Source organism: Lycium barbarum, chromosome 4 (assembly GCF_019175385.1).
Source record: "Lycium barbarum isolate Lr01 chromosome 4, ASM1917538v2, whole genome shotgun sequence".
NCBI classification, from domain to species: Eukaryota; Viridiplantae; Streptophyta; class Magnoliopsida; order Solanales; family Solanaceae; genus Lycium; species Lycium barbarum.
Genome location: NC_083340.1, coordinates 65,246,605 through 65,318,693, shown reverse-complemented (window position 1 = coordinate 65,318,693; position 72,089 = coordinate 65,246,605). Strand labels below are relative to the sequence as shown.

The 72,089-nt window shown below is 37.7% G+C and overlaps 1 protein-coding gene across 5 annotated transcripts; it reads left to right on the top strand.

Moving 5' to 3' along the window:
* The first annotated feature begins 19,732 nt into the window (after positions 1 to 19,732).
* LOC132636063 (uncharacterized) lies at positions 19,733 to 33,494 on the top strand. Of its 5 annotated transcripts, XM_060352733.1 has the most exons (7): positions 19,776 to 20,122; positions 21,357 to 21,458; positions 23,284 to 23,425; positions 23,555 to 23,607; positions 27,963 to 28,066; positions 31,487 to 31,738; positions 33,264 to 33,494. In XM_060352733.1, exons 1-7 carry the CDS (start codon positions 20,036 to 20,038, stop codon positions 33,334 to 33,336), a joined length of 813 nt encoding a protein of 270 aa, XP_060208716.1. In that variant the 5' UTR covers positions 19,776 to 20,035; the 3' UTR covers positions 33,337 to 33,494. The 5 variants fall into 5 exon arrangements, with proteins under 5 accessions (XP_060208715.1, XP_060208714.1, XP_060208713.1 ...); XM_060352732.1 differs by lacking the exons at positions 27,963 to 28,066; positions 31,487 to 31,738; positions 33,264 to 33,494 and adding an exon at positions 24,329 to 27,956 and having other exon boundaries at positions 19,733 to 20,122; positions 21,382 to 21,458; positions 23,291 to 23,425; XM_060352731.1 differs by lacking the exons at positions 27,963 to 28,066; positions 31,487 to 31,738; positions 33,264 to 33,494 and adding an exon at positions 24,329 to 27,956 and having other exon boundaries at positions 19,739 to 20,122; positions 21,382 to 21,458.
* Positions 33,495 to 72,089: the final 38,595 nt, after the last annotated feature.

The following is a 72,089-nucleotide window of genomic DNA, read 5'->3' as shown; positions in this document are numbered from 1 at the left end:
CCCCTCTCTAAAAAACTCCCTAACTCTCCATATTCACTCCCCTTCATAACCACCCCTCACTCTCTTCTCTCTTCCTCACTTCCTCCCAAATTTTACAAGGAGAAAAGCATCCCAAACTCTCCAAGGCACTACATCAAAGGTCACTCTCGTTCATCACTTCTCAAATTTAAAGGTATGTTCTTCCCACTCCTCCTTCTTAATTCCTTACTTTTTTGCAAAAATTTAACTTTCCATGATTGGGTTGTTAAAATAGACTAGCCATGTTAAGTCTATCTAGAAGAACTTCGGATTTATGGAGAATGTGGGTTTGTGATTTGTTGGGGTTGAAAGAAACTCTAGTTATACATGTTATTTAACGTCCCCATTGTCTTAAAATCGTTTTCTACTAAAGATCTGCTGTGAATGTTGGTGTAAAACTTTATTTTTGAGATGAGGTTGTTGTTTTATGCCTTTTTGTTGTTGTTAAAAATCTGGAGGCATACAGTTGTTAAAACCATGTGTTACGGGGTGGAAAGTACATGCACGTTGGTATACTACTTGATCTGGGTTGGAATCATCTGTATTGGCAAAAATTTTGGGGTTCTATTTTTGAAATGGGGGTCATCTGGTTTGGGGACGACGAGAATTCGCTACAGCGGTCAGGATCTCGCTACAGCATACCTGTCATGATGAGACTTGGTTCGTCGTGAAGAAGGGCAGCGACTTGGGCAGCTTCGTCACGGTGAAGGTCTTCTTCATTGGGACGAGCCCACAGCAGCGGAAAATTTTGGGCAAAATCTAAACCTTTGCTCCCTTTTTGTGGTGAATCTAGTCTTATACAAACCTTTCCTTTGTTACCCTATGTGAATATAAAACTAATGTCATATTTATTTTCCAGGTACTCATTTTCACTAAACCATGGCTCAAGAGCAAGGTGCTCCTCCCGCTGCCCCGAACCCCAATGCTCCTCCTTCTTACAATCGATTTGTCTCTGGTCAATGTAAGAAGCATTTTCTGGGGCAGAAGATGAAGGGAATGCTGCCCGAGTAGGGTTTCATTATAGACCAGGTGGATGAGTTGGCTCCCGAATTTTATAATCGCCTTCACGAAATAAAATGGACTAAGTTGGTGGAGCCCCCGGCTAAGTACAACACTCATTGGGTTAGGGAATTTTATGCTATGCTCCCGACAATGGATTTGTCCCTTCCCTACCGGCAGTCATTCTTCGGGGTGTTAGAGTACCGTTTGGGGCAGAGGTGATCAATGACCTCTACGGGCTTGACAATCACTCTAATGATTCCATGAATGCCAAGGATCAAGAGGGTAATGGGCAGTGGCTTGTGAACACTTTGGTGGCGGAGTCGAAGAGGTGTAAGGTTACTTGGGCCAATAACTGGACTGGGATTAAGGCCAACTACTTTACTGTTGATGCTAGGATATGGTTGCAAATCGTGTCTCACGGAGTTCGCCCCTTCAGTAATACTAATGATGTCACCTATCCCCAGGCTTTTGTGGTGGCTTGCGTGCTAGACGGGGTGCCGGTGAATGTGGGTAATTAGGTGATATTAGAGTTGAGGGCTTTTCTGGATAAGTTGGGCCCGAGTCTGATATTTCCTATTCTCAAAGATTCAAATAAAAAAAAAGTAAAATCTTATGAAATTGTTACCAAATTTAAAGCTCTTCTTGTGAAATAACTTAGGGATTTTTCATATCCTTTGAGTTATGAACAAGTGAATTCATTAACGGATTAAGAAGTTGAGTTATACTTATAATTCAAAGTCTCAATAAGTCGTGCATATTTTGAAGAGATTTATTTCTTCATAATTAGCCCAATTATAGAATTAATTCATTAATTGAATTGAAGATATGATTGAAATGCTAAAAATGATTTTCAAAAGTAATACATCCCTAAAGCTCATTTTCCTAATAAATAATTTCTTTTCTAATTAATTATCCATGAATATGCCTCTTTCAAACCTTATACATATAACTCTTTTAAATACATTTTTACAAACAAGTCATACAAATTTTTATCCATAAAATGTTAGATCCGTAGGTAAACCGCATTGGGCGAATCCTTAATACCGAGGTGCTTAAAACCTTCACCCGGGGATCACCAGAACCCTTACCTATTCTCTTAATTTTATTTAAAGGTTTTAGAAAATTGACCTTTAAATTGGTTTCCTAATTCCCATTCAATAAATTAGGTGGTGACTCTGTTCATAAAGAGCCAAATTTATGAGAACCATTTATGCACGAGCGTAAAATCAAACCGTAACAATGTTTACCCCGACCCACTTGCTCCTCGGGGTGCATTTCGCCGGTCAGTACACCTCCCTTCTACAATTCCTCCATACTTTCTCTATCTATACCAATATCTATCTGGTCTAAATCTGGCTGGTTCATCGATTCGGTAATCGGTGTCCGGATTTCATCTCTCCGGGTTTCATCCGTAGCTACATTATCTGTCCGGTCTTGTTCTATGGTGTGTTGGTTTCTTTTTCCCTACGTTTCGCCTATGTTCAAACGACCTTTTTTCGTAGACTCTTTTTCGTCCAGGATCACTTCTATGTTGTGTACCAAGTTACTCGATCCTATGGCACACGAGAACTTAGTCTCGTAGAAGTCCACATCTCTTGAGACCAAATATTTGTCATTATCCAAGTCAAACAATCTCCAATCCTTCTTTCGTAAGGGTATCCCAAGAAGACAAACCAATGATTCGACTCTCAAACTTGTCCCTTGTTCTTCCTTTTATGTGCAAGTAGCACAATGACCCTATCACCCTTAGGTGATCATACTGGGGTGACTCCTCGTACAAAAGTTCATAGGGGGTTTTCCCAATCAAAATCAAGGACGGAGTTCTGTTGATCAAATATCCCACAGTTAAAACACATTCTCCCCAAAGAGGATTTTTAGAACACTCTACAGAATTCAAATCCTTTGCTGAGTAGGAAGCTACTCGACCATTGGCCTTCGCCATTTACTTATTGGGACGCATGGTGTTCCTAAAGGATAGACACCTGAGTCATTTCGGTCACCAATGCTACCTTTCATGCCACAACCCCAAACGAGGAAACCAAATACTTTGATCTAACCCCTATCATCCTTGCCGATATGTATCGAGCCCTAAGCATATGCCGAAACCACTATAATTATTTCCAAGGATGTAACCTACTCCTATAATGGTGGATCCTTAATAATTTGAACAAAGTCGAGGGTACCCAATACTTGAGCAAGAAAACTGGGAAAGATGACCTTTACTCTCATTGCCTAAACATCGGACAACAAACTAGGCAACGTTGGGATTTCATGTTCTCTAGGCTGAAAAAAGGTAGCATATAGTGGATGTTCCCTAATTTCATATCCGACTCTGTTATCGTCAAGGGGTGAAAGTGTTTATTCTTTCCACTTATGGAAATTCGAGGATTCACTCTTATGCCTACTCAAGTCTTGAGACAGTTTGGTAGGACCCAGACCATACCCCAAGTAGGAAACATGGGAGAGTTCATAATTGACTATGAGAAAGATAAGATTCAAAAGGGTGGAGACATAGTTCACGAGTGGAATGGTCACGTCATTTGAGGCTCGAAGACTTTAGCTCAAGAAAGGTTTAACCCAGGTTGTGACGAAACTATAGAGATTGGTTGAGGGCCCACATGCAAAGCACCCTCGCCCTTGGTCCTATCCATTATCATTGTATCTAAGACAAGTCTTTAAAGGCTGAAATCAAGGTCCACTTGATCCAAAGGCAAGCCGATGATAGGGATGTCAAATATTTGGAGAAAATTGAGTATGATCAAGCCATCATAGCTAGCTTGACACAAGAGTTGGACTTCACACAAGATTGTTTGTTGGGGTTGGATGATCGAATGAAGAAGGAAATGGAGGACACCGCACTGAGACCCTTCACAAAAAAGGGGTTCTTGAGAGATGTCATGTTATCATCAACCCATATCCGGATTCTGACCACTCTTCGAAGGGCCAAGATTCATCATCAGCCACTGGAGGACATTTCTGCTAAGTTTTACTTTATGCTTATTGTCTTTTGTAATCCCTTAGGGGAAAATATTATTAATGAAACTATGATTTATGGGGCAATGGTTTAATGCAAATGGCACATTCATGTTTCAAATCGACTAGGGTGACTATGCTTTAGAAATACGAGTAGCATAAATTATTACATGATTATATGATTAAATGCTTATGTGTTTCACGTATTTCGTTTGAATGATTGATTGATCCTATGTTCCAATCACTATCCCAAAGAAAGACACAAAGAAATGTCAAATAGCCAAAACATCCCGAGCATACAAAACTAACCCTTTGTACCTCTTTAAAGGTTGATTTTCTATCATGGATGGACGAAGGAACCAAAGTAAAACTAACCCCGGGGGCAATGCCGCAAGGGAAGACAAAACATCATTTATTAGGAAGGTTCGTAGGCTAGAGGAAAAGATCAAATTGGTCCTAACCAAGATCAAAGAGGCCGACTGAATTTTGGACTTAGCTGGGGACCCACCCAAAGAGACTGCAAAATTGGAGCATTACCGAGAGAACATTCCAAAAAAGGTCAAAGAAATGGCACGAAGCTACGTGCCTCTGGTAGTCAATACTGAAACTCTTAAGAAAGAAGATGAGGATCTCGAGGAGGAATCCAAGCCTCAAGAACAAACCTGGCCGTCTAAAGAGGCCACCACTGCTGCCTCTGCGGCCTAAGATGATAAATATGATATAGCCCATTGGCCCATTAGCCCACCATCGCCAACTTGGTGGGCAATCGTCTTTAAGACCCTTGCTTGTCCTTACCGTTCTGTAACACTCCGTAAATCCAAGTTAGGTGTGAATGTATTAAATGAGAAGTAATATGAAATTTTATGCATATGAATTCCTATCGATATGAGTTTGGGTGGAAATAGTTAATTTAAGATCAAGATTAAGTAGTGAAGTTCGTAAGAGTTCTTAAAATCGCCTAAGTTTTTGTTGACATGTCTTGTAGGCCAATTTCGTGAAAATCCATTGGGAATTTGGGAAAACTTCCTATAATAGAAGTTGTAGATCTTTGAAATACCTTTCCAATTATATAAAGTGGAGCTTAAACTAACTTGTGAGTAAAACGTTATGGCCGGTTTACTAACCTGCATTTCGCAGGATCATCCTACGGTTCAATCCTGCGTTTCTTAGGATGAACACCAAAAGTCATACCCCTCTATCACGTTGTGCGGTATGGCTGCATTTCACCGGTCAAACATGCGATTCACGGGATGTGTCACGCGCCTTGCTCGACTATAAAAATCCCCAGAACATGAAATTTTCTTAAACCTTCATTCTACTTCATCTTTGGCCGACATTTTGAGAAGAAATAACCCTAGGGCTTCCCCAAGACATATCAGGTAAGTTCTTGATCAATTCGTATCATTGCTACATCAGTCTAACGTCAATTCACTACTCTTAAACACTAGTTCATCTTCTCAAACCCTAGATTCTTGAAAGCTAAAGAAAGAGAAGAAGAAGAAAGGAATGTTGGAGACTTTGAGATTCCTTCAAAAAGCTATGATCCTTGATTTTTATGATGTTATTGAAAGGTTTTAGACTATTGTAGGTTTTCCTATGGGTTAGAATCCGTGAATGATTCATGAAGTGTTCAAGAACACGTTCTAGACATGAAAACCCTAGTGTTTCTATAAAGGGGTATATGAGCAGAATTAGATTACAACTCTAATCTTTCTCATCTAAAACCATTGTAGTGTGATTGTTGAACCTTGGGAACTCCGTTTTGCTAGGTTTTAGCGGATTTGAGGTATGTCTCTTTTTGAACATACTCTTTCGAACGTTTTTTATGAGCTCTTTGGTTGTGGTTTGTGTGCGTGAGGGACAAGCCCATATTAAACCTTGTTTGCACTATATTATATATACGTATTCATGATTGTTTTCCTCTCTAAAGGATGATTGAAAATTTAGATATAAAGCTTTAGTATTCGAACTTGAATTACCCCATAAGGGATGTTTAAACTTGATAATTGAAAAGCTTGACTATCTCGTGTGAATGCTCTATAATAGATTGTGTTGAACTTGAAAACTTGTTTAAAGAAGGAAACCCGGTTTCTAAAAATTGAAATGACTCAATGTACCCCTTTAATGGAATGGTGAACATAATCCTTAATGAATAATGTGACTATCATGATATGACTTGTGATTCGGCTTCCATGCCATGATTTGAGTGGTTCGGCTTCTATGCTAGGACTGTGATTCGGCTCTTTTGCCATGATTTATATCTTTTGTGTTTGGCCTAGATACTTGGGAGGAAGGGTAGTCACTATGGAACCTAGTATGGTTTGCCTAGTGTCACGACCCAACCGGAGGGCCGCGACGGACACCCGGTGCTAACCCACCCGGGCACCTCTAATCATACTTTCACATTTACCTCTAGGTGAGCCACATAGCTAATTCATACTTTCTATCCATCAATCATACTAATCCCATTGGACAACAATACATTTATATCATCATTAGCAACTATGCCCATAGCAATGTACATAAGCCGACGAGGCTAACAAAATGATATCCAAAATATAGGCCGACAAGGCCAAACATATCTAACTATATACACATGTCTACGAGTCTCTATGTCATATCATATAGGCGGGACAGGACCCCGCTATGCCGATAAATATATACACAAACGAATAAGTACTAAAAGCTTTAGCTTCGAAGGAAATGGAGCTCCGCTATGTAGTCCCTGAGTAATAAGGTTATGGATCAAGTCTGTCTCCCTGGCCACCTGCGGGCATGACGCAACGTCCACAAATAAAAGGACGTCAGTACGAAGAATGTACTAAGTATGTAAAGCATGATCAATATCATTATCAAAGCATAATAGACAACATAGAAATAGCATAGGATGAGAGATAGTAGTATCATCGTCATAAGCACTTACTTGCTTCTCATAGGGACTTTCCATTTCTAACGCGTAATTGTGTACATACATCCATATCCGTATCCGTATTCATAATCGTACTCATTTACATATTGTATACATAGTCATATTCCGATGCATATTCATATTTATATCATTTACATAGCATACCCGACCACGAAGGTTCGGTGTTTCGCGTACCCGACCATGGCTAGGCTCGGTGATTACATATATCTGGCCCTACCAAGGCTCAGGGTTATCCGTACCCAACTGCAGTGGTGCGCGCGCATTATATATATATATATATTATATTTTCTACCCGGCCATATAAGCTCGGGGTTCCATAATAGCCATACTTAGGCACGTATACATCAAAGCCCACAAACATCTTTAGCGTCATCACTATTATCATCGTCATCATTATCATCATCACCATTATCGTCATCATCATTATCGTATCACTATTATCGTCGTTCATTACATCTATCCTTATAGGATTACTCGTCATATGGGAATTTAGTACAATCGTAACATATCGAGAATAATGAGCTTAGTAGCTTTTGAAGATAGCATCATTTGGAGGACATCATAGGCTTATAGAAGATTAGATATTTGGCCAAAGAACCATGCCTTATGAAAGAAGGGTTAACCTTACATACTTTTCCGTTCAACTATTCTATCAATTGCACGTTCTCCTTCAATGCTCACATTTCTACCTTCATTAGAGTTATACTATTATTAGAAAGATCGATAGCTAGCATACATGACTAAAGCTAGAGAAAATTGGACAACATCTCCTTTATTTATACGACTTCCTCCATATCATATATCAACTCCCAAACATCAATAACAACATTCACAATATCATAACAATAGTCTTTATTTAACTACGTTATCCATATTCCTCAATTCACTTCAAGTCATCCATATCCATGGTCATAGCACACTATTACCTTTGCTCATATACAATGTCTATCCCATATTCTCAATATCATCTATAACATGATTATATTCATAGCATATCAAGAATCATTACTCAACCCAAGCTATTACTCAAAAATGACACTATTCCCACATTCATGACCCATTTTCATATATCCTTCTACAATCCAAGTGTTTCAACTTTCAAATAACTTAAACAACATGGAAATACCATAAATCTTACCTTAGATGGTGTAGGAATGAACCTTGGGTGGAAACTCCTCACTTGAGCAAAACCCTAGTTTCACCTTCACTTGGATTCCTTGCCTTGGATGAACTTTAATGGGTTTCTTACACTTGATTCACTTAGTTTGATGTATTTGGTCACTAATATCTCTTAAATTCTTGTGGGAGAAGTGTAGAGAGATGTTTTAGAGAGAAGGGGAGTGAAGGGAAATGAAATGAAATAAGACTTGGTCTCTTATTAATAACGTGAAAATCTGATCTGTCGGGAAATTATACGGACACTTATACTGTCTGTATAAGTGACCGTGAAATCGCCCCTTTAACCACTCGATTCTGTGCCCATTATACAGCATATTATACGGGTCGTATAATTTTATATGGTCCGTATAAGTGACCGTAAAATCACCTCTTCAACATCTCGCCTCTGTGACCATTATACGGCACACATTATACGGGCCGTATAACTTTATACGGTCCGTATAAGTGACCGTATAATCTCACCAGTGAGGGACTTCACTGTGACAATTCTGCGGACCATATAACATTATACGGACCATATAATCGACCATGGTACCCATCTTCTCTCTGATATTTTTCTTGTCACTTCGTTTAATCTCCAATCCTTAGGGAACCTTCTTAGCACTTGTTTATCACCTCATTAACAATCTCAGGGATGTTATAACTCTTCTCTACAGCATCATTAACTCGTTACTCGTAATTCCTTTTCGATACCTATCGTATGCCTTGCCTTCTCTTGGCAAGCTTCCTTCCCCTACCTCGAACGTCTTTGAAATCTTAATTAAGGTCATCAAATGTCATTCCTTACTTATTGAAATACCGTATACTCATGATCTTCATTAGTCTATTCACTGTGCATCAACGGAAAATTTTCCGAGGTGTAACACCTAGCCATTCTGGAGGAAGAGTGGTCATCGAGGGTTCATAACTCCGATGTGATTTTGCCTAGTTACTCAGGAGGAAGGATAGCCATCGAGGGTGACAACCCCGATGTAGTGCTTCTATGCGGGTTTAGGGAAACTTAATGGTCATCCCTTCGTTTCATTGACTTTGCCGGTATTGGCATTATTGTTATTGTTCGTGAGTGACTTAATGTTGGTCTTCAGTTTCATAAATGGAGGACTTAATCTTTATAAAGGGCATAATGAATTGAAAAGTGATTTAACTCTCTCTTAATGGTTTCTAATAATGGTTTTTTAAGGTTGGTGAATGGTTTTATCTCTGGATTTCGAACTGCTTAACTTACATTGAAGCACTGCCTTATATTACATTATTTTATTTTACATTATTTATTGTCCCGGAGACACTCACTATGCCATTGTTGTTTTTTATAGTATGTTAGGTAACGAAGAAAAGCAGGTTCGTGATATGCGTACAGAGCAGGATAACTTGCTGCTTTCTTGACTTATTAGTGAGCCCACACTCTTGTTCGTGGGACACCCCACCTATCTAGTTTTATGGTTTAAGTTTTCAGGTTGCGTCCCAAAGTTAGAATATTATTTATATCTCTTAGAAGCTCCATAGACAAGTGTCATACTGTGGGTAGATTTTGAAGTCTCCTATGACTTTTTGAGGCGTTTGCCACGTTCATAAATATTCATTTATATTAGACTTCTGCTGATTTTGTTTCATAATTGTGATCTTAAATTTTATTTAGTTATTTATCACTTGTTTAATTAAATAATGAAAGATTATCGAAAAAGGGCTTGGCGTTATTGATTTATAAGGTTCTTCCGATGTTGTTCATGACGTCGGATGCCGGTCACGTCTAGGGTGGGTTTTGGGGCATGACACGTTCACGCTAAAGCACGTGCGATGCCAAGAAATCTTCAAGAAGATGAAGAGTGTAGGGGCCGCAGGTGCTAGCTATGGAAAGTTACCACCCTGCGCTCCGATTTACGCGCATAAGAGGTGCCCTTTCCACAAAAACGAACCTAGCCACACTACGGATGAGTGCGTAGCCCTGAGAAGAAGAATCGTGAAAATGATTGACGATAAGACGATCCATAAGTTATGGGGACCCCAATCCTTGTTGGTTCATGACATAGTCACTCCAAATGAAGGAATCACCTTGGACACCCACATTTGGCATTACGACTTTACTATCTTCAAAGGCTCGTATACTAGTATCTTTCAGAAGTTAGCAAGTACCGGGAAGGTCTATCCAGTCAAGGATTCTTGGAAAACCTCGTCTGATGGGACAAGTCAAAAAAGATCTGCTTGTTTTATTCAGGAGCGCCTGGGCACGATATCAAAGAATGTGAAGCTTTCAAGTTCGAATTGGAACATTTGGTCCACACTGGGGATATTTGGGTATTGCTCCCACCCTGTTACTAGGAAGTAGGTCCTTCGGCCAAACATGCGGTTGCAAGGACAACAACTCACTCCGATCTCAAAGAGAGGTCATTTTTTGGGTAGATTTAGGGGATCCCTTTTGTGTTCTTAAAATATTTTTCCTCCCCCCATTCATATGTAAAAGGAACTATGTCCGACCTAATATCCCAAGGAGGGATACGTAGGATGCCCTTATCGGTCCTGATCTAGGAAGCTTTTGGGTAGAAGAGGTTTAGGAAAAGTATTTTCTATGTAAATTGAATTAAGAAAGGGTCTGATTTTGTGCAGAGGGATATGTAGGCAGTCTACATAAGACTCGGTCCTATATTATATAAAATATATATCCATAATTATTTAGCATGAGTAAGCGTCAAGAAGATCGTTTAAAGAAAATCAGCCAAAGACTTCCAAACCAAAACCTAAATGACTCAACAGAGCCAAAATACCCAAAACCCTGGAATAGAGGATCAATCATTGATAAATCAAATACATGAATTTTGTGTGCTCTATGTTCCTATATGCTAACTACATGTGATGTCTTGCTTTCCTATTATTGTCTAATGTACTAACGTCGTTTGCTTTGGGTTGTCTTTTCCCTTATAGAAAAGGTTGATTTGTGTTGTTCCACGCTGGCATACTTCATCAAAAGCTGTAATAGCATCTCTTTCCGAACAAGACAAAGGCAAGGCAAAAATGACTGGTACTTCGGAAAGGCGAGCATAATCAGAATGAACTCATCATCAAGGACTCACCCCCACTGAACCCAAAAGAACCCTCGCACTCTGAGGATGTAATCAAAACATGCTACTTAAGAAGGTTGTTGACCTTTAAGAAAAGGTCACGAGAGCTGAAATGACCAGTGCTACCAAAGAAACACCTTCTGAGGCAAGAAGATCTCCTCCACCTTTTCCATCTCTAAGTTCACCACTGCCCGACCATTTTCTCGCCTACCTTATTAGAACTATGTCATCCACCCAAAACCCACTCACTACTGAACCAGCCCACATTGGTACGTCGTACCACACCATACCGCCTCTCAACATAGTCCAAAAGTGGCTACAATTTGTAGTCCCCAAAAGTGGATACACTTTCAACCTTACAATACATTCCACAACATTTCACTTTCAATAGTCATGTTATCATCAAGTAAGACATTATCTTTAAAGAGAAAACAATCAATGAACAATGAGGAGTCAAAGCGTGCAATTTCATTCTCAAAAAGACAAATGCCATCTTTCATAGCACCTTCTTTCACATGAATATCTACATGACACACATTACCAATACAATCTTGAGTCTCATCATATGACACTAAGGCAAAATCTAGAGATTCATCTTTATATGAAACAAACAAAGGTGAGGACAATCACTCAAATGACCAACTATATCAGCATTATGACTAATTGGAGAGTCATTAAGCACATCATAAGATTCCTCAATTAGTGGATTAACATTACTAGCAAGTTGATCAACACAAATAGCAACACTAGTTGGTAGCATGTCAAGCTCAAAAGATTTACTAACATGATTACCACAAGTAAAGTCAACTAATATTTTATTATCTCTATCACATGACAATGTATGATCACTCAAATCATAAGTGTCAACACTAGGTGGACACAAATCGATCTTGCAAGAAGAATCAATTCAATCATAAAAAGGATCAACTAATGTTTGAGCACTCTCGATAATGAAATTATCAACACATAACAAAGGATCATGATATTCAAGACAATGAAGAAATCGCCAAGTTCACAAAAGGGTAACCCTTCATTCACATTCAAGTTTTCATCATGATCATTCAAATCACTTGAAGCGTTAAGATTAACTATTTTACCTTATAGCTTATTTGAAAGGTTCATCTCAGCTTGATTGATCTCAATTTGTTCTTTCAAGCATGGGGGTTCCTAAAATAAAGGTAACCTTCAATGATTTATTTCCTTGAGTACGTACAAAATAGTCTTCACAACAAGATAAATAAATATAAAGGTTAGATTGATTTTGCGGCAAGTCTCTCACATCACTCCACACATCCTTTCCTTTTTCCACTCTTGAGTTTCCACTTTGCACTCCCTTACTCCTCTTTATCTTTTGTCTCTCAAGGGGTACGGTAAGCTCCCCTTCTTGTGGCATCTGACAAGAGGCACGTTGCTTTCTTTCTTTTGGCTTCTTCTTTTTGGAAATGGTTTTGGTCATATACCCCTTTTTATGTGGCTCGGGATAATGGTACCTCAAGTTCCTCTTTAATGCATCCTAAGTAGTAATTGGGCTTCCCATCATCTTTTCTCTCTTGAAATTGTACTCCCAATAGTTTACAAGCTTCTTTTCAAAAGTTCTAAGAACCAATGTCATCTTCTTTCCTTGTGAATAATTGTAACTAGCAAAGATTTCATCCATCATGAATTCCCATTCCTCATATTCTTCTCCACTAGCTTCCATAAACAAGGTAGGACATTTCAGATTAGGGTTTTGCACTTTTACATTTGGATTCTTTTTAGGAAATACACGGGGAAAGAGAAGTTTCCCCCTTTTATCCACTACATACTGATACCAATCTTGCTTATACGGAATCTCATGCACTTGAAACCAAGTAAATCCCAAACACAAGTCACATGTATCCATATGAAGTACTTCACACCACACTTCCTCTTGATAATCCCCACAAGAGAATGATACCCTCACTACCTTATCAACCCAATATCCCCTTGTATCACAGTAAGGGTATCTTTTCCTAACACAAGACATTACTAGCCATTCAACCACTTGAGGAGTAATGTAACAATCATGAAAGTAATCATCAATTTCAAGGCGAAATCCATCGTGACCAAACCCTCACTAACATTACGTGAAATAATTCTTTAACCTTAATTTTGTCTTGACATTAGGCTTCACTCTACTCACAACACTTTGAGTAGTTTTAGTTGGGGACGACCTTATATCCATTAGACAAGAACGTTTTTCGACGGGTGGGGTTTAGAAAACCCACCACTTGCAAATGTAGGACGACTATAAGAGTACTTCTCATGACCTCGAGATTCATTTTCATCATAAGTACTTGATACTTCACTATCTTCATACTCAAGGTCACTATCTTTATCACTACGTGTATCACAAGAAGAGTAAGAGTTGTACCTCGAAATATCTTCATAGTCATGAGGGTGATTATATAGATCTTCCAGCTCATTAGCCTCAACATAGGATTCATGAGTACTCCTTGCTTCATGTTCTTTGTTGTAATGACCATAATCATATTCACAACCCTCATCATAGGCACCACACTCTTTATTGTAACCATAGTCCTCATCATGATAGCCATATACCTCGCTATCATAACCACCAAAGTCATCATTACATGAATCGGAATCCACAGATAAGTACCTATTTAAAACACTCAACAAAAACAAACAAACAACGTTAGTAGTAAAGCAAACTTTACAGTCTCTCGTGTTTACAAACCTTTGTGCTTGGCTAGTACCACTTAATTGAACTCACACTCTTTTGCCTTTACCACTCGATTGGTCAGCTAATGTTGAATTTTTTTTTGTTCCGATGGTTCGCAAGGTGCATAATTACTACTTAAGGTCGGAATGGATTCTTGTTAAATGAAGAATGGACGACTCGATATAAATAACGGAATTGAGCCAAGAAATTAACAATGAAGTAAAAACTAGAAAAGAATTGGTACGAAAGGAAAATAGGACTCAAGAACTAGTTAACAATGAAGCAAAAACGATTACTGGTTGTTAATTAGTTTAGAGAAGAAGGATGAGAAAAAAAATCAAATTCGGAAAAGAACCTTTACGTGGGTGGCTTTGTGGCTCACGTGTGTGGCGTAGGTGACCCACGTGGGTGGCGTCGTATGGCCAAGGATGTGGGTAATGGTGGTTGTATGGGCGTGGATGTTCGTGGGTGGAGGTGGGCATGGGGTGGGTGTGGCCGATAAGGCCCTTGTGCTTGGCCAAGAGCTTGGCTCTACATGGCCCACATCTCTTTACGTGGCCAAAAATAGTGGCCAATTAACTTTTTTCCCCTCCCTTGCGTGGTTGTTGACGTGGGCCACGAAGCAGCCCTGTGGGCCCACTTTTTTTTTCTGATTTTTTTACTTTTTAGGTCCACACAACCTAGTATTTTCCTTTTTGGGATGGAAAAACACTTCTTCTCAACTTTGGTGAAAAACTTTTGGATCAAACCCCTCTTTTTGGTGTCTTCTTCTCTATGTGGATTTGAAGATGCTCAATAACACCAAGAACTTTCAAATATCCAATCAACTCCAAATTCTCCCAAATTTCGAATTTAGGCTTCCCTTAGCAAGGAGAGTAAAGCCCAATAGGTTTCAAGCTCCAATTTCTCCTTCTTCTACAAGACCCACTTTCAAGTTCTTCAACCTTCAACCTCCATTAATGGTGGATGACCCCAAAATGACTCAAATGAGTTGGAACTTTGGATTTTTACCCTAATAACACTAGGGAACCATAATATTTGACTTTTTTTTTTTTTTGTAGTAACAAACCCAAGACTAGATTTGTTGGAACACACCTAAACTAGCTCTACCAAATGATACAACAACGGATGCGGAAAATAAAGAAAATCGATAAGAAAAGTAAAGGATAAATAGAATGACACAAATAAAGACACTAGTTAGCAACTAAAGCTCTATAATATCTAGACCTCCAACTTAGCATACATTCTAACACCAATTCTCTTAGGATGACCTCAAGGGAATTGTATTCCCAAGCAACTAATCCTTTGGAAAAAAACAAGATTCAACAAGAGCTTTCCATAAGTCTCTCATAAGTTTCTCTCTCTAGATATAACAACAATATTCACAATTCATCAAAAACTAAAATGACATAAGGTAGTATTTATACTAAGCTAGGCTAAGACTAAAGACTAAGTCTTATTACAAAAATATCCTTAATGAAATAAGGGTCTTCTTAGTCTTCAAAAGATAATGGAAACATATTTAAGAAATAGTCTCTTTGCACAAATAGCCTCTTCCACCAAGCTATCTGCCATATCTTGAAGTAATATCCTCTTCCACCAAGCTATCTCCCATATCTTGAAGGTCGTCCTATGTTGACCTTCCATGATCTTCAAAGACTCCATCTTCATGATAATGCTTCGTGAATTATGGTTCCATGCACCCTCCAAGCATCCAAAGTAATGACTTGATGAAAAGACCATGAACTCCTTAGCTCGGCTTTGTGTGCAAGTTCTTGATGGAGCTCGGCTTGCGTCAGGCCTCCAAGAATCTTCATAGAACCTCCCTTGGGGCTTTGTCATACACCTTTCTAGGTCGATAAACACTATGTGGAGGTCCTTCTTCCTCTCCCTATATTGCTCCACCGACCTTTTAACAAGATGAATGACTTCTGTAGTTGAGCATCCAAATCTATAATTAGATTTCTAATCTGACTTAAATTCGATGCTAAAATCCCAATTTGGTGTTTCTAGTGCTTAAACTTGAAATCCCCAATTTCTGGATTTGAATTCTGTGATTTAAACATCCAAATCTAGCATAAAACGTGTATACACTAAGGTTTAGTGTAGACGTTACCTCAAAGTTACAAGTCGGTTCCATGTCTAATCCCCCTTCAATTTGTAGCTTAGGTCATCCAAAATTGTGTTATTGCAGCCTAGCAAATGTAGCTAGAGACCGACAATTATGATGGCCAATCAGCAATTGTGGTGGCTAATTCCACAATTGTGACACACCAAGATGTTTTTTTTTTTTTGCATTATATGGATCTACGTGAAGTTTTAAATCAACGAATGAGATGCAAATGCTCAAAACAAAGGGTTGAGATGTTATAATGCCGACCTCCATTATAAAGGGCACATATGCCATTTGCCTTACCCGTAAACTCAGACATGCTTAGTTTTGCAACATATGCAAAAAAGTGGATAAAAATGAAGGGAGATTTACAGAGATTTGCATGAAATAAAATTCATATTTAAAATAACTCACGATACTGTTCTACTTTCAAAATATTCGCATAACATATACAACCACTAACAAAATTGAGTATTTTAGAGATCTTGATGCCACTAATCACACACTCTATTCCTCCTCCACTAATCACACACTCTATTCCTCCTCATCTTTATCCATTTACTGTCTCTCATATTTTACAAATACACATCCAATGTCTTCCTTTACTTTTTCTCTCTAATTTAATGAATACGTGAAGAAATATTTGAAGAACCACTAGTAAATACCCATTTAAAGCTTCAATTCGAATCTAAAATTTTAGTAGTTGTTTTTGAGTGGATGTGGTTAAAATTTATTGGAAACAACTCGAAGAGTCTGTATTCAAAATTTGATAAAGTTTGGAGGTGATTTGGATTCAAAATTCAGACCTATAAACGTCAAGCAATGCTGTATGTCATATGCACATCACTTGTATATTGCATGTATGTCACTTATGTATCATATGCATGTCACATGTATGCAGGGGCGAATTTATGATTAAAAAATGGGTCACGTGAACACATGGTTACCCGACTAAACTCAGTATATTATGTATATAATCCTTAAAATATATCTAATATTAACTGAAGGAACACATAGTCAAACAAATCTCGATGGAGCACTGGTTAATTGCTAGGTTTAATTCCTATAGGTTGTGGGATCGAACCTGACTAAATGCACTTTACGTCTTCGTTTATTTTTAAAATTTCTAAGCAGCCTGTAATGGTGAACTCATTCTCTTAAAATCCTGAATTCGTCCTGCATGTATGTCATGTATATAAAACTGATGCACATGACATACATATAATATATACAAGATATACGCATGTCATATACAAAAATATACAATAGTAGGGATACATAGACATACACATGACATGCACCAGCAACTGCCACTAAAAAAATCCCAAAATACCTTTAATTACCACCAAATCACCCCAAAGCAGAGATATAAGCTCCCTACAATGTATCATATCTTTTGAAATAACACCCGATCAGAAACAATTTAAAATTAAACTATGAAAATCCAAGTTTTAAGCTCAAAAAATGTTTATCAATGGAGTTTTGTGGTTTGCTCAAATCAAGTATTGAAGCACGTCTCTCAACTTCGAACGACAAAATCAAATAAATCTTCAACAACAATTAATTTGACAATTCGCAAAATTCTTCTTGCAACTTCGAACACAAAGAACATCAGCAGTTTAGGTGATGTGAATCTCAAACAATCAAGCATTACATGTATAAAATTCCATTAGTATTGGGTGGGGTCATTAGTACAATTTGAACGAGATATAGAAAGACTAACAAATTGAAGGGAGAGAAAATTAGAAAGATTGAAAGGATAAGTTTTACCAAAATTGAAGACTGAACTAAAAATATAGTGATTGACTCAAATCGTTACAAAATGAAAAGTATGGTTAAGTTGGGTAATAATTTAAAAGTATCTATAAAATATGATTAGTGCTCCTAATTCTCATGTGGTGTAATCCCCAAGAATAAATACGAGTCCCCCAGAGCAATTTCTTATTTGGAAAATTTACTTGTCATAGCTATTTCTAAGACCTATTTATGAATAGTAACTACCTTTTATTTTATTTATTGTTCATAATTAAAATATTTTCTTAAATTACACATCATAACTAGCGTCCTGTATTTCACAAGTTTCTCTTTTAAATTGGTTTTCTCTCACCTCTCAAATCTATTTCTCCCTCACCCTTCTCTTTCTCTCTCTCCATTCCCTCTCCTGCCCCCAGATCTGTGAGATCTACTTCCCTTACCTGGACCCTCTGAATGCCGCCCTAGATCTGTGAGATCTACTTCCATTGATTGGCTTATGATTAGCAGAAACTGATCTTAGACTGCCAAATTCACTTTTATTTTTTGACAAACTGAATGCCCCATCACAGTTTACTGATTCCAAGCAGTACCAAAATTCCAATCTTTTCCTTCCATTAGTTTGCTGATTCCAAGTAGTACCAAAAATCCTTTAAGACCCTCTAAGTTTCTCTGATTTACAAATCTCTGAAGAAAAACTCACTGTTTTTTCACCAGAAGCAGTTAAAGAAGTCTTATTTTTTCTAAGTGGTACAATTCCAAATTCATCAGTATCCACAGCCCCACAAGTTATCAAATTCCTGAAAATACTTGAAGCCCCATTTGAATAGCTTCTACTCTTGTTCAATTTCGGGTTTTTTAACGTTTTTTTCCCAACTCTGAGTACTATTTTATTCTCCATTTTCTTTAACATGATCATCTGTTTTTTCTTGATTTCATTGAGCCAAAAGAAGCAGAGGAAGTAGAAGAATTTGATGAAAAAGAAGAACTGTTCTCAAAGTTGTTAACTTTTTCTTCTTCTTGGATTTTTGGTGAATCTGTGGTTAGTGTGGAAGTTGGAGATTCTTCTTCAATCTCTGAAGGGATTTTCTTTGATGAATCCATTGAAGGATCTTGATCTTGTTTGGTTTGTTCCTTACTTTTCCGACACTGCAACTTCTTCTCCGCGGCGGTAGCGGTGGTTCACCGGCCATGGGATTTCTACTGTAAGGATAGTAGTGAAGGTGAAGAAAGTGCAGTGCATCAACACGCCCTCAAATTCCAACTCCCGTCCACCATTAAACTGCTCTTTTGATCGAATTGCTCTATGTTTTTCGTTAATAATTGTTGAATCTCTTCTCTCATTGATAACGACGCTATTCTATCGCCCCTCCGGCATGAATCCAACGCATACTCCACCTCCGATGAGAGTTGTGGAGCTTCATGCTCACCAAGTGTTTGATAAAACGTTTCAGTATATTTCAGTGTACTGTTTCAGCATATTTCAGTATATTTCGTTGTATTTCAATGTATTTCTAATTTATGAAACAGTTTCTGATATATTTCATTGTATTCCATTGTATATACGCATACTACAATTTTATATTTCTTAAACAATCAACCATATTTCATTGTATTCCAGTGTATATTTTTCTGTATTTGGAAGTATTTCTAAAAGTTTGGAATGGAGTAATTTGGAGAGAGAAACGTGGATTGTTATGGAACTTCAACAGTTATGCGTGATACATGGTTAATTTAATTTGACTTACCATTTAAAATGAAAGAAGAAAATATGTGCCATAAATACAACCTATTTTTACTCTGCCAGATTTTGTATTTCAGTGTATTTCAAAAATGCAAACTCTACCGGATTTTGTATTTTCGTGTATTTTCCTGTATTTCAAAAACGCGAAATACAACCGAATATAACAAAAACTAGCTACGATTTGTAAATATAGAAAAAGTAGCAATAAATTGTTCGAAGCTATTAAAAGGTAGCTGTTTATGTAAGTTTCGCTTCTTATTTTTCGTTCCACCAAAAACACACCCTTAAGCATATGGGCCAGGAAAAGCCCAAAAACAGCGTAGCCATGAACCGATATCCGTAGGCAAATTAAAACGTATCCGAATCCAAATTCCCAAAATCTTGTGTTGTTTGTTTCCTTCCTCCTGGAAAAGAAAGAATATTATCGTCTCCTCTCCGTGTTTGATATCCCCCAAAGTGTCTTCCACCCCCTTTTTCATCTATAAAGAAGATCTTCCTTTCTAATATATATATATATTCTTTCTCTCTTTGAAATTGCTTTTAGTAAACTGGGATATTGATTTTAAAGAGAATGGGAAAGAATCAAGCATACAAAGCTATGCAGAGAGCAAGGTTGGGTTCAAGCTCAGGTGGACCTGATGATGTTGATGATGGAATGGTTCGTCCCTTTTCACACTATTCTTTTAATTACTCCTTCTATTTCACTTAAACTTCATTCTTTTTTTCAACTTTTATTTCATTGTAAAATTGCAAGTTATTTGTCCATCTGGGAATGAGTGTTTGCTCTTTTATTTTCTTAATACTTGTGTTTCATTTAGTAATTTTAGCTCTGCTTTTGTCTATGGTTATTGCCTTATGAGATTTTCAAGATTTTATTTTATCTTTGTTGTTCAAATGTGTACTTGGTGTTAACTTGTTTTGCCAAGCTTTTAAAATCAGCAAAATCTTTTTTTTTTTTTTGAAACTGGTAACATAATCAGCAAAATCTTTTTTTTAGAATGTACTTTTGGTGAGGAACCCTTTATGTTTGGCCAATTAAATAAAAAAGCACTTTTGAGCTGTAATTAGTGTTTGACCAAGTTTTTAAAAAATGTTTCTGAGGGCATTTTCTCAAAAAAGTGCTTTTCGGGAAACACTTGTTTTTTTGAGCTTCTGAAAAACTTCTGCTAGTCCCCAGAAGCACTTATGTTCTCCCAAATACTTGGCCAAACAACTCACCTTTTTAAAATAAGCACTTTTTGATTTTTTTTTTGGGCACTTTTGGCCTCCCAAAAGCTTTGGCCAAACAGGCCATAACTGTGTAAAATTAACTGCTTCAGGTTGGTTTGGTGTGGCAGATAATGTTCTCATAGGAGATGTTTTTGGTGGTAAATCATTTTCTATTTCCAGTGTTTGGTTGGTTTAGAAGTAGGTGACATATGTTAAGCATACAATTTGTAGGATAAGGTATAAGGATAGTCTTTTACAACAATGTCTTAGTGTTGATTGGAGTAAGAGTTGGGATATTTGTATAGGAAAATGACTTCTGCCAATTAGTGCGGAGAACATTTTCTCCATTTTTGTTCAAAAATAATTTTTCTTCAGAGAAAGCATCTTCCCTTGTTCAAGATAACCAAACATTGGATATGTGTAGAAACAACCACACCAAACAAACTTTATGTGAAAAATTTAAGTGGAAGTCTTTGACTGTAAAAGACAATTAAAGTATAATTAATTTTGAGTAGTGTTAACTCTAACCGTTGTAGTTTGTGTTTGTGGTACTTATGTTTTTCTTCAACTCCTTTCTTGAAGTTGATATAGTAGAGCTAACTTTTTGTATTTACTACATTGGAGTAGTGGAGAATTTTATTTTTCCTTGTTTGTTGTGCTTCGTCTAATGAGGACTGTCGCAGGTGGATGGTTCTTTTCATACACCAGAGTGGCATGCTGCTCGTTTGGCAAGCCTCAAAACTTCTCATACAGTTACCTGGGAAGAGTTCAAAAAGAAACAGAAGGTAACATACTCAACCAGTCATAGGAGGGAGCTTGTGCATAATCTTGGTTTGCGTTTCCCTGGTTTCGCTTACTTGGACCGCATGGCTTCATGCTTGATCAGTTTGTTGCTTTCTGAAGCTAAACAAAAAAATAAAAGAAAATGTTGGTCGATGTAGTTGTTACATCGAATAACAGTTATGTCAGATAACATGGTTGAATTTGTTTCATAAGCACCATTGTGAGGCTTAAATGTTTGTAGAGATATGTGAAGGTAGAATGACAACACTTAAGAAGTGAACCTTGAAGAATGATAGGAAAAGTATGCTTGGTTATGGTATACTAATGCTTGATAGGAAAAGTATGCTTGGTTATGGTATACTAATGCTTGATATCTTCGCAAACACCACTAGCCCTGCATACAGTGGAACAACTCCGAGATATAGAATGTGTCTAGATGGCCTAGGTGGTTTAGTACAACTAGCAAGTAATTGCATAACTCTTGTAAATGATGGTTGTATTAGTGAAAGTTTGTGGGCACCTCGACTATTCCACTAGGTGTATTTGCTATCTGCCACCAACACGTGTACCGAGTAACTCTGGGCCAAAGCTTAGGCATATGGGAAAAAACCACCTAGTTCTTTTTCTGCTAGGATTTGAACCTTGGTCTCCAGGATCTGCACCCACTACATTGACCACTTGACGAAACCCTCGGATGCTATTTTTGAGCTGTTACTAGCAGTGTTTTGGACGGCGCGCGGCGACAAAAGGCGACAAGGGCCTGCCTCGCCTTAAGGCGCGGCGCGCGGTGAGGCACTCGCCTTTTTGAAGTGCGGCGCCAATAAATACCAAAAAATTAAAATATTTAATTGCATATGTAAATAATCAAAATCTCACTAGCAATAACATATTAGCAAATATTTCAATTCAAACCTATGTCTTTTTTGCTAGCGTCCGACGATTCCATTGAATTTGAACCTACTTACTGTTTATAACTGTATAACAAAATTTAAACAATTATTGAACAGAAAAAATAGGAGCAAAACAACCACTGCCTCACTGGTCCAAACAGAGAAAAAAAAAACAGAGGAAAAAACAGAGCAAAAAACAGAGGAGAAAAAAACAGAGGGTAAAAAAACAGAGGAGAAAAAACAGAAAAAGAAGAAGAGAATAGAAGAAGGAAAAAAAAAAAGCAGAGGTGGCCGGAAATAGGGCAGTTGTCGCCGGAAAAAAAGAAGAAGAAAGAAGAAGAACAGAAGAAGAAGCAGAAGTCGAAAATACAGGAGGAAGAAAGAAGAAGGAGAAAGAGACGTACCTGAAACCTTGAAGGAGAAGAGAGGAGGAGGCAAAAAAAAACCCTAGCTGCTATTTTCATTTAAGTCCTCCACTTCTTTTAATTGTTTTTTTTTTTTTTTTAAAAAGGCATCTCGCCTCGCCATAACTGGGCGCCTCGCCTTGATGCCATTAGCGCCTTTCTCGCCTTTGGCGCGCCTTTTGAAGGGCTGCTCGCCACAGCCATAAAAGGCACTGCAGCCTTGCCTCGCCACGCCTCTCGCCAAAGGCGAGATGGCGCTCGCCTTTAACAACACTGGTTACTAGCGACCTGTTGTTGGAGAAATGCATTTTGTGAATGTCTTATTTTTTCTCCAATAATTGCATATGTGAAGCTCCTTTATCGTTGAGGGACACTAATTTTGGACTATCGATTAAAAATTAAAATAGGTTCTTGTGTGGATCCACTTAGATCATACTGTTGCCTGTTACTATTGATTTTCCTGATATTGAAGTTTCTTTTTGCCACTTTGTGTCTTATTTTGGAGAAGCATAATACTAATGATACTCTTTTAGGAAGAAGAAATGAGAAAAGGAGAGCTAGAAGCAGATAAAGATAAAATGATGAGGGAATACAGGGCTCAGCTAGATGCTGAAAGGGCCAGCAAGCTCTCTCAGGGAAGAAATCATTCCAGCAGTAAACACAGTCGCAAAAAGGGTAAAATGTTCTGAAATTGCTGAACGAAGTCAATTCTTCTAGTTCTTTTAGTTATTTTATACCTTTAGTGTGTGCCAATTCTAGTTGACGTAAATCAGTTCTTCTTAATGGTGAAATGCATTCTTGCAGATAAGAAGGAGAAGGACAAAGATACAAAGAAACATAGAAGCAAAAAGAGAAAGGTGAAGATTTTGTTCAATCTAGACTCTCCTTTTCTTTGCTCGTGAAAGTGAAAAAGTTCACGACAGTCTTCTTTAGGTTATGCATGGTTGTCTTTTTATACCATGAAATAAAAGTCAATGTTTAAAGAGTTTTGAGTTATGTTGGTTTTGCTATTCTGATGTTGCAACTTTCTAGCTAACCTGAATCGCTTTGTTGATACCATATAATTTGCATGCATAAATAATGAAACCAAATGCTATTTTTTGGATTAGAACTTATTCTGTAGTTATTCTAATAGAAAAATAGTTTATGTAACTGAAAACAGCGACACCCCTAGAGTAAGAATTTTAGTTTTAGGTGAGATAAAAGTTTGTCTTCTTTCCTCATTGCTTTTGCTTGCTGTAGAATGAATCCTTGAACCTTGATCAAACTTATTAATGAGATATAAAGGATTCTTGAGTCTACCTATTATCATGTTAACCTGAGCTGTGTGCATGTTATAAGAATAGCCAATATTAGCACGTTTACTAAAACGGGCAGCCCAAGGTAGGGGTAAGGTCTATTTGGGCCTTTCCTTGGGTTCTAAAAACAAGGCCATGGAAATATGGAATGAAGTGATTGAAAGATGTGAGAAGAGATTGGCTTCCTGGACAAGTCAGTACTTGTCTTTGGGTGGTAGAGTTGTATTGGTAAATAGTGTGATGGATGCATTACCCACTTATGTGATGTCTCTGTTCCCAGGTAAGGGATAGAATCGATGCTTTAAGAAACTTCATTTGGCAAGGAAATAAGGACAAACAAGCTATGCATTTGGTCGAATGGAAGTCCTTAATCACCTCCAAATCAAAGGGGGGTTTGGGAATTAGGGATTTAAATGCAAGTTTATTGATGAAGTGGCTCTGGAGGTATAATGTGGAGGAGAATAGCTTATGGAGAAGGTTAATCCAAGACAAGTACGGCCAGGTAGGGATGCGGTGCAGAGATATTGTTACTAGTCCTTATGGAGTAGGGGTGTGGAGGTCCGTCAGATCTCATTGGGACACACTTTTAAAGAACTCAAAGATTCAGGTTGGTAATGGAAGAAAGACTTTGTTTTGGGCGGACAATTGGCTCGGGCATGGAAGTTTGAAAGATCTTTTTCCTGATTTGCGCAGTATCTCTACCTCTCCAAATGATTATTTATCTACAGCTAAGGGATTGCAAGGATGGAACATTACATTTAGGAGGGATCTGAATGATTGGGAAATTGAACGAGTATGGAGTTTTTTAAGACCTTGGAAGTCTTCCAGGGGTTATCAGAAGCAGAGGGCTCTGGAATCCAAGCAAAGATGGGGCCTTCACAGTCAAATCTGCCTACTTAACAATCAGCAACTATGCTCATCAAATAGTCGACTGGCCATGGAAGTTTATCTGGAAGACTAATGCTCCTACAAAGGTTCTATGTTTCACCTGGCTGGTGGCTATGTAGGCAGTTTTGACTCGAGAAAGGTTGAGAAGAAGGGGGTTCGAGGTATGCTCTAGATGTTTATTTTGTGAATCTTACACAGAAACAAATAGCCATCTGTTTCTTCATTGTTCTTTCACTATTCAGCTGTGGCAGCTCTTTCTCAATATTGTGTGGATCAAATGGTGTGTGCCTGCAAACACTGTTGATCTGCTTAAGAGCTGGAACACTTTGGGAGTTTCAGTTAGACAGAAGAAATGGTGGAGATTGGTTCCTGCTTGTATTTGGTGGACAATTTGGAAAGAGAGAAACTCTAGGGTTTTTGATGATAGGGGTAATCATGTGCAGGATATTAAGATGAAGTGTCTACTTTTGTTTCACTTTTGGTGTAAAGAATGCTACTCAGAGGAGGAGGTTTCCTTAATAGATTTTATAGGGCAATTGTAACTGTTGTTTAGGATTTTTGTTGGCTGTGGGGACTTCTCCTCTGTAAATATGGCTTCAGCACTGCCCTAGTGCTATCGATACCAATGTTACCAATTTCAAAAAAAAAAAAAAAAGGTAGGGGTAAGGTCTGCGTACACTTTACCCTCCCCATACCCCCACTTTGTGGGATTTCACTGGGTATGTTGTTGTACTAAAAGGGGCAACCCGGTGCACAAAGCATCCCACGTTAGCAGGGTCCGAGGAAGGGCCGCACCCTAAGGGGTGTGATGTAGACAACCTACCCTAATGCAAGCATTAGTGACAGCTTCCACCGCTCGAACCCATGACCCTTCAGTCACACGGAGACAACTTTATCGTTGCTCCAACGCCCCTTCATGTTTACTAGTGGACTGTAATTGGTAAAACTGCTTACAATACCTATATATGGCATGATGAAATTTCGAAGTATTGAATGTTGAATTGTTCCCATTTGATAAGAGAGACTAATTTTACACCCAAGGGTGTCACCTAGTGGTCAATGATGTGGGTTGAGATCCATGAGCTCTTAGGTTCAAATGCTAGTAGAGACAAAAACACTAAGTGATTGTCGTAGCCTTGCTGGACAACATCTGAGGCTTGTTGCTGGTGGGAGGTGGTAGGTATCCAGTGGAATTAGTTGAGGTGCGCGAAAGCTGGCCTGGACACCACGATAAAAGAAAAAGAGTAATTGTCGCAGTTAATCCCTCTTCTTCCAACCAAAATGTCGGGAGTTTGTGTCAACATAGGGGAAGTGGGAAAGCAAAACTTTGGGCTACTTTGCCCTAAGGAGGGGGTTTGGGATTTCAAATCACCTGAAAAAATGAATAGTTCCTGATTCTTGATTGTTATTTCTCACGTCTTAACGGTACCGACTATGTTGTAGTAACAAAACATGTTGTAAGAAAGGATGTGATAATAAGTAAGACAAGGTAATTATTAGATGATTTTGGAAGAAATATCAAAAACATTAAAAACCTGAGAAGAATAAAATAAGCAAAATAAGGTAACTTATATTTGAGTTGATGAGATAAAAATGGACACATGCTAGTCTTTTTTTATAACAATTGAGAGTATCATATGTTACTTCAATAAGCGTCTGAAGATGTAATTGGTTGAGGAAATTTTGAACTTATTAAATCTTTTGGCTATCAATTATCAAGATGTCCTAATTTTAATTGGTGTTTCTGTTAAATGTTGAACACCCAATAGCAGGTGACCTAAATGAATTTCCATGAAAAATAGCTTAGCAATTGTCAAATAGTTTATATACCGTTTTCCCGTGTTGAATCATGAATGTAAACGAAAAAATTGTACTTACAAGGAACAAAGTGCCTTCCTTGTACAAGGGAAGCAAAAAGGAGGGAAGTCTCAAATAGCGGAACCTATATACAGCACCTACCAACTCCAAATTTGAGTTAACCAAAATTATGAACCTTTCCATACCACCACACCACAACAGTCTTCGAAAAGCCAAACAGAAGATAAGTTTAAACACTACTATGAGGGACAGCAATCTTCTACTATCTTTCTCAAATCTCTTTAATTAACTTTAGATTTCAATCCTTCTAGTTCTTGGAGCTAATTCTTATACCACTATACCTTTGATTTAGGTTTATATTTAACAAATAGTATACTACTTAATATAGGAGTATACCGTTGATTTAGGTTTATATTTAGTAATAAATAGCATACTATTTAGTATACCAGTATATCATTGATTTAGGTTTATATTTAACAAGTAGTATACAATAGGGGAACTTGGAATTTACAACAAACTTTCAAGAAGAACTACAGTAATTAAAGGATTCATGGGTAAAACGTTGGATCTCGCCTAGTGAACTAAATGCAAGAAGCATATGAACTTGACTACCACTTCTTGCTCTGCGAGATAACAACGAAGAGGAGTGCTTCTGAGCAAAAGTAAAGACCCGCTCCGCTAGAAAGAATGCAAAGAAGTTGGGCGATTAGGTATTGGTTGTTATTGTTTTCTATCTTTCTTATAAAAAAAGTAATTTGTTTTAAAAAAGCTGTATGGAGTGTTATGAATGTGTTACCAAATGTAATTTTCCAGAAGGGGTGGTAATTTTATAAAGTTTTAAAAAAGGTCTTTGTGTAAATTTCCCGAAAGAAAAAAAGAAAAGGAAAAAGGGATAGAGAATCAGGATGTTGTTCTAACTGATTTTTATATTTGATAAACTTGATACAATGTATAAGTTGTACAACATATATTGGTTATATTATGGATGACCAAGTATTCCAACTGGTATTCGTTCCATTTTCTAGTCCTGCATGCTTTCTTCTAACATTACAATTCTGTAGTAATATATCTCCTTGTTCCTTGCCAATCTGGGCCACTGATGCTTTCTTCTTGCTACTGTTGTTGTCTAAAGATAGTTGGAAAGTTCATATAGAAGTTTATCAGCATATGATCCTTCACTCCAGAAACTAACTGTGGTGCCCTTGCAGAAGTGTGATCAGTCCTCCACCCTCCTGTGTTTCATATTCGTTGACAATAAGCTTTCTCCAAGATGCTTGATCCTACATGCTGTATCTTCACATCCATTTGCTTAGTAAGATGCAATTGAATATCCTCAAGTTTTTTTATCCCTTGAACCCTTCACCTTCATAGGAGCAGTAACTAATTTCAATAGCCAAATTAAACTCTTTTATTTACCCTTTTGAGCCCCATAAGAAGCTTCCTGCTATGTTCATCGGTACGTTAAATACGTAATAGGTCAAAATGCTGGACAAAGTGTACTTAATCAGTGTTTCTCTTCCCTTTCGGTATGTTTCTCTTATACCATTCCGTTAACCTCTTTTCCACTTTCTCCATCACTGCATTCCATGCCGCTCTCTTCTTGTGTCTTGCACTCAATGAATAAACCAAATAAGTAGTCAGAAGGGATCCATTGTACACTTGAGAACATTTGCCAAAGTTTTTATGATCTCACAATTCTTAAGGTTTATCTCTAATGAGAGATTTGTTTACTGTCCTGCCTTTCCCTGGCTTTGAAACTTTCAATTACCACTTTATTCATCATCATGATCAGTGTTATCAAAAGCGAAAAGCGCAAAAAAGCTCTAAGGTTAGCTGGGGCTTTAAGCGCAAAGTGCAAATAAAGTGCGGGCTTTAATGAAAAAAGGCGCAATGGTGAAAAAATATATGTTTAGTCCAAGACTAATAATAATAAGCATGAATAACAAATATATGGACAAAGAAATTGTACAAACATTACGATAAACTGAAATATCAATTATCTAGTGTCACTTCTTTAAGAGTGGCTCATTGGCAAGGAAAAGTGTGTCTTAGAACCTTGGTGATGACACTGAAGCACAAATAAAGCGAGGCGAAGCGCTCAACATGTTTTGAGCCTCGCTTCAGGGCTTAAGCGCGCCTTTGACAACACTGATCATGATAAGAGCTCCCATCACTAATATGACCGACATAGAGGATAAAGGACCTCCTTCTCATAAACCTCGAACTTCTGAAGAAATCTGTGGGATTTCAGTTGACCTAAGCTGAGAACTTGACCATGGATATGCAAAATTGAATGCACGATCTTCATTTGTCCCCGAAGCCAACTTTTGCATTACGCAGCCAAGAAACTCCATTTTGGCACGGCCATATGCCTTTTTCTAAATTCAACTTGCAAAGCTCTGCCTTCTATTTTTGGTTCTTGAGTTCACTAGCGCATTTACAATAAAAAAAGCATCTAGTATCTTCTTTCCTTCTGTGTAAGTATATCTGTCATTGACATGGTGCTGTCGAAGACCTTTAAGTTTAAGGAAAGCACCTTTATTTTATCTTGTACGTGCTTCCCACTAGATTTATAGCTCTGAAATCCTAGATATTTTGCCCTGTCCAATAATTGCAATTAAAGAAGAGTTGGTGCTCTTTTCAAATTCTCTTGTAGAATGGAAATGCCTTATTGCACTCATGATGTCTTCTTTAGTTAGGTTCAACATTGATATAAGAGCTAGTGAAACTGTCAGGACCTGGTACTTTGCCCTTTGTCCTCTGCATAGCTACTAATCCCTCGATACTTCCTCCTCCGAGAATTTTCTCCGGGCCACACTCTTATTTCAACACACGTTGCTTAACTTTATTTCCAAATTTGGGCTCATCTCCATTTCTTTATGCAACAGTTGTATATGGAAACCCTCAATAGCTCTCTTATTCCTCTTTTTCCTCATACTTTGTTTCTCCACCTCAATTATGTTCATAAAATTTCTTCTCTTGTTAGCTTTAGTTAATCAATGGAAAGTTAACTGTGGCAGACATAGTCACCCTCTTTTGGCCACAACACCGTTAATTTTGATCTCTTGGTCAATTGTCATATTTTCTAACTACCCTTTTCACCTCGTCAGTTTCTCTTGCTTGTTTAAATCCATCTTACCTTCTTTCATTTCTAACTCTCACAGTTCGTTCATTAGATCCTCAGCTTTATTTCTACCGTCCGAAACACACTATTGTTCCATCTTCAGTCATTTTTAATAGATTCAACTCCCTGCCAAAGAGAAGTGTCAGTGTCCTTCTCCACCAATTTCCCCACTAGTTGCCCTTAGTTGTGTGCCTTCGACTACCTTATCAAAAAAAATGTTGTGTGCCTTCTTCTAGCTCATATTTTCAAATCTGAAAATGTTTTCAACCTCTTCCATCCTACTATCTACCAAGCTGGTTATATGATTTAATGTGAGTGGGGTGAAGAGGAATATGGATGGCCTCTGGAAATGTCTCCTCCCACTCTGTCTAGATAAGAAATTTGTCAAATCTCTGCCAACAACCTATGGATCTCCTGCTCGCTTCCACCTTCAAATTCCCCACACTTCAAAAGATTTTGGTATTTCTCCATTTTGCTTAATTAAAAAACGCACTAAGAGTACATCCCACTATCTTAATCCCAGTCATTCATCCCCTTTCCTTCAACATCCCATGATTCTTATTTACCTCTCCATAACCAACACGTTCTGTACCCCCTCTCTTCATTCCACTCCCTCCCACACTTCTCACATGTGTTTCGTAATTGATGACGATTCCAATTTTTTTTGATTCCTTTACTTTTATTTTCACCGTCTCCATACTTCCATTACCTGCTTCTCTCCTTGCTGCTCTATCTCAGATAAGTTCTATCACTGTTTCCTCAAACGACATCCCCAAGAACTTACTGGACCCAAGAATCTTCGTCCCAACTTATCTTTGTAAACTCTAAACTCTTTTCTTCTCCCTCCTGTCAAGCATTTTCTTTTTTCCCTGTTTTGCCCCAACTCTTCCCTTTCATCCACCATCTTACTCATCTCCGTTTCGCCCTCCGCACAACATCCCCCTCATGCAACTATTCATTACTTGATCTGCATGTAACTGATACAACTGCCCATTGTTTCTTTCATCTGAAAACTCATTTTGCTTTAAGATACCTCTATGACTAGGAGGAACGTGTCGAAAAGACTATATACAAGTAGATAAGTAGAATTAGGGAGGACCTTGGTTAAGAACTAAAGCTATGGAATTTTGAGTGTTTATTTTTCCTTTCTTGAAAGTTGTGTGAGGCAGATACCTATGTTTCCAATATGCATCTAATTGAAGGAAATGGCAGATGTATTTTCCATTTTTCATATCCTCACAAATAATGACCTTGAAGAATTACAAAGAAAAAAAGTAAATATTATGCATAGGGTACTTGAGGTGGAAAGTTTCTTAGTCTAAAACTCTTGTAGGGGTATTAGTACAGGAAATTAAACGGAATGTTTTATTCCACAAAGTTACAGTAGGTAAGGCAAACAAACGTCTACTACTGTGCTTTTAGTTTGTAGACTTTTGTTCATTAGACACAATGCAGAAACTTTTTGCTTAATTACTTGTACGTTTTGTGTTAAGAATTTATAAGTTGTTTCTGTGGACTGTCAGTTCATATTTGAAGATTTTCAGAATGGACTTGTGTGATTGAGTACTACATTTGAATGACACGTATATATTACCTAAACTGATTCAGCATTCAAGGAGATATTCGGATTCCAGCTCTTCTAGCTCATCATCTGAATCTTCAAGCTCTGACGATGATGAAGGTGGTAGAGAATCCAGAAAATCAAGATCTAAGTCTAAGAGAAGGAAGAAAGATAAGAAGCACCAGTCGAGGTCGAGGTCGAGGTCTAAGCAGTCTACAAGCGATGATGAAGAAGCTGAGGGTCCTTTGCCACTTTCTAGATTCTTTGGCAGCATCAAAAGCTAATGCCTCATTTGACATGTAATTCTACTTTTCTCTTCTTTTGGTTTTGGATATGATAGGTCCCTTTTATTGATATTAATTATTATTATGTAAACAAGGATCATTGGTTTGTCGATGAGAGTTTTGTATCCTGGTTTTAAATGAAATTCTACTTTCATATAGTGAAAGCAATTGTAAAACTACTTTCACGTGTTACCTTCATTTAGGATGCATGTGGATGTCACAGAAATTGCACGAATTGGCCTTCAAATAGGTCTGCTCTTTAATTTTGTCCTTCAAATGGGCTGGTCTTTAGTTCTTTAAGGGCACGGGTTATAACTTGTCATCTTGATGCAAAAATATAAATTTATGCTCCGGAAAAAAGTTGTTTGTTACGAGGGATAAAAATTAAAGATCAGCACAAAAGGGCAATTCGCTGAATTCCCCTTTTTTTGGGGTGGTATTTAAATTTTGCCCCTCATATTTGTGGTCTTTAAATTTTGCCCTTCGGCTAAAAACCCATCGGTTCCGGGTTCGAACCCCTGTTCAGTCAAAAATTTTAAAAAAATTTGCAAAGCAGAGTTTAAATTTCGCTATGCCCCCTCCGGCAGACTTTTAGTCATGTTTAACTAAAAGTCTGCCGGAGGGGGCAGACTTTGCCTTGAAGCATATATACGTATTTTTTTTTAAAACTTTTCAAGGTAAACTTTTAGTAATGCCTTAACTAAAAGTGTGCCCCATAAAACATAACTAAAAGTATGTCCCATAAGGCGTAAGTTTTCCTTAAGACATAACTAAAAGTTTACCTTATAAGGCAAAGTTTAAATTTTGCTATGCCCCCTCCGGCAGACTTTTAGTTGTGTTTAACTAGAAGTCTGCCGGAGGGGGCAGACTTTTAGTTGTGTTTAACTAAAAGTCTGCCCCCTCCGGCAGACTTTGCCTTGAAGCATATATATATATATATATTTTACTTTTCAAGGTAAACTTTTAGTTATGCCTTAACTAAAAAGTGTGCCCCAAAGACATAACTAAAAGTATGCCCATAAGGCGAAACTTTTTCTTAAGGGATAACTTAAACTTTGCCTTATAAGGCAAAGTCTATGCCTTAAGAAAAGTTCTTGCCTTATGAGGCATAATTTTGTTATGCCTTAACTAAAATTCTGCCCCATAAGGCATAACTAAACTATGTCTTAGGAGAAATTCTGCCATATGGGGCAGACTTTTAGTTATGCCGGATTCGGCATAACTTTAGTTTTTCCTTAAAGATTGTATGCTGGATCCGGCATACACTCCCCCAGTCCTGCCTGGCGATTTTTTTTTTAAATTTTATGCCTGAGCGGGGGTTCGAACTCAGAACTTCATGTATTCGCCCACCTTTCCAAGTAAAGGGCAAAACTTAAAGACCACAAATATGAGGGGCAAAATTTAAAGACCACAAATTTGAAGGGCAAAATTTAAAGACCACCCCAAAAGAAGGGCAATCCGTGCAAAAAAATGTTTACTCTGCACTCTTATTTCCAGCCAAACCAAATTTTTAAGAAGACCTGTTCTTTTCTACTTGCAGGCTCGCAATGAAGTGGAAGGAGGATCAAGTAATTATATCTAGACTTTTAGTCAGCTACAAGAAAAGTTTATAACTATATCAACAAAATTGTCAAGCAGATATCATGTAGGAAGGATCCCTTCGAGGTAACTGTAATTATGTATTGGTGTCGATCCACAGGGGCATTTGCACTTATGTCGCTGTTGTGCTGGTCTTTAATTTTTTCTTCTCAAGGCAAATGATTTTTTACGGGGCATAACTCATAAGTTTATATTTTGCATCTTAATATCCCACAAGTTATTCCCCAGCTTCTTAAAGAACTTATACCCTGCTTCCGATTTTGAAGGCCAAAAATTAAAGACCAGCCTATTTGAAGAGCAAACCGTGCAGAATTATTTAATCAAAAGTAATACAATGTGAAGCCAGGTAAATAGGCACATTGGAGTACAATTACTTTTGGGTTTGGCGGAAAGAAAAAGTTGGCTGCTGATAATATTTGATAGGCACAATGCTTAAATTGACACCTATATTTGTATCCGATAAAGCCGAATTCCACTCCCGTTTCTTTTATTTAAAAATAAATTAACTAATAAAGCGCGTGGTTACGATTATTTGATTGAAAAAGTACTAAAACCAAAAAATAAAAAAGACAAGGAAAAAAGAAAAAAGAAAAATACCCACCTTTGCAACTACTGAAACAACAAAAATGGTTAATGCTTTCTATTTAAAAAAAAAATGGATTTGTCGAAGTCTTTTTCTCCATTATATATTTTAAATAATAAATTTCAAACGGATCCAGTAAAAAATGGGGTTAAATTCACAAATACTTAATTTTTTTAGACGTATAATTGAAAAACAACTACTGATTTAAATTTAATTAAAAAATAGCCACTTTTTAATAAGAATTTTTTTAATCTAAAACACGAAAACTCTAGCACAAGATGTTGGATCTCAGAAGCTTCTATAAGTAAAAGTCGAGCATAAAATATAGGAGTCTGAAATCTGAAACACAAGCATAATTTACTGAAGTTTAAACTTTAGAAAAATTACTTGGTGTAGCTACCTCTAAGAGGTAATTATTGATAAAAACTACCTTTTGATTTATTTATATTTAGTAGCTATATTAATTTGGTAAATTACCATTGGTAGCTATAGAAAAATACATAGACCTCTCTTTATTCTGCCTCACTACACATTTCAGATTTTTCATCTTCTCCAAACTCTAAAAAGCTTTCTCTCTCATTCCTATTCACTAACCCAACCGCCGCCGTCCCACTGTCGGAGCTCCGGTGACGAACCATTCACTAACCCAACAACACCTCTCTCCTCTCCCTCTCCTTCACACGACTATTGGAGCTCTCCTCCGATGAGAAACTGGAGCCGCGAACCACAAGCAACCACCACACCACATCCCGCCGCCATTGCTTATGTCATACACGTAGCCGTTTGCCGTAGTGAGTAAAGCCTGTTGTCGTGAAAAAATTTTTAGGACTAGCGCAGAATTTTATCACAACGTTCTCATACTTTGACAAGGATAGATAACATATTTTCTTACTTTATCTACTCAATTTTGACCAGATAATCTCATGAAAAAAGGACCCTTCCCCTGCCACAATCGAAAAGGTAAAGCCGAATGCTTTAGCTATAAGATCGAATAAGACAATCGAAATTTTACGAAGCATCATGTGTCCAATTGATGCAATTTGAGATCAAATTGAACTCAGATCTGAAAGGAAGAGTGCTGCTAGAGTTGTATACAACTGAAATATGGTGTGTATTTAGGGTATTTCGCCGGAGTGAATGATTTTTGAGATCAAATTGAACTCAGATCTGGAAGGACGAGTGTCGCCGGATTTGTATAAAACTGAAATACGGAGTTGTATACACAATGTATTTTGTAATTCGCCGGATATCCGATCGTTTTCTTTAGTGTAAATACAATGTTGTTTGAATTTCGTTGCAAATATGTATATGAATACAGTGTATTTTGTTTTAATAAATACGGTGTATTTTAAAAATGATTTGAATGTATTTTCATTTTTTCAAGTGTAAATAAAGTGGTACTTAGTATTTCGTCGGAGATCCGACCGGTTTTGACTGTATTCTTCCTTTATAATTACACTAGTCATTTTTTGAGTGTATTTTTTATATTTGACTGAAGATTTGACCAGAATACATGGTTTCTTCTCCTTCTTGTATTTCATAATCTCAGTGTATTTTCATCATTTTTTTTAGTGTATATATAAGTTTAATGTATTTGGCTGATTGTATTTCATCTAGCCAGAATCCATGGCTTCTTCTCCTTTGTATCTCATAAATAAGTGTATCTGAGTGTATTTCGTCATATGTATCTCATATGTATTTGGCTCATATGTCTTGTATCTCATATGTATTTGGCTTCTTATCTAGTATCTGAACGTATTTTTGCTTCTTGTATTGTATCTGAATGTATTTGGCTTCATAGGTATTTTGAATGTACACAGTGTATTTGAAATTTTATTGAAGTACATTCAAATATGGTGAATACATTCAACGTTACGGCAGCTCGAATACTTTCAAATACAGTCAAATACATGTGACATTAGATAAGGTTGGATACAACTGAATAGTGTATTCAAATACACTGAAATACATCAAATACAACGAAAATACCTAATGTAGCTACGAATTGTCAATAGCAAAAAGGTAGCTACCGACTGAAAGCAAACATTAAAAGGTAGTTATTTATGTAAGTTGCCCTTAAACGTTTTACTAGTAAAACATTCATTACATTATGCTGGAGTTTCACTTTATACTAATAGAATTTACCCCTCTACACATTCATAATACATCCTCTTTACCAAAACAAAATCGATTATTTCACTCCATCAACACCGTAAACCACCAGTGAATACCCCATAAACATTCCATTCTGTTAAAATCGAGACAGGGACAAGAATTTAGAGAGACAAGAATAATGGGAGAATTCTTTCTGCCTTTCATTCATCATAATGACCTCCTTATATACAATTAAGGTTATATTTTCCCTAGTCTAATAAGGTAACCTATTCTAAAAGAACTAAACATCCTGTTTTACCATAATTACAAATTCACCATAAATAACTATTACAATTATACTAGGATAGGGTTCCCACCGACTTTGGGTTTTTACTGACACACCGACGTGACCGGACAAACTGGTCAAGTCATATTTGGTCTCAATACCCCCTTTCAAGTTGGAGCATGAGGGTCTCGAATGCCCAACTTTCCAAGTAAATACTGACGCTGCGATTTGTCCAAAGCCTTTGTAAACACATCGGCCAATTATTCACTGGTAGACACATGACTGGGAAGTATGATTCCGGATTGCAGCGCGTCTCGAAAATAGTGACAGTTGACTTCAATGTGTTTAGTCCGTTCATGAAACACTGAGTTTCTCACAATATAATGCCGCTTGAATATCACAGTACATTTTCACCGGAGATTTATGTTCAACTCCCAAACTATGCAAAATTCCCTTTAGCTATTTCAACTCAAAGACCGTCATTTCAATTGATCGATATTCCGCCTCTGCTGACAAGCGAGAGACAATGTGCTGCTTCTTATTTTTTCATGATACGGGTGAATTCCCCAGGGAGATAAACCAACCGGTAAGTGATTCTCGAGTCAACGGACATCCAGCCCAGTTTGAATCACACCATCCGTACAACTGGAGATCACAATCTCTTCTCATCACGATGCCTTGTCCTGAGTTCTTCTTCAAGTAGCGCACCACCTAGAGATCCGCGTTCCATTGCGCTTCCTTCGGTTGCTACATGAATTGTGATAGAACATTCATGTAATACGACAACTCAGGTATATTAGTCTACCGACCAGACATCGGTACGATTCCGGATCCCCCAATAAGGGTCCTTTGGCCAGTGCCAAACCATGATGCTGTTCCATAGGAGTGCTAATTGGTTTAGCTCCCAGTAAACTGGATTCAGAGATTATATCCAAGGCATATTTCTGTTGACAGAGAAATAACCCAGTTGGTCTACGTGCAACTTCGACTCCAGAAAGTACTTCAGAGTGCTCAAATCCTTCATGTGAAAACATGCACGTAGGTAGTCTTTGAATTGTTCAATGGCACTATGGTCGTTGCCGGAGATAATCAAGTCATCCACATAGACTATGACGTTAAGTTGCATACCTCCTCGATATATCGTGAAGAAAGAGTAGTCTGAGTACGACTGTTTGAACCATTATTTCATTAAAGCACTTGACACTTTCGCAAACCAGCACCATGGGTCATGTTTCAAACCATACAAAGATTTTCGGAGTCGACGTACTTGGTCCAGACCAGGAAAAACAGGGATATAAAGGAATAGGCAAAAATAACTCCCAAGAAACAAAGGAAAATAGCACACTGTATACCATTACTACCACTCAGTTGCAACAAAGGGGGGCAGGAATATATTCATTAAACTATGAATTATTACAAACTAGAAGTAGTCTTTGCAAATGAGCTTGAAAATTTCAGTCATGAAGATATACAAATATGGGCAGATTCTAGGAGTAGTCTTTGCAAATAAACTTGGCAATTTCAATCATGAAGATACAAACACAGACAGATTCTAATATGGAGTTCTGTCATAGATATACATTGCATATATAAAGGAGACCAAAGCAGGCCCAAGTAAAGAGAGAGTATATCCCATGTCATGTTTGCAAAAGGGCAAATGCAGGTTGAGCAGACAGGTATAATATAGAAAAAAAAGGAAAAAAGAGGAACTAGTTTCAGTTAGGTCTAGGCACACAAACAGAGCATAGAGGTGGATCTTTAGACCCCAGTGAGGTCTAACAAGATGAAAAAATCAGGTGGGGAAGTATGAAGGCTTCATACAAAGTATAGAAAGAATGCAAAAATTCATGCATGTCTCTTTGGTAGAGTTTTTGAAAAGAAGAAGGATATAAATGATCTTAATGGTATTTAACGATTCAGTTTCAATGCCCTACCTATTCAGGTTTTATATTTTCCTTTAAGTTCTTCCTTTTGTGTCTAGTTTAGTCATGTACATACGCACCTAGGTTCATTACTGGGATTTACTAAAGTATTCATCAATGTATGTCTGATTCTAACCAAGTTTTCTGGGTTCTAATAACAGAGTTCATATGATTCTAAGAGCTTTGTACAGTTAGCATGCACTACCATGGGCTTATAAAAGTGTCATTGTGCCTTTTATGTGGAGGAAAGGCGTTGTGAACCAAACAGTGCTTGGTTCTCCCCTTAATCCCCTCTCAAGTCACCTTTCAAAGAAAAAGCTCTTCTAGGCCATGTGATTATTAGCTTACCCTCAATCCCTTTCTAATCATAAGGAACATTGCCACCAAAAACTATTTACAGCCAAATGCATGTACACATAAGTAGACAAGATCATTTAGGCTAGGACTAGAAGCATTTTTCACCACTAGAAGCTGAGTCCCCGACTCTTTAGTCAGTTCCGGTAGTGAACGAATTTCCGGATGTGTTCCCGGAAGAGCTTCCAGGCCTTCCTCCCGAGCGAGAGATCGATTTCGCGATTGATGTGCTGCCAGACACTAATCCCATATCTATTCCTCCCTATAGGATGGCACCCGCAGAGTTGAAAGAGTTGAAGGAGCAATTAAAATACTTGCTTGAAAAAGGCTTCATTAGGCCTAGTTCATCCCCGTGGGGAGCACCCGTATTGTTCATCCGGAAGAAGGATGGCTCTTTGAGAATGTGCATTGATTATCGGCAATTGAATAAAGTGACAATTAAGAACAAGTATCCCCTCCCGAGGATTGATGATTTATTTGATCAATTGCAAGGTGCCAAATGGTTTTCAAAGATTGATTTGAGGTCCGGGTATCACCAAGTAAGAGTTAGGGAGAAAGATATCCCTAAGACAGCTTTCAGAACAAGATATGGCCATTTCGAGTTCCGAGTAATGTCGTTTGGGCTAACTAATGCACCGGCAGTGTTTATGGACTTAATGAACAATGTATTCAGGCCTTTTCTGGATCGATTCGTGATTGTATTCATCGATGACATCCTAGTGTATTCTAGATCCAAGGCAGAGCATGCGGATCACCTGCGTATTGTCCTTGGAGTTCTTCGAACCCGAGAGTTATTCGCGAAGTTTTCCAAATGCGAGTTTTGGTTGAACTCAGTGGCATTTCTGGGCCACATTGTTGCAGCTGACGGTATTCGAGTGGATAGCCAGAAGATTGAGGGAGTGAAGACTTGGCCGAGGCCCACGACCCCTACGGAGGTTCGTAGCTTTTTGGGCTTAGCCGGTTATTACAGAGATTTGTTGAGGGTTTCTCTTCTATTTCTGCACCGCTCACCAAGTTGACTCAGAAGTCAGCTAAGTTTCAATGGACAGATGCTTGCGAGCGTAGTTTCCAAGATCTGAAAGACCGACTGACTTCAGCCCCAGTCTTGACACTTCCAGAGGGATTGGAGGGATATGTTATTTATTGTGATGCTTCAGGCGTCGGGCTAGGCTGTGTATTGATGCAAAATGGTAAGGTGATTGCGTATGCTTCTAGACAATTACGGAAACATGAGCAGAATTATCCTACCCATGACTTGGAATTGGCCGCGGTGGTCCATGCTTTAAAGATATGGAGACATTACTTATATGGTGTCCATGTGGATGTTTATACAGATCATAAGAGCCTTCAGTATATCTTCAAGCAGAAAGAGTTGAATTTGCGGCAACGACGATGGCTAGAGTTGCTAAAAGACTATGACGTTGAAATCCTGTACCACCCTGGAAAGGCAAATGTTGTGGCTGATGCTCTTAGCCGTAGGTCGATGGGAAGTCTAAGTGATGTATGACCAGGAAAGAAAGAGATGGCCCATGATCTTCAGCAGCTAGCTAGCCTAGGAGTCCGAGTGGTGGACTCAGGTAGCAGCGGAGCTACTATTCAGAATTCAGCAGTTTCATCATTAGTAGCGGAAGTAAAAGAGCGACAATATGAGGATCCCATCCTAATGCAGTACAAAGATACACTCCCTCAGAAGGAGGAGTCATCATTTGACGTTTCGGAAGACGGAGTTCTCCGATGTCGAGGCAGGTTATGTGTTCCCGATGTGGCAGGTCTACGCCATCAGATTTTGAGAGAAGCTCATTGTTCTCGTTATTCCGTTCACCCCGGAGCGACGAAAATGTATCATGATCTTAAGACTATATATTGGTGGAATGGGATGAAGAAAGACGTAGCGGAATTCGTAGCTCAGTGTCCAAATTGCCAACAAGTGAAGATCGAGCACCAAAAGCCGGGTGGCTTATTGCAAGCTATAGAAATCCCAACCTGGAAGTGGGAAGTGATTAATATGGATTTCATTACAGGGCTACCCCGTTCTCGACGTAAGTATGATTCCATATGGGTGATTGTGGATAGACTCACAAAGTCAGCTCATTTCTTACCGGTCAGGACGACCTATGTGGCAGAAGATTATGCCAAGCTTTATCTTAAAGAGCTAGTGAGACTCCATGGCGTTCCGGTATCTATTATCTCCGATAGAGGGACTCAGTTTACAGCTAAGTTTTGGGAGTCCTTCCAAGAGGGTCTAGGGACCCAAGTGCGCCTAAGCACGGCATTTCACCCACAGACCGATGGCCAAACTGAACGTACTATTCAGACTCTTGAAGATATGTTACGGGCATGTATGATAGATTTTGGAGGAAATTGGGATGACCATTTGCCACTCATTGAGTTTGCTTACAATAACAGTTACCATTCTAGCATTCAAATGGCACCGTATGAAGCTCTATATGGGCGAAAGTGTAGATCCCCAATTGGGTGGTTTGAAACCGGAGAAGCCAAGTTGATAGGGCCAGATTTAGTCCAGCAAGAAATAGAGAAAGTCAAGCTTATACAAGATCGATTGCTAGCGACTCAAAGTCGTCAGAAGTCCTATGCGGATAATCGTCGAAGAGACTTAGAGTTCGAAGTGAAAGATTGGGTATTCTTGAAAGTGTCGCCGATGAAGGGCGTGATGAGATTTGGCAAAAAGGGGAAGCTCAGTCCCCGGTATATTGGGCCATATGAAATTGTGTGCAAAATAGGCAAAGTGGCCTATGAACTAGATCTTCCTCCAGATTTGGAGTCAGTCTATCCAGTATTTCATGTCTCGATGCTTCAGAAGTGTGTTGGAGATCCTACGAGGATCGTCCCAGTGAATGATATTCAAGTGACAGAAAATTTAGCTTATGATGAAATACCCATTGCCATATTAGATAGGCAAGTACGGAGGCTTAGAAACAAAGAAGTGGCCTCAATTAAAGTTCTGTGGAGAAATAACAATCGAGAGGAAATGACATGGGAAGCGGAAGAGAATATGCGATCCAAGTACCCACATTTGTTTCTGCCCTTGGAAGAAGTCCAAGATGAGACGTCAAAATCATAAGGTATGCATGTTTTCCTTTTATACATTCAGGTCGTGGGTGGCCAAATTTCTAGTGTTGTTGTATTATTGCCTTGTGAGGCATTGTTATTGTGGGTTGTTGTGGCAGGGTGGTAGTGCCACATTACAGAGGAAACTCTGGCGATTTTTTTTTTATAGAATTCCCCAAGCCTTTAACATTCGAGGAAGAATGTTCCTAAGGGGGGTAGAATGTTACACCTCGAAAAATTTCCCGTTGGTACGCAAGTAAATGAACTAATGATGTGTGCGAGGAGTGCGAGTGTATAATGTTTCATGGGAAATGTATGTGAAGGGATGTGGATGATTAGAATGAAAAGTCGAGAAATGAGAAAAATTGAAAGTTGGCAAAACTGCCCAGTGGTCATATATTGCAAAATACGGACCGTAAAGTGCAATACGGTCCGTAAACTGGCAGACGTAAACTGCCATGCAAAGGCTTCAGCTGTCTGCCAGTGGTCGTAAAGTGCAAATACGGACCGTAAACAGGTATACGGTCCGTAAACTGCCAGGTCGTAAACTGGCATGCCAAACTTCAACTTTCTGCCAGCTGAGGAAAAAGTATAATACGACCTGGTGGACGGACCGTAAAGTGATTTACGGCCCGTAAACCATGGTTGTAAATCACCATGCATGCAGGCCAAAGTCTCTGGTCCTGCTTAAGCTTAAAGACGACCACGAGGGACGGTCCGTAAAGTGGAATACGGACCGTAAACCTCCATGGACGACCACTGTTCACCCAACACAGATTTTCCAATTCATTAAATATGAGGATCAAGACTTATTTTATTTCATTACAACATTGCACCACTTCTCTCTAAAACTTCTCTCTACATTTATTATATGAGTTTCCAAGGATTATAAGTCATCCATAACATTAAGACAAGTGAATCAAGGATAAGGGAATCATCAAGGATCATCCAAGTCAAGAAATCCAAATGGAGAAAAACTAGGGTTTTGCTCAAAGAAGAGTATTATCTACCAAAGCTTGTTCCTACAACTTCTAAGGTACGATTCATGATTTTTACAAGATGTTTAAGGTATTGGAGAATTTAAATACATGGATTATAGAAAATGTGGTCAACTAGGTCATGAATGATGAATAGTGACATTTTGAGAAATAGTTTGAATTGAGTTATGAATGTTGTTGTGTTGTGATATGAATGTGTTATAAATGGTATTAAGATCATGAACTAAACACTTTAGACGAATGGACGAAGTTGGGTGTTATGACCATGAATGTGGGTGAATTAGAGGCAAATTGAGGAATCTAGATAATATGGATAATGTGAATGACTAATGGCCATTGTTATGATATTAATAAAGGTATAAACGCTAGCATTGGAAGGGAACGTGCAAGTGTAGAATAGTTCGACGGAAAGGTATGTAAGGCTAACCCTTCTTTCATAAGGCATGGTTCTTGGCCAAATTCCTAATTCCTCTATATGAGTATGTTGTCTTCACATGGTTGACATTCCGAGCTCATAAGCTCACGACCCTTGATATGTACTATGATTATACTATGTTCCTCGTATGACGAGTAAGTCTATAATGTAAATGTAACGATGATGATGAGGATAGTAACGATGATGAGAGTAAAACGAGACTAGAGATGCTTACGAGCTATGATATATGTATATGTATGCCTATGAAGGGCTATGATAAGACCCCGAGCTTATGATGCCGGGTAAGACTATATGTATATGACTATGTATAAAGTATGTATACGATTACGAAACGCGCGCACACCTATGCAGAGGGTACGGATAACCCTGATGCCTTGGTAGGGCCAGGTATGTATGACCTTCAGCCTTGGTTGGCCAAGTATGTATAAGACACCGATCCTATAAGGTCGGGTATGCTATGTAAATGCTATGTATATGAAATGACTATGTATATAATATGAATATGAATGTGATAAGACTATGTATAAGAATACGAATAAGGACATGTATACGAATGTGAGCACAAGTATGGTACGAGTATTATTATGGGATACAAACGACGATGTATGCAAGTAAGCGACATGATGGTGACGATATTACTGTCTCCCCTCCTATGCTATTTCATATGATATATATTATGCTTCTATATTGATGTTGATCATGCTTAACATACTCAGTACATTCTTCGTACTGACGTCCTTTTGTTTGTGGACGTTACGTCATGCCCGCAGGTGCACAGGGAGACAAACTTGATCCATAGCTGCTTATTCAGAGATTGCATAGCAGAGCTCCATTTCTTTCGGAGCCGTAGCTTTTGGCTACTTATTCTTTTGTGTATATCATTATGGGCATAGCGGGGTCCTGTCCCGCTCATACGATATGTCATACTCTTAGAGGCTCGTAGTCATGTGTATGTGAGTAGAGATGTTCGGCCATGTCGGCCCATGTTTTGTATATCTTTTGTTGGCCTCGTCGGCCTTGTACTTATGATGTGGCATAGATGCCTATGATATGTTAAATGATGATGATCGTCTAATGGGATCAATATGATTAACGATAAGAAAAGCCCGAATTGACTTATGGTTCACCTAGATGTTATGTTATGTACGATACGGGGGTTCTCGGGTGGGGTAGCGCCGGGTGCTCATCGCGGCCCCCTAGCCGGGTCGTGACATATAGTCTCCCAAGAAACCATACATAATCTACAAGTCTTATTTAGCTTGACTTGTTTTTAATATGAAGTAGTAGGCTAGACTGAGCTATTAACAGAACATAAGACTTTTATTAAAAAAAAAAACTATATTCTTAATATGTTTATGTCTTTGATCTCTTTTTCCACCATATCTACCAAGGTCAAACAGTTACTGCACACCATAAAGCTTAACAAGATAGTAGGAAATAGGAGCAAACCACAGAGAGTGTCAAGTCATGGTACTTGAACAACAATACAACATCAACCATGGAAGGTATCAGGAGTGAACGTAGCATATTTGCACCAAAGATTCATTAGACACAGATATAAGGTGATTTTTACTTAGGAATAGTAGGGTGGGAGCATGGAAGTCTCACTTTTTTAGAAGAGGAATATTACAGATCAAGCTGATGAGAGTTATAGACATACTCAAAGTTCAAAACAAAGGTCATTAGACAACACTTAGAGATTTGTTTAAGTCACTAATCCTTTTGAGATAGGTATTATCACATTAATAGGCAAGTAATCAAGTAGTGACCCTCTAAACATGTCATGTAGACTTTCAGAACAAAGCAACCTTATCAAGATATCATACAATCTAAATTACTATTCAAACAGTCCTATAATACCCTATGTGTTCTCTAATTAAACTAAACAAACTCCTTATTTCAATACATTACTGATAGTGCACTGTTGAACCTTATCGAACATCAAAACCATTTCAACATAGACCATTTCAAATTTCCAGCAGTCTCAAATATTTTTGTAAAGGATTAGTACTAGTCTAGGCTATTCATTCAAGCAAATAGGTAAATACTAGACTAGGCAAATAACATAAGAGGGATTTCATGTTTAGGAGGGATTCATTCCAAGTCTGTTTAAACAGTGCCAAGGCAAAATCATACGATAAGACTTTCAATCAGAAACACTTAACCACACAAACCAAATATCATATTTTGACAAAAATAACAAAATAGATAAAAAGGTTGAAGTATTACCTTTTTTAAACGCAGCCTTGATCAAGAATGGGACTTGAAAGCCCCTTTGTGCTTCCAACTCTCAAACTCAACCATAGAAAAAGAACAAAATAAATAAAATTTTCAAACTAAAGGACTCAAACTCGCATGGGGGAGTTTTAAGTCTAAAATTATACTTTTAAGTTTAAATTTAAAGTTGGACTTAAACCTAACTTTTTATAGGCTTCCCAAAACTTGTTCTTATGATGAAGGTTAGGGTTCTATTTACAGAACCCCAAAATTGTGAAGGAACCTAAAAATACCGATGTGGAATGGACGGATTTTCACTCGACAACCTTTGTAAGCAAAATCTACGGTATAGATCGACTATAATCAAGAATGCATGGCTAGATCTGAGTCTTGTTCTACTCGATCTGGCCCATTTGCACTCGAACAATGAGATTCTAGTGAATACAACATAATACAATCATAAAAAATGCAGGAAATCATATGCTTGACTCAAAATTTAAAGAAAAACTTAAAAGGAGAGTGATTAATACCGTGTTTGGAGTGAGGAAGATGGAAACAAGGCCAAAACCATTAATTGTATCACGTAAGTTGTCATACGAAGGCTGCAAAAGCCCTGTGCCTTCTCCAACGTTGCCATTTTTGGCATGAGAGAGAAAAAGAACGAGACAGTGGCTAGGGTTAGGGTAAGGGGAAAGGGAGGGGGAAGAGAGAGGGTGTCGGGGAGTGTTTGGTATGAAAAAATGGGAAATGAAAGGGGGGGGGGGGGTTACCCCCTTGTCCAGATATGCCTTGGGTCTGGTCAGCCTTATTGCACTGGACTCGATCCAACTGAATTTAAATTAAAAAAGGGGGCCTTTCTGATGTATACATCAAGTGTATACACATATATTTCATATATATATATATATATATATATATATATATATATATATATATATATATATGTGTGTGTGTGTGTGTGTGTGTGTGTGTGTGTGTATGTGTGTGTGTGTGTGTGTGTGTACTTGGTGTATATGCTGGGTATATTTAACCAATAATTAAAAGTTAGAGGAAATTTAAATCACGAGAAAATTGGTCCGCAAAATACTTTATAAAAATAATTTTGTAAAAGTCGACTAAGTTGTTAATGGACCTGGAAAAAAAAGCTTTAATTAACTGGCCCAACATATTTATTTTAATTATGGACTTTTAGTCAAGTTGAAAATTAGGATAAACCTATTATTTCAAATTAAATACTAACAGGCCAATTTTGCAAAATAAACTAATTTCTTTAAATGGAAGACTAATTATATTTATTACGACCAAGGCAAAATCAAAAGGAAAATATATCTATATAAAAGGGCTTAATTTTGCAATAATTATCATTTAATTAATTTACTAGCCTAATCAAAACACTAAAGGGCAATTATGCATATTCTATAAAAAAAAAACAGGGGTTAAAAAGGTTAAGCAGTTAATTACTTAAACTATTTAGATTATCCAAATTTTCAAAAGTAAAAAAAAAGTGTTTGAAAATAATTTTAAATGATTAAATAAGAATTCTTCCTCTTTCTCTCTTTTCTCTTTTAAAATTTAAGTTTAACAAAATCTCATAAAATATCTTGAAAATATTTATTATTCTCTGAATAAAAACATGACGCATGAAAATCTTTTTTTTTTTTGCTAATTTAAAGGAAAGAAATATTGATCTGGGCATTTTATAAAGGTCATTTAAGGTTATTAAAAATGCTCAATTTATAAACTTATTACCTAGGGACTCCGAGTGACTAAAATAAATTACAGGAGGTCAAAAATTAAGTGTCAACAATAACCTATAGATCAAAATGAAATTGTGGAAAGAAGCATTATCACAAATAAGGCATCTATCATATGGTTTGATAGTTGTAGGAATCAGACAACGATACAGGAATTAACCTTCGACATTCTGAGGTAATATGACATGCAAAGCAATAAGGGTGAAATAATAAAAGGTATGGGTCGTAAGACGAGAGAGGGGCGGGAAATACCTAGATGGTAGTAAAATAAGGTAGATTGCAGAACAGAGTTAAAGGATGGGCGTATGACAGAAGAAAGGTAGTAACCTCGCTATGAAAACAGACGTGGTACAACAAAGATTACCCATATAACAAGTGTTAATTCGAGATGTTATACGAGTATTTACCTCAGAGGGGTGCTCTTGCGAGATTCATTGCGGGACATGATTAACATAGGATTTAAAACCCCTTAAGATGATACCTCATGTGAGTATTATGGCTTTTGTTCAAGCATAAGATAAGTGAGAATAGGCACCCGAAGAGGATTCTGAGGATAAGAAGAGGTTTCCTAACTATTATGTACCCTCGAGAGGCTAAGAGATGAAATGATAACGATATGTAGCAAAAAATTCACATGTTTGATTTAGTAATACGGGTATAGAGGCGATGACTATAAGATTAAGATTATGGGAAGAAGTAAATGATAAGGACAAAAGGTATCTAGACTAATTAAGCGTGGAAAAAGGACTGATGAGTTCAGGTATCAAGAAAAATCATACCAGGAGGGTGATTCACTTTTATTTCTTGGAAGAATACTCAAGAGATACCAACAGAGTGATTAACGAAAATAGTTAATGTACTGTACACCTCAACAAATTCAGAACGACGATGGATTTCGAATAGCAATTCAATAGAAACGTGCGTTACTGAACAGGTTATATGAAGAGTGTAAAGAGATATAACGGCGTAGGTAGCAAAAAGGAAAGGAAGTGAGCAATGAATGAGTAACTCAGAAGAATCAGGGATCGTGAAAATGGAATTAGGCCAAAGGAAAATGGGAAGTACTCAAGACAAGCAAAGATATAAGCAACATAGGAGAGCAAAGATAGAAACAGAGAGTCATTAGTAAGAAAGGAACCCGTTTTTGACTATTTAGAGGGAATGTTATAGGTAGTGCATGTCAGAGGTTAAAAATAGCGACTCCAAGAAGAATGTATGCCACAACCTATACGATCTTTATGGACGACATGAACAACCAGTATGCGATATTAAATTTGTCCAATGAAATGAGGACTCGTCTACGAATGACTCCTATTATATAGTGTAATGGGAAAAGTAACTCTAAAACGAGAAAAACTCAAAAACCGACTTTAACTTCAAATATGAATGGATATATTAAGTTACAGATGATTATGAAGGTGTTGCTCAAAGTGAATGGATGAAGCAATCATGAACTTATGAATATAATTCTAGTTGGAAATAGATAATTTGTTGCCGTCTTCTCTAGGGACTCAGTATTAGCGAATCTCAAGTGGAAAGGATTGTTAAGTTAGGCGAGAGAGCCTCCTATGTGACATAGCAATAAGATTCAGAGAAGGCTTATGTCTTGATTATGATCATCAGGAATTCTATCAGAGAAAATAAGGTACAGAGGATTTTGCTTAATGATGGAAGAAGAAAGTAAAAAGAAATAAATTAATAGGAGTAATGAAAGAAATGATCAATTTAGCCGCATGAGCCAGAAAAAGGAAGGAGCATTAGAATAGAACGATAACGAACCACAAAAGGATTGAGATTAGCTACAGAAACTACTAAAGGGAAGCTCGGATGCCTATGATAAGAGTGTTCAATCTTGGATATAAATTTTAAACGTGAAGGTTAGTTCAGTCAACTGAAAGATATTTGCTAAGTCTATGTTTAGTATGAACGGCCGCAAGCGCCTGAGATATTACTGGCATATCCTTATCATTGAAGGACGAATGTTTCTAAGGGGGGAAGGATGTTACACCTCAGAAACATTTCTCTATCTCATGTCGTAAGCAAGCTAGTATGAGTGGGGCAAGTTCTGAGTATTCTCAGAGTTAAGTAAAGAGATAAGATATGTGCCTCACATCTCTTCGTTCATTGAGGTTTGCATTACGATCCACTTGATTGAGGATTGCGTGGAGGACCGTCTGGAAAGTTGTACAAGAAATCTATGAGCATGCCTTGAGATAGAATATGACCATCAACATGTTTCTTAGAGCATGCAAGAGTTGTAAGCTAAGAGAATCAAGAAAGAATACGCTACGACCTCTCATTTTGATACATTAAAGTATATGGTACATTGATCGTCTTGGTCTCGAGTGTTGCGATTTGTCTTCGAGGTTACGAGATATTGGATATGCTATCCCATGTATACGAAGGTTCAAGTTCATGTGTAATAAGTATTGGAAGGTTTAGAAGTTAAGCGAATCGAAGGAATTTAGTTTGCCGAAACTTTGGGGAAAATTTGAAAAATTTTGAATGAGATTTTTGGGTCAACTTGGGAGATGTATATCTCCTAGAGTACGAGGAGTTATGGAATCCATAACAAATGTGAATTCAAGTTCAGGGGGTCTTCTTGCCAATGCAATTGGCAGATTGAAATTTGGAGAAGTGGAGTAAGTTATGGGCTTTTTACGATAGACTGTCCGGGTAGAAGGGGGACCTTACTGGGCGACCCCCAAAGCGAGGTGGTAGCTCTCTTTGAGCCGAGCTCAGCGAGCCTAAGTGAGGTGGTGTCAATTTCCAGAAAAGCCTAAGTGGCTTTAAATAACGAATTGCCCTTCATTTTTCATATCCTCAATCTGAAGAACACCCCTAAATCCTATCCAAACAATTCCCAACTAAATTCCATCCAAGTTGCACAAGAAATTACCTTAGGATCACAGAACTAGTAAGGAAAGAATAGTATTCGTGTTTCTTGGTATGTGGCTGCATATTTGAGGTTGAAAACGAAGTGGTTCTTGGAGATTCTGATTATTTAAGGTAAGGTTACGATCTTAAATTTATTATTAAGTCATTTATGGAAAGATTTTCTAGTTTAAAGAAAGGAAAAACATGTTACAAAGGTCATGAAGTAGTTGTTGGTATGGTTGCCTTGTGGGCTGATTTTGGATGGAAATTTGAAGAGATTTTCACTTGTTTATGTTGTTTAATATTTCTGTTGTTGTTGTTGATTATGTTGTGTATGTTGTTGGCTGTTCTGGAGTTGGATTGGAGTAACAATTATGAGGGAAATGCTGCCCGAATTTCGTTAAGTTACCTACTTATTTAAGATGAATGGTAAGAGACAGAGTTGCGAGCTCGGGAAGTAGATATTGGACATTTAGATAGACCCTAAGGTATGTTAAGGCTATCCCTTTCTTTCTTTTTGGCATGAATCATATAAGGAGAACAAAACGAACGAACGAACGAAAGTTATCCATAATGATTCCACTCTTAGAATGTTAGAAAGCTTATGTTCTTCGGATTCTCAATAATGTTACTACTTAACTTTGATGATTCCTGATTTGAACTTGTGATCATTGATTCAGTAGAAGTAAGAAATATTGATGATGTTAGTTCCATAACGATGTTCGAAGGTTACCGACCCTACGTCACTCCGAAAGACCCAGAAGTTATTCCTATGAGTCATTCATCCATTGTATATATATGAATACACTGTTACACCTTGGAAAATTTCCTGTTAGCGTACAGTAAATAGGCTAGCGAAGGGCACAACGTATACGATGTTTTGATAAGCAAGAAATAGCATTTGATGATCCTAATCGAGGTACAAAGAAATTTGGCGTAAGGGAAGAAGGTTGTCAAGGAAAGCAAGGGATATGTTGCGTGTCGGGTAAGAATTATGAGCGACAAGTTAATGATGGCTTAAAGATGTTTCGGAGAAGGGTGATAATGTCCCTTAGATTGGTATTGAGGTGTTAATCAAGTGTCAAGAAGGGTCCATAAGGATTGGAGATCAAACCAGTCAACGAGAAAGAGTTCGGATGAACTGGAATTATACGGCCCAACATACTGGCCATATAAATTATACTGGCCGTATGTCTGGCCGTATAATCAGCCCAGAATGGCACACCTCACTGGACCAGATCTACGGCCAGACATATAGTCAGTATAAATTATACGGACCGTATGTTGGTCCTTAAAATCTGGTCGGGACAGATTTTAAAATGATATAAGGACCTCTACCTCATTTATTTCATTTCATATTCCACTCTCCACACTTCAAGAATCCTCTCCACTCTCCATCCACAAGAACCTAAGAGAAATTGATGATCAACTTTATCAAACCCACAAAATCAAGTGTATGAAACATATCAAAGTTCATCTAAGCCAAGAAATCCCAAGGGAAGTGGACTAGGGTTCTTGTGTAAGAAGAGAATTCCCACTCAAGGCTTATTCTTCCATTATCTAAGGTGAGTTTTATGATCATTCCTTGTTGTTTAGGGTGTTGAAAGTTAAAACACTTGGATTGTAGAAAGATATAGAAAATGGGTCATAAATGTGGGAATAGTGTCATTCTTGGGTAAAGGCTTGGATTGAATTATGAATATTGGTATGTTGTGATTATAAGTACGCTATAAATGACATTTAGAACATGGGGTAAGTATTATATGTGAGAAAACACGATAGTGAACTATAACCATGATTATGGAGAAATTGGAGTGAAATTGCGAAATGTGGGTAATGTAGATGAATGATGATTGCTGCTTGTGATATTGTGAATGTTGTTATCGATGTTTGGGAGTTGATATGGAATATGGGGAAAGTCGTATAAACAAAGGAAATTCTGCCCAATTTTCTTTAGCTTTAGTAAGCACGTTTAAGTAATCGATTAGCTAATGTTAATGCGAATTCTCTTGAAGGTATAAACGTGGGCATTGAAGGAGAACAAGCAAGCGATATATTAGTTAAACGAAAAATGTATGTGAGGCTAGTCCCTTCTTTCTAAGGCATGAATCTATGGTATAATATTTCCTCCTCCTCCCTGAATTTCCTACATTCCGAAAAAACTAAGAGTCTATGTTTATGAATAGCCATATGAGATAAGAGATACATTATGAGCCAATAATGATGATAATGAGCTTAAGTCTAAAGATTCTAGAGGTCGTGATATGATGTTCCTACTAAGTTAAAGATGTTGTTTATTGTATACACTCACCTTATATGCTATTTCCTTCAAGGTGAGGCAGAATGCTTATAAATGCTCCATAATGGAATTGGGGGTTCACGACCTTATGTAACCTCGATAAAGTATAACTGTCTTTGAGTCTTTATGCATGCAGTATGATGAGTACATGTCGATGATATTACACCGCGCCTATACGGCCGGGCAGACACCGCTAAGGCGGGCAGCGTATACACCATGTCTAGATGGCATGGGCAGACAACACTAGTGGGTGGCATGAGATTGTACCCCGGACGCGGGAGGCCTGGATGCAGGCTAATTATTATCACACCATACCTATATGATCGGGCAACTTATACATATGCATACATGATATGATGATGAGTATGAAGTAAGTCAACATGCATTATTTTTTTTACAATTGACAGTCAGTAACAGGTTGCTCCTTATTTGATGCTTCCTTTATCTCATTGACGTATTATTATTATTATTATTATTATTATTATTATTATTATTATTATTATTATTATTATTATTATTATTATTATTATTATTATTATTATTTATGCCTCTCATACTCAGGACAATGTTCGTACTGACGTCCGTTTTCTTTGGATGCTGCGTTCATGCCCACAGGTAGACAGGGAGGTGATCCGGATTCGTAAGAGCTGTTAGCTGACCCGAGAGCACTCCATTGTTACGGAGGTGCCTTTGATTATTCTTTTGTGTATATATGTATATTTTGGGCACGATGGGGTCCTGTTCCGTCCCTATGTCTAGCACTCTAGTAGAGGCTCGTAGATACGCATGTGTGGGTAGTATGGTCTCACGATACTACTATTGTGTATATATTATTATTTTGATAGCCGAAGGGCTTATGTATATAAAAGTAATTATGTTTCAAAACGTAAAGTGATTTTTCTATGATTTGAGTATGAATTCGATAAAGAGCGCTTAATGAGTATGATGAGTAATAGAATGAGTGGTGCTCGGTGGTTAGCCCCGGGTACCCATCACGTCCCCTAGTCGGGTCATGACATACAATTATTTTACCACACCGAGCCGCGCTATAGGCGGCCGGGTACGACACCTATTGTGTACACCACTGCAGTTGGGTACAGATAACACCGAGCCTATATTATATGGCCGGGTACGGTATTATGACATATGTATATGATTTTTGAAAGAAAGCATGCATATCATACGCCCTCACAGATCATACATCCTTACAGACACTTTTAGATGTACAGAGGTATATATACACTTTCAGATATACAGAGTTATATAGATACATTCAGATATACAGATTCACTGTCATGTCTCGGATTCCTTTCATAATTCTTATATATGCTATTTTCATGCCTTACATACTCGGTACATTATTTGTAATTACTCCCCTATTGTTTGGGGGTTGCGCTTCTTGGCCATAGGTCTCGTGATACAGGTTGGTGATCCATCTAGTAGGATGTCGGCTTAGCGAATAGGATCGATACTCTGCATTTGTCCCGGAAATGGCAGGAGTCAGCATGGTCATATATATGCATGTACATATGCATGGATACGACGGGACCCTGTCCCGACCACGTTAGGTATGTTATCCAATAGTGGCTTGCAGATATTTATGTACAATCAGATGATGTCTAGACTTGATGTTTCACATATTGTCACACAGTTGAGTATGACAGCCTCGTTGGCTTGTACGGTATGCCTATTATGTTTATGTAGTTGAGTCCTTCTACGTTATACTATTTCAGATATGGTTTCTCCTATTAGTCTATAGAGTATCATGTGATGGCCCTATCAACCCACCTATGTTTATGTTTATGTCATATGTGTACATCAGATGGTGCTTGGCCAACACGGTCAGGTGCCCGTCATGACCCTCCAGTTTGGGTCGTGACACTTGCACTTTTATTTTCACTTGATCTCATTGATTGATCATGCTTATAGTTGAGTCAATTTATCTAAGTCTTGATATGACTTATGGCATTATGACTTCTTGTACTTTATCATTATTTTAGTGCATTTATTTACCATATGTATACTCATTTCTGCATTCATACATTATGGAAATGGTTTGGAATTGTTGAAAGGAAGGTGTTCATAAATACCCTTCACTAATTGATTGAGATAGTTGTATAATTAGGATTTGGTTGAGCAGAGTTATTGGTGAGTCTTGTTATGACTTGTGTTACTATGATTGTACTTCATTGTTTCTGGCCTTGATATGTGTTCTTGAGTTATTCATTGTGATTCGATCATCAAGCATTGTTGATGAGATTTTAAGATGGAACATATACATCTATTAAGGCACATTTGACCGGAGGTGACGATGTGGCCTAGTTGTGAGCTCGTGGTCCGAGATTCATTTCGAAGCGAGTGGTACATGGACACTGTTGGTCCCCTGCAGGTCATCGCTATTTGGGGAAAACATTACCATTTGGCATGTGTTTACAGGTTTGGAGTAGTTGGCCAGTGCATTGCATTGCACATCATTATATTTTACATTGAACTTCATTACATTTTATTCTGCATTATTATATGGCTTGTTTAGTACTGATTTATGTATGCCTTGTTGAAACAACTGTTGTGGTATTGATATGATCATTTACTGGGTGAAATTCTGGATTAGTGACTCTACTTAGGGTCGGAACTTGGAATTGTGATTATTGGGTGAGATTATTGAGACTGGACAGACATGTGGTTTAGAAGCTTTATCTTAGTCTGTGATTTAGTTATGGGATATTCATTGACTTGGATTTGAGTATTATGTGCCTATTTGTTTATCTTTTTGATTTTATGCTTATATGCGTGAACGAATCTTAGTTGGCCTATGATGCTTACTGGTACATAGTGTTTGTACTGATACTACCATGCTGCACCTTTTTTGAGTGCAGATTGTGTTCCAGAGATTTTTTAACCAGACCACATCTCTAGCTTCAAGCTAGTTTGCTTGATCAGATCCGAGGCTGAGCTTCTATCCATGCCATGCCGCCTGAAAATCTTTCTTTCCAGATTTCTACTTACATTCTAGACATTATTTATTATTTTATTTGATAGATATTTCATTCTTTAGACATTGTTGGTTAGAGTCCTTGTACGATGACTTTCAGACTTTGGGAATTTAATGGTTAGACTTCCGCATTTATATTATTTATCATTTATGACTTGGTTAGATTATTTATTTATTCACTTATTTATTGATCGTTAGAGTATAAATGATTAAAGAAGTTGAAATTGGCTAGTGATTAATGGGTTAACGAGTAAGGACTCCCCTACTAGTGATAATAAGGTAGGTACCTGCACGATCGATAATTAGGGTCGTGACAGTTGGTATCGGAGCTCTAGGTTGGTGAATCTTGTTTTACAAAAACGTGCTGAGTAGAGTCTTGCGGATGGATATGAAGAGCTCCGTACCTATCTGCGAGAGGCTATAGGACATCTAGGAAACTCCAAATTCTTTCATTCTTTTGTGGTACTTTGTTCAAATTGATAGCTAGTCGATTCCAATTGGTGTCTGCACCTCATTTTCTTATTCATCGTTGAATGGTGGGAACACTTTTCCTAAACTCTTATGCTAGAAGTTTGTGTTATGACATGGCCTGGTATGGTACTAGATACGTCTTCCTGATTCAGACGCATGATCCAAGTTCAGTTTCTAGTTTTGACTTGAAGTTTAGTTGTGTGGGTTGTAATTTAGACCCGGTTATTTTTTTCCATAATCTTATAAGGAAGAGAAATTGGATAGATTAATGTCTATTATTAGGAAGGAAACAATTGGTATCTGACATGCTCGTCAGATTAAGGTTGCAAGTTGTACGATAGTGGATTGAGTATTCGGTGTGAAAAAGCAAAGTTGAGCTTTGACATGACTATATGGTAGTGGTTTTTAGGTTCTTTCAGGAAAGTGGTTATGGTTTTAGATCGGAAAGCAATGTTACTTGTGACGAGTAAAGGCTAAGATGTTAGGCAGCTGTGGTACTAGTCCCTCAGTAAAGGGTATGTTCACCATTTCTTCGTGTTTAGAGGAATGATAAAGATATCGTGGGATCGAGAGCTAGTTGATTTGAGGATTATGTTGCAGTCATACATGGTAGAATAGACATAAGGGTTCAATGTTGAGTTGTTATGTTTGGTTATGCCGTGAGCAAGTGATTGATTAATTAATGATTTAGTGATGGTCAAGAATACAATTTTTAGTAATCAAGGAACTCTCGGGTAATAGTCGGATTTCGGTTGAGACATGTCAAGACCAGAAAACATTCTGGTGTCTGGTACCTACAGCAGCGGCACCAAAACTACTGCAGCGGACCCATGGTAGCGGAGGTCTGACCGCTGCAGCGGATGACGGGCAATTTTTCTTCGTACTTCCTAAGTTAAAACCCTTAAACCTTTTTCATTTCCCTACATCATTATCTAAGTATACGTAGGAGATTTTGAGAGTCTTGTACTTGTTGTGTTAGTTTTAACTAATTCTTGCTATTACTGGTGTTGCTACTCGATTGAGTTGATTGAATAAAAAAGAAGATAATCGCACAAATGGTTAGAGGTTTTCTGGGTCGATCACTGGGACGTTCGATGTGGTAAATCAATAATAAGGTTTGAATAAATTCGACTTGTGGAGAAAATTTCAGAGTTTGATTTAAGAGAATTTGAGCGAAGACACCTTGGTAGAGTATGTGGGGACATTAGTAGGACTACTATGTGATACGCTGGATTTAGAAATTATTCAGTTTCAGATTTGAGTGAGTTAAGGGCATGCTGCTATATCCAGGAATGACTCGGCTAGTTTGCAAGACTCTGATTTTGCTGTATCCTATTGAGTGGGTTTGATAAATAATTAGATGGTAACGATGATTCTGATTTGATTGGAATTGGGGAACTAATGAGTTAAAAAAAATATAGTTGATCGAGAATTGGTAAAAATAAGGTATATCTTCGGGATTACTTAGGTTAGTGTAGGTTATGGAAGTTTTGTCTTACATATTTCAAATGGGTGTGATTGTGAGTTTGCTTAACAAAGTGGAGTCTACAGAAAAGGACTAGGTGATATAATGGATTAGGTGATATGACGAAGTTCCGTGAGGTTTCGTGATCAGCGACTAGTGAGAAGAAAATATCAAGTAACCGATGTGATAAGGCTTATGGAAGTAGCTTGGGTGATACAAAATTGGATAATTTCGTAGAACTCTAGAGGGAATAAGTTAGTGTGGGATAAAGGAGAGTATTTCTGCAAATCCCTAAATTGTGTGTAGCATCCCCTTTGGGAGGATGCCACTTACAAAACAAAAACTAATTTATGAAACGTCGTTCAATTAGTTAATTTAATAGTAAGCTACCTATCGGAAATAAGTACAAGAACTAAATTCAAGGAATAGACATATGAAAGTAAGCTATGTACGATATTCAAGAGAATCAAATATCAACCCAAGAAGTAGTTCCAAATAACAATATTCATATCTCTAATGTCAAGAAAGCTTCCCAAGCTAATCCGAGAAAGTCATTCACTTAGTTAATTTCGCCCAACACATACATCATGCCATCACATCAAGCATAATTGATCATGCTTATAGTTGAGTCGATTTATCTAAGTCTTGATATGACTTATGGCATTATGACTTCTTGTACTTTATTATTATTAGAGTGCATTTATTTACCATATGTATACTCATTTCTGCATTCATACATTAAGGAAATGGTTTGGAATTGTTGAAAGGAAGGTGTTCATAAATACCCTTCACTGATTGATTGAGATAGCTGTATAATTAGGATTTGGTTGAGCAGAGTTATTGGTGAGTCTTGCTATGACTTGTGTTACTATGATTGTACTTCATTGTTTCTGGCCTTGATATGTGTTCTTGAGTTATTCATTGTGATTCGATCATAAGGCATTGTTGATGAGATTTTGAGATGGAACATATACATCTATTAAGGCACATTTGATAAGAGGTGACGATGTGGCCTAGTTGTGAGCTCGTGGTCCGAGATTCATTTCGGAAAGAGTGGTACATAGACACCGTGGGTCCCCTGCAGGTCATCGCTATTTGGGGAAAACCATACCATTTAGCGTGTGTGTACAGGTTTGGAGTAGTTGGCTAGTGCATTGCATTGCACATCATTATATTTTGCATTACACTTCATTACATTTTATTCTGCATTATTATATGACTTGTTTAGTACTGATTTATGTATGGCTTGTTGAAACAGTTATTGTTGTATAGATATGATCATTTACTGGGTGAAATTGTGGATTAGTGACTCTACTTAGGGTCGGAACTTGGACTTTTGATTATCGGGTGAGATTATTGAGACTGGACAGACTTGTGGTTTAAAAACTTCATCTTAGTCTGTGATTTAGTTATGGGATATTCTATGACTTGGATTTGAGTATTATGTGCCTATTTGTTTATCTTGTTGATTTTATGCTTATATGCATGAACTAATCTTAGTCGACCTACGAGGCTTACTGGTACATAGTGTTTGTACTGATACTACCTTGCTGCACCCGTTTTGAGTGCAGATTGTGTTCCAGAGAATTCACCCAGACCACATCTCTTAGCTTGAAGCTAGTTTGCTAGATCAGATCCGAGGGTGAGCTTCTATCCATGCCATGCTGCCTGAAGATCTTTCTTTCTAGATTTCTACTTTCATTCAAGAAATTATTTATTATTATATTTGACAGATATTTCATTCTTTAGACATTGTTGGTTAGACTCCTTGTACGATGACTTTCAGATTTTAGGAATTTAATGGTTAGACTTCCTCATTTATATTATTTATCATTTATTACTTGGTTAAACTATTGATTTATTCACTTGTTTATTGGTTGTTAGAGTCTAAATGATTAAAGAAGTTGAAATTGGCTAGTGATTAATGGGTTAATGGGTAAGGGTTCGCCTACTAGTGATAATAAGGTAGGATCCCGCACGATCGGTAATTAGGATCATGATGTGAACTGAGTTAGCCCGAAACTCTAAGTTGTATTCCCTTCTTCGTTGGTCCTAGGTAAGTCACACTCATAATTGTCCATATACTAAGTGAAATCCTCTCTCAATTTAGACTTTCAATATGTAGATTCATGTGTCCATAATTCAAACTTTCTAAGGTCTTGATAGTTCACATAGAGAAAGAAGTAAAGGGGACATCATCTATTTTTAGCAGGCATGGGTAGTTCAAGTATATGCACAAGCAGGAACACACAATTAGGCATAGTACAAAGTGATATAGACATGCATTTGGTATTTCCTTGTAGTATACTAGCAAGACATAGCAATGCCATCATTCTTACACGTCCAAACAAATATTATATAAGGGTATAAAATCATCTAGTTCACAGAGTGTTCTCAACTGAGCCTAATAGGTTCAAACTTAGCAAGGAAGTAATTACAAAATACATAACTAGCATGTTTTGTCGATAGGGAACTTCAAATATCATTACAAGACTTAACAGAGTATTAGTATAGGTTCAAAGACGCTGAAACTGAATCTAACATGTTTTTAACCTTATAAATCAGATTCCGAGATCATAACACCAAAACTAGTCAACAAACTAACTTTACAGAGTCATTTTAGGGGAGCATACAAAGGTCTGGTTCATCCATTAAATTAAATGAAATGTCATTTTAACCTATATAAGTACAGTTTTAGATCTAGGCAAGTTTAAACAAACTCCTATGCAAATCAACATCAAGGTCTAACAATAGTGACATACAAGCAGCACTTAAACTCACTAAAGCAAAACCCATCTTTGATGTGCCAGCTACATCAACCAGAGACTAGTTTCATATATAATTAGACATGGTTATATGCTATCAGCTACCAGACAGTAACTCGAAATCATTTATAGATCAAATAAACCAACAAACAGGCTATTCAAATATAAGCATTTTTTTGACAACAGTTTTGGCTTAAACAGGATACCAAATTCACACAATATTCATCAAACCACTCACTCATATAGTTAAAATGGACTCCAAATGAACAAGACGTCATGAGGAAATAGTAACAACATGGTCTTTCATATATCTCTGAACTTATAAAACATACAAATCCTAACAAGATCATACATGTAACATATATAGGCTAAGTTGACTCATTAATATCACTAAATTAATCAAACATGTGGCTAAACCTAGATAATTTAAGTAGCAGGACTATAAATCATACATAAGAGACTATTGTACGCTGCACACTAATCATGTTTAGACCACACAACAGGAATTTAAGGCTAACATGACTAATCACAGTTCATGATGCTAAACTAACATACAAACAGACACATACTTAACTAAAATTTTAACTAATAAACACGCTAAATACATAATTGAACAATTCTAAACACACAATTAATAGACAATTCATATCTAAGCAGAAAATTACAAGAAATTAAAAGGGGAGAGGATTACCACTTTTGAGTGCAGCCTAGGTCGAGATTTGAACTTGGAAGAATTTGTTGCCTCCTTAATCCTCAACACTCATCCAAAAACTTACACAAGAATAGAAAAATATTTTTAAATTTAGACTAACTCGAACTATTAAAGTGTTTAGAAGCAAAAGCTCAAAAACTTAAGTATTTCGAGTATGTAAGCGAAATTTCAATTGCAAGGCGTGTCAATAGTGCAAATTAAGGGTCCTATTTATAGAACCCCAAAATCCCAAACCATAGACTTTGAATCAATGTAGGAAAAGCCCAAATTTGTGAGAATCAAGTCTCACTTTTTGTATCAACGGTCTAGCTTCGAGCATATTAACGGATAAATGGTCGGATTTAAACTAAAATAGGTCAATCCTCTTGGTTCCTCATTAACGAATGAAAATCAAGGATTCAAAATCAAAACACAACAAAGTTAATTAAAGAATTTCAGTCAATCGACTTTTGTAAAGCATAAAAATAAAAAAAAAAGAAGCAAAGAAATACCTTGTTTGGTGGTGTATCGACAGAGAGAGAGTAAGGCATTAATTGCTTTACCTCAAATGGTCGAGCAACAACTGTGTAAAGTAAAAGCACACTGTGCCATGGCTATTTTTGGGACGATGAGGATGAGAGAGAAAGAGGTTGGGCTACGATGGCGCTAGGGTTTGAGAGAAACCCTCTTTTTAACCCTTAAGGCGTCGTTTGGTTGCTGAAATGCAAAAAAAGAAGAGGGTGTAGGGGCTTTTTCCCCTCTTAACGTTGTACTGGGCCGGGTCGGTCCTTAATGGACTGGACCTGGTCCGGTTTTAAGAGAAAATAAGGGGGCCTGCATATGAGTATCTATATATACGCGATATATATGTATATGCATGTATACTCACGTATATATGTGTATATATATATGAAAGTAATTCGACACTAATTTAATAAATTACCACAATTAAGAAAGTCAACCAATTGGCCACTCCAAATGTGGTCAAAATGTAAGTAATTAACCAATTAAGCCATTAGTAATTATGATCTAAAATTGCAAACGTAGCCTTAATTTACTCTGTCCTATCAAATAGGTTATTTCAGTTATGGCCACATTTGGCTCAATTAAACAATTAAATACTAATTTGGCATTAATGATCGCGATTAAACTTCAACCATGAGTTTGGTTGTATCAACTACGGCCAGAGTTAAACTAATCAAATAATTAAGGGCTAGTTTTGCAATAATGACCTCAATTGACTTAAACCATGGAAATTGGCTTTCAATTAAGTCCTGAATTAAACAACAATTGATTATTTCAATTGTATCCACTATTAATTACATAATAAACAATTTTATGGAATTAACTGCAATAAAACACTCAATTAATTATGATAAATTCTAATAAATTGAAGATGAAAAATTAAGAATTGAGGGGTAAAATGATTGATTCATTTAATTAATCAGGTTTCTTGGATTAAACAAAATGAAAATACTTGCTAATTGATTTCTAATAATTTAAAAAATTAAATAAATAATTGTTTTAAATAGTTTCCTTGGTTAAATTTAGCAAATATCATAATTATTGCAAAACAAATATGTATATTAATTCCAAATGATTCATAGAAATATAGAAGATATTTTTCCCAATATAATGGAAAAAAATATTATTTAAATAATTTTGATAAAATAATTTTGGCTTGTAAAAAATACATATTTCATTTTGTTTAATATCAGAGACTCTGGGTAATTAAAATAAATTATGGGAGGTCAAAAATAGGTGTCAACAACTACCCCATCGGTGTTGGGGGATGGCGAGGCCATCCCTGAGCAATGAAATTGACTAACCCTGATTTTTTGACCGACCCAGCTCATTCCACCTCTCATTTTATGCAATTGTTTCAAATATGTGGCCGGACCCCAGTTTTTGGGTTTTCTACATATCTAAGGTTCATGAGAATTCAAGCAATTTGTAGTTCGACTCAATTTAGACTTTTAAATGCAAATTCAAACAAATCTCGGATTTCCTGGTTATCAAATTGGGAAGTCTGGTGTGATTGGTCGGAGTGTGACTGACTCTCTGGTATTGAGTCGGCCTACATATCTCTGTTCTTGGGAATCAAATCACTTGTAGTTCGACTAGATCGGAGGAAAAAGATATCCCTTATGCGGGAATGCCTTTGTGTGTGTGCCGGCGTACATCCGACTGGTTGCGAAATAAAAGCAAACAAAGAAGATAAGAAAATAAACATTCATGTGTGGTTGAAGGGGGAGGAGTGATCTTCCAAGTCCTGGCCAGAGAGCTTGACTCTCATGGGCACCCTATCTCGACCGGTTGCATAAGAAAAAGTTTCACATTTGCTTCACATATGTATGGATTTTATTTGATTAGCCTGCTCCATCTGGCAACTATAAATCTGCTTGCACCTGCTGAGTGACGTTGGCTAATTCTAGTGATGAATACTACGACCACCTGATCAGATTTACATCGTCTTAACCTTCATAGTGGATACTACAGTCGTTCGACCGGTTTTACATTGCCTTGACCCTCAGAGCGAATACTTCAGTCATCTGACCTGTTTTACATCGCCTTGACCCTTAGAGTGAATACTGCAGTCATCTAACCGGTTTTACATCGCTTTGATCCTTTGATTATATCCTATAATTTGTATGCATGAATGGCCCTCTCGACTTATTTGTATGAATATGGCCCTTATGGCATGTTTGCATGAATATGGTCCTAACAGCATGTTTGCATGAATATGGCCCTTACGGCAAATAAGAAAATATAAATAGTCCTCGTGGCAAATAGAAAACTATGCAAATGATCCTAACGGCAAATAAGAAAATGTGAAGGGCCCTCACGTCAATAGAGCAGAAATATGCAAATAGCCCTCATGGCAAATAAGAAAATATGAATGTCCCTCATTGCAACAGAAAAGAAATATGCAGATGGCCCTCATGGAAAATAAGAAAATATTAATGGCCCTCATCACAACAGAAAAGGAATATGCAAATGGCCCTCATGAAAAATAAGAAAATATGAATTTATGATAGATATGGCCCCTTTGGCTAATTCGTCTTTCTTTCATTCTTTATGTCGGCCGTGACCCTCGTGGTCAAATACACCGTATTACTTTACGATGACTCTCTCGGTTGGATATTTGCCCTTATGGCGTTTACGTCCTTCATCAGCCCTCGTGGCCAGATGTTTGCCCTTGTGACATTCAAATCTTTTATAGCCCTCATGGCTTGCTATTCTCAGAAAACCCGATTTCAGTGGAGTCCCCAACCTTCTTTGGCGAGCCATATCCTGCATAGGAAACAAAGTTAGAAAAATGGGTCGTCCTTCTTACGACCTGGGAACCTGCATCAGAAAAGGGTTAGTTCCCTATCAAAGTTGATTCGTGTTGCCGGTGCTACCACATGTTTGGGTTTTCTAGGACTCAAACCCCCTTGGAATCGGTATTCAAAAGATGAATTTATTTTCGTTATACAGGAAAAATCATTTTTCTAAAAATAATTGTACGGAGTTATTTACTTATTAATAAATGCGTTGATTTAAAAACTAAAAAATTAGTTATCATGACATGTGCTTTCGAATGAGAAACGTTCTTTCTCTATTGCTGGCTGAGGCTCCCTCATTTTCCTTGTTCAGAATTTGTGAGACCCTCTCAAAAATTCTGCCCCAGTTTAAATTTATCTGGCGAACTCTCGCGCCGAATCTTTTAAGATGTAGGAAATTTTGAGCTTGAGGTTTTCTCAAAATTTCTACCCCGGTTTAGTGTTGAAAAGGTGAGAAATTTTGAGAGGATCTCAAAATCTGTGGCACAGTTTGAGACTCTGGGTTTGCTGACTCTTGTAGCGGGTTGGCGGCACGAATTTGTTGAGACCCTCTAAAATATTTTTCCCCGGTTAGGCGTGTGGTGATCTTGGCATTCCTCTTGAAGTCTTATCTCTGAGGTTTTTTAGGGGTTTCTTGGGTTTTCCTTTTGGTGTGATCAAGCTCAAAGAGCGCCTACGTATCCTGTCGTAGCAGGAATCAGGTCAAATGTAGTTCAGGGTAAATAATTTTGAGCTTTGGTTTTACTAATAATGCGTTCAGGTCCCAAATGGACTGCCTACGTATCCCACTATGGGGAAGTCAGGTCATTGCGTACTTCATATTACAATAGTTGTTTTGGTTCTTCTATAAATTACAAAACGATTACAAGCAAAGGAAATAACTAACACAAGCGAATAAAATAACGGTTACAAGGAAAAGATACTATTACAATTTAAAACTTGTTTTCACGCGTAGTAGCGTTTGATTGCATCTGAGTTGATTGGTTTTGGCCACTCTTGCCCATCCATTTCTGCCAGTACTACTGCTCCTCCGGAGAGTACTGTGCGGACCACGTAGGGGCCTTGCCAGTTGGGGGAAAATTTCCCTTTGTAATGGTCCTGATGCAAGAAAATTCTTTTGAGCACTATTTGCCCGATTTGAAAAAGTAGACTTCTGACTAGTTTGTTGAAGGCTCTCGCCATCCCTTGTTGGTATAGTTGGCCATGGCATACGACAACCATGCTCTTCTCATCAATAAAATCCAATTTCTCATGTCGAGCTCAGACCCATTTTGCATTGTCCAATTTCGCCTCTTGAATGATTCTTAATGACGATATCTCAACCTCAGCCGGTATGACTGCTTCCGTACCATAAACCAGTAAATAGGGTGTTACCTCTGTTGAAGTTCGGGCCATGGTACGGTATCCCAATAAAGCGTATGGCAATTGCTCGTGCCAAGCTTTATTATTCTCTATCATATTTCTCAACATCCTCTTGATATTCTTGTTGGCTGCTTCTATGGCTCCATTCATCTGTGGCCGGTAACCTGTTAAATTCCGATGAGTGATTTTGAATTGGTCACAGATGTTTTTCATCATGTGGCTATTCATATTCGCTCCATTGTCGGTTATGATGGACTCAGTTATGCCGAATTGGCATATGATCTTGTTCCTCACAAAGTCGGCCACCACTTTCTTTGTCACTGATTTATGTGACATTGCTTCTACCCACTTGGTGAAGTAATCAATGGCGACTAGAATGAATCGATGCCCATTTAAAGGAGCACGTTCGGTGGGTCCAACGACATCCATACCCTAAGTGATGAAGGGGGCGAACTCATAACATCCACAATATGAGTGGACAGATCATAATAACAACCCCCAAAAAACCATAATAACATCCACAATATCATACTCAAGTAGTCATATTCAATTAAGTCTCAAAGTTCATTCTCATATTCAACTTACATCAACAACTTCACATCCACCCTCTACACAATTTTATACAACACTTCCTTGTCATCATTAATACCCTTCATAGCAAGATTATATCCATAGCACACTAAGAATCATGACTCAAGTTAGTTTACTACTCAAAAATATCATGAAATCTACATTTAGACCTCATCTTCTACTTTCTCCTTTCACCCAAGTTATTCAACAACTAAGCATTCTGTCACGACCCAGCCCCGTGGGCCGCGACTGGTGCCCTACTTGGACACCCAGACAGACGAACATACCAAATCATCATATTATAGCTTAACTCAGATTTCATATTAATCATTATAACAGATCTGATATCAAACATTATCTTAAGAGGTCGCGCGTGCAAAGATATCATATCAAAGTCAAAAGGAGTGGCGGAATGCACATCGCCGATCATGTGTACAGATACAAACATATGGGCCATTTTGGCCACCATAACAGACGGACCGCATTAAGACACAAATCGCAAACAAAGCAGACACATATAGGACCCTCGACCCACATATATGACTACAGGCCTCTACAAATACAGAACGAAAACATATGACGGGACAGGGCCCCGCCGTACCCAAATAGTCAGATATACAGAAGTATATGTACAGCAAAAGACATATATACCAAAATGTGGGCTCCGGATGAAAGGGAGCACTCCGAAATAGCAGAAAGTGGAGCCTACAGTGGTGGATCACCGGTGTCTGTACCTGCGGGCATGAAACGCAGCCCCCGAAGAAAGGGGGTCAGTACGAAAGATGTACTGGGTATGTAAAGCATAGAGTACAGAAATGTAAACCACAACTGGAAACAAACAGGATACAAAAAGGGGATACTGACCAGTATATCAAAATCTGTACCAAAACATATATACATAATGCAGATAAAATCATGCAAAGCTCAGGAACGTGGTCACCACTCCGACGCTGGTGCCACACACAGCATAACACCAGAAGGTTCAAATCTCCGTACATCCCCGAACACACATATCATCGTAACATATCACCAGCCATATCACAGCATAACTCCAAACGGAACCCGACCCTATGGCGAGGTCTCGGGAACCGTAACACACCATACGGCCGAATTTATCATAGTGCGCACGAATCATAACCGGCCCGGGAACCGGTGAATGAAGTCATAATAAGGGCACGAGCGGAGTCGTGAGCAAACAATGCAATTTGTATATCAAAACACTTTTGAAACTTGATAAAATCATATGTTGACTCATTTGTCAAAGTAGTTCGAACAATTAGTCAATACGGGGTTCATTTCGTAAAAGTATTTCCAAAATGGTATTTATGGTTCAAAACATAATTTAGGATATCGTGGCAATCAAAACATTAATTTATGATAGCCAATTTCATAAACAAGAGTCCTTTGCCGACATTATACAAAAATGAGCCTTATAGAGCAAAGAAAAGAGTCTCGAAGTTAGCGGGCCCACCTCGGGTCATGTCGAGGCGACGAACATGAATCACGGACATTTGGGGTCTATGGAATCATACATGGAAGTTTCGAAGCGATTCGATTACATTTACAAAAGTTTCGGACATATGATCACTTTTCAACAAAATTATGAGTTTTAAGGTTCAATTCAATTGAACGAATAGTACTCGATTTCCAATTCGGATTTCCAGGAACAGAATTGCCTCCAGGGCTCAAAAATCGACCTAGAATACCTAGGACATGCCAAAAGAAGGAATGGGGTAGCCTTACATACCTTATAAGTGTCTTACGCTCGTCCAAAACTCAAATCCCGTTTCGCTCAGAATCTACAAATGGTCAAAGTTACCAATTAGGAATTGCAAGACTTTAAGAATTCATTTAACTATGTATTTGTCTACCGAAATTTCGGCAGCACTTCCCCTATACATATAACATCCCCGAGGCTTAGCTCGGCTCAATATATCAACAACAACAACCCACAATACCAAAGACATCACGAATCACAACAAAATAGATCTAACGTCAATGTTCTTCTTTCCTACATAAAGCAATACTTTCATGTCAACTTCAGATTTCCAAACAAATCTCAAGGATTTCACATTCATCATTAACCAAGATCATCACAATATAGTTTGGAAGCATCTCATATCATTTCTACAAAATATTCACGAGATATACAAAATATACAAACTTTCCGCCAAAGTCATAATTCATTCACAACTTCTAATCTTTAACATACTTATTCATAACATGTTTCCATCTTCCAAGTTCATCAACAATCATCATAATTTGCACCTTAACAACTTCATTTTCATATTGTCATAAGATCATACCTAAACGACATAAGCTTCTACATTCCATTTCAATGCAAACTTATATCATTTTAACTTCATTTACATTGCAAGCATCACAACAACACAACTAACATGTTAAACCAAATTAATTCATTCTCCTTCCAAACTTCAAATACCACACGGCCACATTCCATTTTTCCAACTTCAACCAAATTCATTCCACTTTCGTTCTCAATATGAATTCCATCCTACACACAACTAGAATACAACATAAATTTCAACTCATCACACTTGTACATTAACACACACACACGGCCACACATACATATGCACACCCACTTTGCAAACCTCCATATTTTCGTGAATTCTACTCATTTCCACACACTACAACACAAACGAACCTTCATAACATAATGACATGGAATGAATTCTTACCTTTTTCTCCAATCTCCTTCACTCTAACATGTTGTCATATTGAAGAAACAAGGGCTCTTTCTTCCCAAACAATTGCACCATGTTGTAGAGGATCCTTAATATAGTAGGAATACCACAAGAAAATAATTTTTGGATCAAAATTTTTGAGGGTGAATTTCCAAGGGTTAGGGCCGAATGCCCCTTCATTTTTGCTCTTCTTGTGCTTTGTTCTTTCTATTCTATGTTTCCTGAAACTTCAAAGGGATAAGGACCACTTATATATTATACTTATATAAATTATAGCACATGGAAAATTAATTAAAATGAGGGGTTGGGCCATAGTGCTTGGCCGGCCACCCTCCTCATTTTGGGCCTCATTTTTCTTTCCATTGTTTTGAGCCCAATTGGTTAAAATTCTCGTTTTGTAATTCCCGAAACTAATTTCCAAAATTCCAATTTTTGCCCTTGGCCTTCCTCCGTGTTTCCACACCAATATTTTTCGTGAACAACACACACATATACTAATGCAAATCAACAAATGACCTTATTCCTTACAAATCAAAATTATTTCAAATTTTCCCGAATACACAAAAATACGGGATATAACACATTCTTAATAACACGAAATAAGCATGAAAACTAACCTTTTATCTCCTAATAATGAGCTTTGGAGTAAGTTATCAACTTATATGAAAACCCTAGCTTCAATGCCCAAGAATTTCTTGAAGTTTACTAACCCTAGCAAGTCTCCCAACACATGGATATCTTGATTCTTGCCTCTTGATCTTTGATTTCTCTTGGATTTGTGTGTGGAATATTCTAGAGCTCTCAAGAGTTGTGGAGAAGATGGAAAATGAAAAATAGAACTTGGGTCATCTATTTATAACAAAAACAACAGAAAAAATAAAGCTGCCCGTTGGGATTATACGGATACGGTCCGTATACGTGACAGCATAATACCACCAGGGATTGACCCTTCTTTGTAATGTTATACGAACCGTATAAGTAGTCGTATAACCCATATTTTCCAAATTCGCTCTCGTTGATTCGTTTAACCTCCAATCCTTGTGAAACCTTCTTGGCACTTATATAACACTTCATTAACCATAAAATAGGGCCTATAGCATCCCCTCAAGACATTACTAAATAAATATTAGCTCAATTACGGCGAAAACCTTTCTAAACATGACTTACATCTCACTTCCTTCAACGAACTTAGTTTCACATATTCGTATGACTACAAAATCCTATGGTACACACTTTAAGATATCTAATACTTTCGGTAACCTCGTAAGGACTTCATATTCACCTTAGGCTAGCATTAGTCTACTCGCAAGGCAACAATCCAAAATCTCCGAGATGTAACAGTCTTCCCCCTTTAGAAACATTCGTCCTCAAATGTTAGACTTTTGGGATCCTACAAAATTTTTGCCAGAGTTTCCCTTGTAATATGGCACTACCATCCTGTCTCAGCAACCCAAAATATATCATCTCACAGGGCTACAACAACAACATCAAAAATCATGACAACACACGACCAAGAAAGCATTACAAACCTGGGGATGATGGCGTCTCTGCCTGAGTTTTCTCTGGGGTGGAAATAAATATGGGTACCTGAACTTCATGTCTTCTTCTACTTCCCAGGTCATTTCCTCTTATTATTATTTCTCCATAAGAATTTAATTGAAGCTAAATCTTTGGTTCTGAGTCTCCGTACTTGCCTATCTAGTATGGAAACAGGAACTTCTTTGTAGGATAATTGCTCAGTGACTTGAACATCATCTACAGGTACAATTCTAGAAGGATCTCCAATGCACTTACGAAGCATCGATACATGGAAAACCGAATGGACTGACTCCAAATCTGAAGGTAGATCTAATTCATAAGCCACTTGGCCTACTTTGCGTACAATCTCATAAGGCCCAATATACCGAGGACTAAGCTTTCCCTTTTTACCAAATCTCATGATGCCCTTCATTGGCGACACCTTCAAGAATACCCAATCTTTCACTTGGAACTCTAAGTCCCTTCGACGATTATCTGCATAGGATTTCTGACGACTCTGAGCTGTTAATAATCGATCCTGTATAAGCTTTACCTTTTCTATAGCTTGCTGGACCAAGTCTGGCCCTATCAATTTAGTCTCTCCCACTTTGAACCACCTAATTGGAGATCTGCACTTGCGCCCATATAAAGCCTTATACGGGGCCATTAGAATGATAATTGTTGTTATAGGCAAATTCGATAAGCGGTAACTGGTCATCCCAACTACTTCTAAAATCCAATACACATGCCTGTAGCATATCCTCAAGAGTCTGGATGGTACGCTCAGCTTGTCCATTAGTCTATGGATGAAATACTCACCTGCATCCCCTAACCTTCTTGAAAATATTTCCAGAAATTAGCCGTAAACTGTGTCCATCTATCGAAAATAATAGATACTGGAACACCATGGAGTCGTACTATTTCGCTGACATAAGCTTTGCATAATCTTCCGCTACATATGCAGTTCTAACTGGTAGGAAATAAGCTGACTTCGCAAGTCTATGAATAATTACCCATATAGGATCATATTTGTTCTTAGAACGAGGTAAGCATGTAATGAAATCTATATTTATCACTTCCCAATTCCAAGTCAGAATTTCCATAGCTTGCAACAATTCATCGGGCTTTTGGTGTTCAATTTTCACTTGCTGACAATTAGGACATTGAGCTATGAACTCCGCTATGTCTTTCTTCATCCCATTACACCAATATATAGATTTAAGATCATGATACATTTTCGTTGCTCCGGGGTGAACATAATAACGGGAGCAATGGACTTCCCTCAATATTTAGGGGCATAATCCTGAAACATCAAGAACACACAACCTTCCTCGACATCGTAGAACTCCATCTCCAGAAATCTCAAAGGATGACTTCTTCTCTGAGGGAGTGCATTTTTGTATGAAGTAGTATGGGGTCCTCATACTTGTTACACCTCTTAAAATTTTCTGTTCTTGCACAGTGAATAGGCTGATGAAGGGCATGATGTATACGATGTTTTGATAAGTAATAAATAATATTTGATGATTCTAAATGAGATTTCAAAGACATTTGAGGTAGGGGAGAAAGTTGTTAAGGAAAGCAAGGTATATGTTGTGTGTCGGGCAAGAATTACGAGTATCAAATTAATGAGGGCTTAATGAAGTTTTGGAGAAGAGCTATAACATCCCTTAGATTGTTAATGAAGTATTAAAAAAGTGTTAAGAAGGTTGTATAAGGATTGGAGGTCAAACGAAACGACGAGGACAACTTCGGAAAAGCTGTGAGTTACACGACCACTTACACGAACCGTGGAATTTTATACGGACCGTATAAGGGTCCGTATAACGCAACAACAAGAATGTTTTCCAGGGTGGTGAACCACGGACACTTATACAAACCGTACAATTTTATACGGACCGTATAAGTGGTCCGTATAATGCCCGACGAACTGATTTAGTTGCAGGTATAAATACATGTTTCCACTTTTATTTTCTCATTCTTTTCACTTCTTCATCTCTCTCAAGAGTT

Coding starts and splice junctions, on each gene's coding strand:
- LOC132636063 (XM_060352730.1), top strand. CDS start 20,036: ATGGGAAAGAATCAAGCATACAAAGCTATGCAGAGAGCAAGGTTGGGT. Junction 20,123..21,356: donor ATGATGTTGATGATGGAATG/GTTCGTCCCTTT, acceptor GGACTGTCGCAG/GTGGATGGTTCTTTTCATAC. Junction 21,459..23,283: donor AGTTCAAAAAGAAACAGAAG/GTAACATACTCA, acceptor ATACTCTTTTAG/GAAGAAGAAATGAGAAAAGG.